General features: G+C 38.6%; 5 protein-coding genes and 1 pseudogene across 10 annotated transcripts; 2 read left to right on the top strand and 4 right to left on the bottom strand.

The window, feature by feature from the left end:
* The first annotated feature begins 234 nt into the window (after positions 1-234).
* On the top strand, positions 235-6,860 carry LOC121741899 (GBF-interacting protein 1-like). 4 transcript variants are annotated; one of them, XM_042134849.1, is made up of 12 exons: positions 237-447; positions 512-699; positions 1,581-1,624; positions 1,862-1,961; positions 2,250-2,382; positions 2,556-2,929; positions 3,047-3,208; positions 3,609-3,990; positions 4,382-4,682; positions 4,836-4,964; positions 5,448-5,945; positions 6,033-6,860. In XM_042134849.1, exons 2-12 carry the CDS (start codon positions 522-524, stop codon positions 6,330-6,332), a joined length of 2,601 nt encoding a protein of 866 aa, XP_041990783.1. In that variant the 5' UTR covers positions 237-447; positions 512-521; the 3' UTR covers positions 6,333-6,860. The 4 variants fall into 4 exon arrangements, with proteins under 4 accessions (XP_041990784.1, XP_041990783.1, XP_041990785.1 ...); XM_042134850.1 differs by having other exon boundaries at positions 235-699; positions 3,050-3,208; XM_042134851.1 differs by having other exon boundaries at positions 237-699; positions 5,454-5,945.
* Positions 6,861-8,671: 1,811 nt separating this feature from the next.
* Positions 8,672-13,393, bottom strand: LOC121742300 (rRNA (cytosine-C(5))-methyltransferase NOP2C-like). Its single transcript, XM_042135408.1, has 13 exons — positions 13,276-13,393; positions 13,047-13,165; positions 12,220-12,580; positions 11,993-12,140; positions 11,706-11,843; positions 11,544-11,606; positions 11,196-11,317; positions 10,667-10,874; positions 10,244-10,464; positions 9,937-10,037; positions 9,658-9,739; positions 9,469-9,530; positions 8,672-8,940 (listed from the first exon to the last, which is right to left on the bottom strand). Exons 2-13 carry the CDS (start codon positions 13,163-13,165, stop codon positions 8,826-8,828), a joined length of 1,740 nt encoding a protein of 579 aa, XP_041991342.1. The 5' UTR covers positions 13,276-13,393; the 3' UTR covers positions 8,672-8,825.
* A 705-nt stretch (positions 13,394-14,098) lies between these two features.
* LOC121740789 lies at positions 14,099-15,970 on the bottom strand (annotated as a pseudogene).
* Positions 15,971-23,668: 7,698 nt separating this feature from the next.
* On the bottom strand, positions 23,669-26,034 carry LOC121740892 (probable glycosyltransferase At5g03795). Its single transcript, XM_042133541.1, has 4 exons — positions 25,690-26,034; positions 25,374-25,618; positions 24,748-25,096; positions 23,669-24,449 (listed from the first exon to the last, which is right to left on the bottom strand). The coding sequence occupies exons 1-4, from the start codon at positions 25,975-25,977 to the stop codon at positions 23,781-23,783; spliced, it is 1,551 nt and encodes a 516-aa protein (XP_041989475.1). The 5' UTR covers positions 25,978-26,034; the 3' UTR covers positions 23,669-23,780.
* An 8,934-nt stretch (positions 26,035-34,968) lies between these two features.
* On the top strand, positions 34,969-38,863 carry LOC121811090 (zinc finger protein CONSTANS-LIKE 9-like). 3 transcript variants are annotated; one of them, XM_042211883.1, is made up of 5 exons: positions 34,969-35,094; positions 36,255-36,966; positions 37,295-37,507; positions 37,592-37,893; positions 38,108-38,863. In XM_042211883.1, the coding sequence occupies exons 2-5, from the start codon at positions 36,379-36,381 to the stop codon at positions 38,235-38,237; spliced, it is 1,233 nt and encodes a 410-aa protein (XP_042067817.1). In that variant the 5' UTR covers positions 34,969-35,094; positions 36,255-36,378; the 3' UTR covers positions 38,238-38,863. The 3 variants fall into 3 exon arrangements, with proteins under 3 accessions (XP_042067817.1, XP_042067819.1, XP_042067816.1); XM_042211885.1 differs by having other exon boundaries at positions 35,010-35,094; positions 36,259-36,966; XM_042211882.1 differs by lacking the exon at positions 34,969-35,094 and adding an exon at positions 35,290-35,739.
* A 616-nt stretch (positions 38,864-39,479) lies between these two features.
* Positions 39,480-48,295, bottom strand: LOC121810856 (RRP15-like protein). The gene is made up of 7 exons (XM_042211573.1): positions 47,845-48,295; positions 40,649-40,750; positions 40,465-40,546; positions 40,331-40,350; positions 40,188-40,248; positions 39,685-39,764; positions 39,480-39,572 (listed from the first exon to the last, which is right to left on the bottom strand). The coding sequence occupies exons 1-7, from the start codon at positions 48,292-48,294 to the stop codon at positions 39,480-39,482; spliced, it is 888 nt and encodes a 295-aa protein (XP_042067507.1). The 5' UTR covers position 48,295.
* Positions 48,296-50,468: the final 2,173 nt, after the last annotated feature.

The raw sequence follows: 50,468 nt of genomic DNA, 5'->3' as shown, positions 1-50,468 counted from the left end.
TGAACGTGCGTGTTCGTGTCGTGTTAATTTCTTGCGGGTCCGTGTCGTACCAAAAATAGTCAGCCCTAAATCGTAAAATTCATAATGACTCAATTATTGAGTTCAAACCACTTAATTGTAAAAGTGGAGAGACTAACTGCATCAAATATATAATTGCATTTGAAATTTATGCCTTCATAAATATTTTCACACTCACTTCACACACTAACTTTATGAAAATTACTATTAATTTCCCAATCATCACTCTACAAAAACCCTTTCCCACAAGTCTTCCCCTCTCCTTCCCTAAATTACAAAAATCATACTCGCACACTGCCCTCTCCCTCTCCCTCTCCCTCTCCCTCTCCTCTCTCTCTGTACAAGGGAAGGAGGTCTTTCGATACAGAGCTTCATTGCATTAGCAATTTATACACACTATTCTTCATCTGCGCGGAATTTCACACACAAGTAAGTGTTTTTATATACACATATATAGGTGGATATATATACATAGAGGTATTTGGGGATTCAGGAAGAAGAAGATGAGCAGTGGGGTTAAGGGAGGTGCAAGTAGGGTTTCGATTCCCAGCGGCGTTAAGAAGACGATCGATAATATAAAGGAGATTACCGGCCAGAATCACTCCGAAGATGAGATTTATGCAATGCTCAAGGAATGTTCCATGGATCCCAACGAAACTACTCAGAAGCTTCTACTTCTCGGTGAATATTCCTCTCTCTTTTTATTCTCTCTGTTTTTTTAATACATAAAACACTTTTTTTCTGAATTCTTTTCAGGTAAGCTTTTTATACCTGCTTGGTGTTTGATCTCGATTTTATTATTTTGATTTTCGGCCCCATTGGGAATGGGGGATTTGATTGTTGATCTGCTCTTTCTTTGTTTCGTACTATCAGCTATGTAATCACGCTTGTGGTGGTGTTCTCTGTTGTTTTGATTTCAAATAGTGGGAATAGGAAAACCTTCGGATTTTTGCTTCTGTGGTTGCATTTTAGTAATACCTGATTTGCCTGCGTGTTGATTTCTTCTTTTTTTTTGTACTGAGCAAGCTTGCAAGCTTTTCTGTTATGGGAAATGTGATTTTTTGTTCAGCTGCCCCCTTTTTCTTCCTTTTTCTGTTCGTATCTTTGTCTTATGTGGTAGTACGAATCTTCTTTTATATCCCATGTTTAAAATTGAAATTTCCTGCTTTAAGTATACTCTGCTAAAAATTTGGCTTTCTTGTGGTTCAATTTATTTTGGACAGAGATGGACGAAAATACTGTTTTAAGTTCATTGAAATGGAGGTATGAATCTCTTGAAATTGTCTGGCATTCGCTTCTAGTAAGATTTTGGTGGGTGGATAAAAGGCAGTCCAAGATTTAGTTATATCTGTGATTCCCAATAATTCATGGTGCATCAATTCTTGTAAACAGAATATTGGTCCAACTGCAATACCAAATTGCTAGCAATATAATTATAGGCCACTTGCTTTAAGTTTGTTTGAAGGAAGGGCTGTGTTATTTGTATGCATGTTTAATAAGGCGCACATGATTTTCAATTCTCTGAACAGCGGACTGATGTCTGTTTTTATACTCTTAAACAGATACCTTTCATGAAGTAAAAAGAAAACGTGACAGGAGAAATGAGGTACTGCTTCGTCACAGTTTAATGATTTGGTCCCCTCTTTTTGTTGTTTTGATCTGTCTTAGGATTATTTGTTTCATCCTTCTCTTACTATGTAAGATTGTTCTGATTTTTCATCATGATGGTAATTCCAAATGCCTCAACATTGTACTAACACTGTTCATCACTCCTATTTGCAATAAAAGTTAAGGTCTGATCAAGAGTATAAGATCTCACAATAGACTATTTTTACATTCCCAGAATCAAAATAAGGAGCCTGCAGAGAAGTGGAAACCTGGAACCCAGACAAGACCAAATAGAGCTGGTCGTGGGAACTATCCATTGCGATATGTATCTCATGGTGAGAAAGCCTGCATTTGATTCCCCTACCACGCTGGATCACTTTGCATGTGCCTTTAATAATTGAATTATTCATGTTCGGCTATATTCTTTTTGTAATCATAATTACGACCATGTTCCCCTCTGCTCGGGGAGTACTGTCTTTGAGCTGCTGCGATCATTGGAATATAGGATGTAGTATTGAATCCATGGTTTAAAATATATGTACTTGCATAATTGTGACATCTGCTGTGTTATCTTTTCTAAACATCTGCCCTCGCATTTCCTTGTATCTTTTCATTCATGTCAGATGCTGGTGGCGGAAGAAATTCTCCTGCTGTAAAGGGAAGTTCTGCCAGTCACTTCACTGTGAAAAGTACAAGCAAGGCTCCCATAGCTGCTCCACAAGATGCTAGAAAGAGTGACACTTCTTCTGGTACCAGGTGAATGGCTATCTATGATCTTTCAATGGGCTTACATTCTGTTGTGCTTCTCTTTTGAAGCTTAAAACTTACTTTTATGATGCCCATACTATATGTGATGCTTTGGGAGACCTACCACTCCCGCCCCCCAACTTAATGCTTTGTTGAAGCTGATCTGTTGTTTTTCTTGGCAGCCTGATTACTGGTGTGTCTAATGGTCCTTCTGGGATCACCCTCCAGAGAGCTAATCCAACAACTGCTATCCCCAATAAATCAGAGAAACCTCTGATGGTTTCGTCCTCAATTGATTCTGTGAAAAACCTCAGTACTCCTCAGGTGAAGAACATCCAGCAGCACCAGATACTGGAGTCATCTAAAAATGCTACATCTATTCCTTCAGCCTCAGGATCTTATATCTCCTCTTCAGATCCAGTGCTTTTACCCTCTCAAGATTATCCACCCCCTAGTGCAGTAGGTAGCATTCATCTTGAAGTGGGAATCCAGCAAAGCCCTAGTCAAATGGTTGATGATATACCTACTGGGAACAGATCAACTTCTCCTGAAATATGTATGCTAATTTTGTTTGTTCTTATGCATATTTACTCATTTTGGGAATTTATTAAGACAATGTTGAAGTGCTATAGGAAGTTACCGATGTAATTTCTTTTTATTTTGAGATCTGTAGTAGCTGCTTCAGAGGTTGGAACTGCCATTGAACAAAAGATGCCCAGTGATCTCAAGAGAGTTGGAAAGAGTCAAAATTCAGAGTCCGCGCAAGCTCCTTCTTCTGGTAGTAGGCCTTCATCTAATTACAACAATCAGTCTCAAGTGATTGGTTCCCAAAAGGGTATGCATCTTTATGATACAATATTAAAAGTTGGTGTGTTCTGTGATGTAGTTCAGTTTTTACTGCTTGATGGTTACCAAACTGAGTATGTAATGTAAAGAGCTATTATTCAGAACTCAAGAGTATACATATTTGCAAACTAGTAGTGATTTCATTATTTCTCTTAGTGGCTATCTTTTGGTGGTTGAGGTTGAAAGTTTCCCCTTGAGCAGATATATACATTTTTTAAGTTTTGAAACACATGATTGTGTCCTTCTCGATGAGATGATGCATTCAATCTTGTAATGTCAGCACATTAGAATTAGGTCTCATATTCAAGACCATGTATAGTATCTAGCATCTATCTTATTGAACATGGATTATGGGCAATGAACTGCTGACAGTGGTGTGTGCATCACAGTTGGTCCTGGCAAAGAGTGGAAACCAAAATCTACAAACCCCAGTGTTAGTCAAGGTGCCACTGCAGCTTCTTTATTAGATGTTTCTATAGTGTCTGTTGGAAGTCATCTGGAATCGCTGACTACTCCTGCTGCCGCCACTACAAATGAAGCAACACTGGAGCTGCAGAAGAAGTTAGAGGAGTTGCGAATTTCAGAGAGACAACATGTGATTTTGCCAAATCATTTACATGTCCCTAAAATTGAAAACCTTGGGTTTTGTTTTGGAAGTTTTGATGCTTCCTTCACTCTGGACAACCAAAATGGTCTTCCAGCTGATAAGAGTCCATCACTGTCAGAATCCTCTGAGAATATTGAGGAACCTGTGGAGGATCTGGAATTAAGGTGCCTTTATCTTTCATAATTTTGTACTTCTCTTTGTACCTCACCTGTCATTTTTGTTGTCCATGGCATGCTTTGGTGTGGCAACAATGTTTCTCCAATCTATGTATACTTCCAGTGTAGCTATCTATAATTTATTGCAAACTCACATATTCAGATTGTGGTATCCATGAACTTTCATTCATTAGTTATGCAGTTGAAGATATGTTCTTATTCTATGTTGATAAATCTCTCTAGTGATATTGACTAGCACCAGTCAGGTAGCATCTTGTTTGTTAGTTGCAGGTGTTCATCATTCCATGAATTTCCTTGTTTTCATGGTGCTAACCTGAAATATCCTGCTTGTGGCTGTGTTCAGTGTTCTGAAATATTTTATTTTCCTTCTGGTTTACAGCAATGAGGCTTCTTTGCCAGATGGGGAGGATACTGAACCAAAGTATCCCGAAGAACCCCAATCACCTTCACAAGGACCAGACAAATTTGCATCTGGTGAGGTTGAAGTCTCATCCTCTATTACAACTATTTATAATGATCCCATTATAGAGGTCGCTCCTGGAAGCCAGCCACATCCTTTGGTCCAAACTTCTTCAAACTATGGTTTTGGTTTCATGCCTCCAATATTGGGCGGCCAGCTTCCAAGTTCTGAAAATTCAGAGGCTCACGCTCGTGATCCTCCTCGACTTCCAAGCTTTGTTGTATGTTCTCATGTATCATCTGTCCGTTCATTTTCACACTGATCATTCATGCATGCAAACTGTGATATTCATCTTGTCGTTCAATGTATCTTTTTTGACGTTGGTGTGCGTCTCTACATTCTCAGCCATTAATACCAATGATATGCTGAACAGGTGCCGCAATCTTTTGACCCGACAAGCTATTATGCACAACTTGATGGCCGCATTTCCCCTTTTCACGCTGCTGGAGCTGCAAACAAGTATAATGGAAATGCTGCTCAGGCTTCTCAGAATCCTCAAGAGGTTTGGGCCCCAAATCTCTATAATTTCCTTTTTTGCTCCATATATGCTGTTTGTGAAGTTTCAACTTTGAATAAGTCAAGACCTTGATAGGTTTAATTACAAACTGGAGTGTCTTAAAGGTATATCTTTGTTGTGTTTATCTTTATCATTGCATAATATTGTGATTTTGTTAGTTAATTGTGATTTGTTCTTTTAATTATTTGTTTCACTTTGTTGCCTATGTATCTATAATTACATCGGGCAAAAGTCAAAACAATGTTTGCTCTTTTAATAAATATATTTATTTGGAAATTGTTTCTGATACACAAATATTGTTCTTAAGTCTGGTGGATGTTTTAGTTAGTATCAAAACTCACTGAAATCCTTTTATCATTTAGAAGAGTCATGCAAACAGTTCACAATTGTTAATGTCGTATGCATTTGGTTGATATCGCATAAAAATATATTTTACGCTTCTTACTCGGCCTGTCTGATGTAATCCAGTTGCAGGGCGGTGCCCCTTTGGTTCGGTCAACGGCATCTCCGCCGCCACTTGCAACTCAAGCTGCTGGGGTAATGCAGAGCTCCATACCTGCATCGCAGCAGCCACATCCTATGTTCAGGCAACCACCTGGGGTTCATCTACCCCATTATCCTCCTACCTACATTCCATATGGTCACTATTTCTCCCCATACTATGTCCAGCCACCACCTACTATTCATCAGTTCTTAAGCAACGGCGCCTTTCCTCAGCAACCCCAGCCTGGTAGTTTATATCCAACTGCACCTGGGACAGCTGCCAAATATTCAGCTTCACAGTATAAGCAAGGAGCAAATACAGGAAGCTCTGCTCCCACTGGAGTTCCTGGCAACTACGGGCAGTACGATCTTTCGCCAGCCAACTATACCTCCGGTTCTGCCCCAGCTCCTGTTACTTCAACATCAAATGAGGATATTGGTGCCCCACACATGAATAATGTCTATAGCAGTGGCCAGCAGCAGGTATTGTTTATCCCTAAATCTCTACATTACCAGACCCATGGTCATAAATTATACCTTTTGCCATTGCCATTTGTTTGCTATGTGCAGAATGAAGGTCCCAGTGTATGGTTCCCCACCCCGGGTAGGGATATTTCTACCTTGCATGCAAGTTCATTCTACAATCTTCCTCAGGGTCAGCTGGCTTTCACCCCAAATCAGACAGGCCACAGAACCTTCACTGGAATTTTCCACCCTGCTGCACAGGCAGTAGCACCGCAAAACGTTCACCCTCTTTTGCAACAATCTCAAGGCATTACAAATCCTGCAGACATGGTAGGACCGACTGGCAATGTTTACCAGCAGCAGCAGCCTCAGCATGCACAACTTAACTGGCCGAGCAACTACTAAGAGAGTAGACGATTCTCCTTGAGGAGGTTACAGCTTGAAATCTCATTCATTACTCTTCTCTCAACAGAATTTCCAACCTTGCTCTGATTGAATGGTAGATCAGAAACACAAAGAAGCCAGAAAACTGAGTGTAAATTAGTAGAAGGGTGGCCAATGAAATTGGCCATTATATTTTTGTGGTCTTCCTCATAGATGGTTTTTGACTGTAATCCTTGGGAGCCCTTCCTATAGGTTTTAGCTTCCTTGTTAGTCAAGGTTTCAATTCTTTTGATTTTTGGTTGAAAGTTAGTTATAGATGGGCTCATATGAGGTTTGTGGGTGATCGTTCTCTCCTCTTTATCGATTCGCCTTTCGTTCTTTGTCTTATCCTCTCCGTCTTTCTTGTAAAGTGATAATTTTTTTTGAGTAGCAAGGAAGATGTACTTTTTTTCCCATCTGTTGTAATTGGCCTTGTTATTTTCGTATGGGGATTTTTATGTTTCTGATAGACTAAATAATCAAGAATCCAACTTTTCTACCTTTTTTGCAGATTTTTCTTCTGCCTTGTCTATGCATTGAAATATTTTAAATACTGATTGCAATTAGATGGCCTATGCTTTTATTTTAGTCTGTCTGCAGTGGCGTATACGGCATTAATGAATGCTACGCGTAAAATATCAACGAAATTTCGGATTTATTGTTAGTGTAAGTTTGGAAACATTTTAATTATACCATTATTTTTTAATCTTTTAATAACAATACAAACTAACTACTTCCTCCTTTATCTACTACTATTAAATGTTTCATATTTTTTTATCACTGCTATTAGTATCTCATTTTTACTAGTATTTTAATAAATGGACTTTAGGATCCAATTTTCCCTAATTTTTTTTAGTACTACTTTTCTTTCGTAAGTCAAATAATTTATTAAAATTTGAATCGGTCTAATATGAGACAATTATCATCAAAGAGGTAAAAATGGCCGAAACTTACATTGCATTCTATCACAAAAACACTAACGAATATACAAAGACCACATCCAAAATTATCATTATCATAATCGAAAATCAATTATTCTATAGTCACATCCGGCTGGCTATTCAAACATATATTACAACCATAAACCATTTAATCTACAATAAATTTCTTGGACTCATCGTTATTTACTAACCGATCCCATCTTTTAAATCTCCATAATCATTCATTCCACTAATTTTAATTGTTCAAAAGAAGAAAAAATGCTTAGCAAGATCTTTGGCAACAAGAAATCTAGTGATATCCCAAAGGTGTCCACTCAAGGGAGGCATGTCACCGCCCTGGCCGGCTCGGGACAGAGGCAATCCCGGGCCTTGAAGATCGTCCATGCTGGAGGGCACGTGGAGCGCTACTACATGGCCACTCCAGCAGCCATGATCATACAAAAGAATCCCTCCTTCGTCCTAGCTCGGCCCGAAATCTTTCGGAGGCCATGGGACTCAGTCATCCGGCCCGAAGAAATCCTTGTCCCGGGCCAGAAATACTATGTTGTGCCTCGCAGGACAGTGAAGAAACTCAGGCGTCGCATCAGAAAGCCAAGCGCAATGGGCCCGGGCTTCACATCAACCGAGAATCCCTCTCAGAGCAGCCTGTCGTCCTTCAGTGGGATTCTAGTGAAGCCCGGGATAAAAACCAAGGCCCGAAACTTGCATGTTTGGTTTTCCGGCATCGAATCGAACAATAAGAAAGATTCCAGTAACACAGCTTCTAATCCCTCAGGTAATAAGAGTGAAAATAAATCTTCAAATGGTTCAAAACAGAGATATGAGAAAAAGGAGATGGCCCGAATCGAATCTGCATGGGAGCCCGGCCTTCAATCAATCACAGAATGAAGATTTTGAATTATGTTGATTAATGTTTTAATTAAAGAGTGATTTCGTCGTGTAATTTTCTTTTTTGAATGATTAGCCATTTATATTCTTGCCTTTGTTCAATCTAATTTGACATTGAAACCACATTGTTACAGTTATAGTTTTCTTTTTCAAATAATAATGTAAGTAACTCAAGTTTTTTACATAATCATTATCTCTTCACACACTTTACACCACAGCAAGAGTGATAAATCCGTTCAGAAAATCATTTATACAAACTTGAATTACTTGAAAAGGCAGCAAAATTCCCTGCTTCAAAATCATGACATGACATACATATCTAGAATTTAATTCATGGTGGATTCAACTCATGAAGAAAAAATGCTAGTGATGAAAATTTGCTCTCTGGTAACCACTGATGTAAACAAATCCATGATACAACATTGGATATTGTCATTCTTCTACACAAATCATCACCCGATTCAGTGTGAAGTACTGGGCTACAACAGGGGGGTATGAGTTCATATCATGCTTCTGAAAATTTCTCTACTATAGAAACAAAAATTTTCACCTTATCAAGCCCGCAATCGTTCAAGGACAGACACAAGGACGAAATAATGGCGAATGCTATCTTGGATTCTTGAGACATGTGAGTTTTACTTTAAAGTTAGATGTCTTTTCCACCAACGTTGAACTTGGCGATGAAGAAGCCCATAGTATCGAGTTCTGAGGAAGGATCAAATCTCTGAACAAAATCCTCTTCGCCAGGTCTCAACCATTCCCTGAAAAATCAAACATCATAATGAATTCACAAGTTTGTAACTTGAGTTTTCCAGAAATAAGGCGGGGAGATCAACATACGTCTGATTTTAAATGTACAAGAGAAACTGAAGTCTCAACATTATGGTATGCAGCATCACTTGGGGTAAAAGAAGATGGTAGAGGGTACAATTTGTGAGACAAAATGATTTACAGTTTAGAATTAGATCATTTATAACTAGATCTCGATGGTACTTAGAAAAACAAGATAAAGTGGGGATGTCTTTACAAAATTCAAACTAGCACATGTGACACTGTAGCAAGCTTAAGCTAATAGGCATGTTAGTGGTTTTATTCCAACCGATCTGCATTTTGACACCATGGCATCTAACAAATCAAAAATCATAAAAATCAACTTCCACTAGTTCGCCAACTGGTCAATGTTCTGTTCCATTGCATTGACTGTCATTTATGCATCTACTGAATACAACAGCACACGTAACTGTACTAGATTAGGAACGTAATACAAGGTGCCAGCATAAAGTACTTACTCTTGGTATCCATCTGGAAATTGACAACCCCCAACAAGGCCAGGTCCTCCTACCTTCGGATGCTGTATTGGTTCAGAAAACAGATTTCACGATCATTATTTAAAAGAATCATTTACTTCCGCGCATGCTGGCAGAAAATCAATCTTGGCAAGATATTAATGTCTAAAGGCCTCAAAGCTTCAAGCTAACCTGTGATGCCAACGAGAGGAATTTGTGTGTGTCCAATGCATATCTAACCAGTGCCTCATTCTCACCTGGATTTATTGTACACCTGCAGTTTGAAAACATGAACAAGTGATATTCTACTTTCAAAAAGATATGGTAATATACATAAGAATGCTATGCTGAAGAAAAACTGGAAAGCTCAAAAGATATTAGTAATTGAGGCAAGCACTTAGAGATAAACATACAATAACTAAAGAAGAAATCACAGTTTATCTCGTATGACCAAGTTGATAGAATGCTAACGTTGAGTACACAATGACTCCACCAGGGCGAACAAGCTGTACTGCCTGGTCAAACATCCGCCTCTGATACTTGGAATGGCTTTGTAATGACTCCATAGTATCCTGAAAGCAAAAACAGATATAAAGAACTGATTGTTGGTCAAGTAACAGATAAGACATACTACACGAGTTCCATTCCTATTTACCAGTGGCACAAATGCACAGCCAACTTATAGAAAAAGAACAATGTAAATGATGCTTCAACTTTAAGAATGCATGATGACAGAACTATCAGATCATAAGAAGACAAATTCAGAACCAGATCATACCTCTCCAGAAAACAACCGAGGTCTTAGACCAAGAGCAGAGCAAGGAGCATCAAGAAGAACCCGATCAAATGTATTGGGGAAAAATCCTTTACACTTTTCAACTCTTCCACCTAAAGTATTATTTCGCCCAGGCCCATTTCTCATTACCCGCATATTCTTTCTGTGCTCTGCATTACTGGTGTACTTTCCATTCTTTGGTTGATCAAGGGTAGCTACTTTGTCTAATAAAGATGGATGAAAAGCAATAAAATGTCAGAACTTCTGAGTATCCAAGCAACAGGACCACCAGAACATCGCACTATTAAAACGACAGAGTGTGTCCTCTCCCCCTCAACCATAAAGAGAGACATGGAGACGGAAAGAGAAAGAACAAGATTTGCACAACAATAACGAAACATCAACGGCATCGAGAAAACAGCTCACCTTGAGAAAACCCTAGAGCGGTATCTGATACTTTCTCAAGTCCAGATTTTGGTAACTCGGGGTTTTGAATGCTCCCATTCACCCCACCCTGTGTAGCATCCTGATTATCAGATTTACTTATACGCTGAACAGATTTAAGAGCATCAAGCTTATAAGTAGTTATACACTTCAATCCCAATTCAGCTGCCAATTTCTGGATCTCAAGCACCTGAAATATGACATGTATCAATAAGATGCATTCCAATAATAAGATTTACTAGGCACAGAAAAGCAAGTAAAGACAGTGATTTAAATAATTTTGAAACAGAAGACTTTAATCTATTTCTGATTCTCTGGATCACTTTTTTTTAGTCTTTTTATCTCCTGGAAGATTAAGCAAATCCAGCAACTTCTAACTTGAAACCCTAGCTGGCATCCCCGATATGCGGAAGGTGGTAGGCCATTTAGTCATTGTTTACTAAGAAGTGATGATAGAAAAAGATTTGAGAAAAAAATATTCATAATAACCTATAAAGCTCAGAAGGTGCACCTTATTGTGAGATCGATCAGCTGCAATCACCTCTCCGTTGTCCTTCATGAGGATAGCAATTGCTGTGGTCTTACCTCCAGGAGCTGCACACATGTCTAATATCTTCTCTCCCTCTTGAGGATCTAAATATTAGAATGGGGAAACATGGTGACTAATAGGCATCTAAACCAACACTATACTAATTTCACCAATCATTGTCAAGCTTTCTTTGTTCCCTTCAAGCACCAGTTTATTCTTCTAAACAGTAACATTCAGTCTAAGCTTCACCAACACACAGGAAATAAGAGAAGAAATGACAAAAATTGCTTAAGTGTGCCTACTACTAAACCATAGTCAGTAGTCACATACCTAAGGCATGAGCGGTGATGATGCTAGGGAGATTCTGAAGAAATATTTCCCCCTCGAGTAAATCTGCAATATAATACACATCATGGTCCAATTAACAATATAAACTTCTTAGTTTTTATTATATATGACAATCTATAATAAAATATCAATAGAAAACTGTACCGTTAAATGAAGGTAGGTTAAATACTCTGTTATTCAGGTCCAAAGCAACTCCTTGAGATACCCGGAACATCCCAGCTCTGGACATCATACTGATTCCTTGACCAATGTAGAGGCCATTCCGTTCAAAATAAAAAGGATCTGTAACAAATACAAATTTGTCTGTCACTATTAACTAATAAATTCAAATATATACATATCCAAACTGAAATACAAAGCCTACAAGATATGGTAGGTAGACATGATAAATGAAGCAAAATAAATGGCAAAAAGCCCAAGGGGAAGTTTGCCTGCTTGTGATCCCTGAAGTACAGTTCCACGTGTAAAACCAACTCCCCATCCGCCATCAGCACCAGGCTGCTCCAATGCAACTGAAACTGCAACTTGTTCTCCTTTCTCCACATGAGCACTACAGGCCAAAACACCGGGTACATACACCTAAACATAGTCTATCAAAAATTGGCAACAACAAGAATAGCATTCTTGTACCATGTTTGCACCTAAATTCCATACTTACATGAGCACCACGAAGAACTGCTTCTGCACATTTGCGGCTCACAATCACTTCCTTAGGAGGTTTGTCTTCCTTATACCCATAATCAATGGTATGTGGTCCAGACCCTTGGACAAAAACTACATAATCTAGGCCGGGTATCTTACACTTCGAAATGAAAGAATTTTTCAAGGCAGCGTCTGGGGAACCATCAGAAACAACTGGTTCAGTTGCAATACCATCAGAGTTATTAGCAGCATCGGTTCCTTTAGAAGGTTCGCTTAGCCACCCATTCTCCTGTAGTAGGGAACTAAGCTTCTTGATGACGGAGTCACTTGTTGACTTAAGTGTATTCACTCGTATACAAGAGTAACACGACGGCTGCCTGAAAAGTGGACATGTATCAACGATCAACTAACAAGACAATTATATAAAGAGGAAATATAATCACAATTACATTCTATATCAAACACTGGTACATACTTTGGTCATTATTACTATCAAATGCTGTACGCAATCAGAAGAGGTAGTTCATAGCTGACAGTATACGAATAAATAAAGACAACTGTAGACACCAGAATGAAATGGTAATTTCATCAAATTAGCTCCAATTCCACACATATTAATATTATCTAATCTAATAGACCAATACTTTGGAAAACTCAATACAAACTAGACAGTCATCAAACACTGCAGCATCCAGTTAAAGACATTCTATCCAGTTTTTAGACAATTAGCTCCAATTTCAGCTCACCAAATCCCCACAGGCATTAGATATACCAGGAGATGAAAATAATAATTGAAACACGATGCAACAACAAAGCACTGATACAGAGAGAGCAAAAACATACGTGAGGGCCTTGGAAATTCGAGCGAAATGGTCAGCTCCGTAAGCTTTGACGAAATACTCTTCCACTTGAGGATTCCACCGCAATGCCGGATTGTAACAATACCGTTCCGATGGACCCATCTACATTCACAAACCAATCAATCAACTCAGCAAGCACGCGCTCACAAACACTATATAAACATATTCGTACATACAAACATAGATTGATACGCATATCTAGAGAGAGATACCTTGGGAAGAGAGGGTTTATGGTGGTGGAGAGAGGAGAGGGTTCTTCTGCAGAGGGTTTTGAGAAACGCTCTCCCTCACTTCATTCAACGTTTTTTCCTCTCAATTTTTTCATTTCAGTCATTTTTTTACTATATCCAGAAAAAAAATGTTCCAGTATTTATTTATTGTATAAAATTAATTTTACAAAATTCAAGTAGAATTAAATGAACGGATATTATTTTAAAAAACAAATAAATGTGTGCTTACTTTGATTTTTTATTTTGAATAAAATCTCATTCAGTATCTTGCAATATATAAATTCGTAAATATTTCTAAATTCAAATGACAATTTAATTATACCGGAATTTGAATATACTTACTAAATAATATATTGAGACGTTGTACTTATACCAATTAATTAATTTATTCATTATTCTCGATATTATTAAGGCGCACATTTACTCTTGTTGATGATTATACATTAAAAAAAAGCAATCCTAGTAATATAGTTTTTAAATTAAGTTATGAGGAAAATTAAAAATCGTGAAAAAAACGTAAGAAAATGAGTACCACACTTGCGTAGACGTTGCATTTTTTTTCTGTATAGCAAGATCATATAATCATATTTGACCAATTCAAACTCAAGTGTATATGAATTGATAGATTATATACCAGTAAACGTTGTGTTCTTTGCTATAATTAAAGCCACAAAATTCAAGTATTTCAACTTTGCAAAGTTCAACTCCAGTAAAAGCGTTGCAAATAATTCTAATCTGTTAGTAACATAATCGATCCATCACAATATCATCAAAATCAAAGAAGACATTAATCAATATATATAAATGATCTAAAAGCCCGAAAATTCATGACAAATTCTTGCATCATGAGACCTCTAGGCATATGTATTCCCTCCAATATACATCATGTATACAATGTCCCACCAAAAATCAACCCTAAAAACTATACAAAACAGAACATTTTCCCCTACATCTCAGCACACTTAGTTGGAGCAAAACCTAGCCTAGACTTCTTAGTATCATACATGATATAGAAGTTCTGTTGTTGGTAGTTGCCAATGATAGACAAACCCGACCGCGGGGTCCCCAAGATCGCTAGGCCCACAACATCATCAGGATCGAGCCTAATGAAGTAGTTCTCAGACGGGAAGTTCAACACGGCCCCATCCTTGAATACAATCCCAAATGAGGGCAAGTAGGGTTCATCAACACCGGACACATTGTAATACGGATCAAGAATCGGGAAGTCATCCACGACCCGATACCCCTTCATCCTCTCTACAAACGCCTCTTCGATCATCTTATAGGCCGGCTCAGCAAAGTAGCTCAAGGTGGTCCCCGAGTCTATGATGGTGCCACCATTCCCCACGTCTCCTCCGGGATCCCCAACACCTCCCCTCCAACCACAATCGACCTAATTCCCACGTAGTAGAATGTGTCCACCGGATTCTCCCTCCCACTAAGCAGCGTGGTGAAGTTCAACTCTGGATGCCTAAGCTGCTTCTCATCCTCGCCAAAGACGAGCTTGCTACTAACGATCGCATTGCTATTCCTATCAACCAAACAATAGGAAAATGAGTGTCCATGCAACGACTGGAGCTGAGACGCGAACGACAAAGGCCCCCTCCCAAACCCTAGCAAGCCGGCCACGCCATGGAACAACCCCCTATTCCAATGGCCACACCCAAACATCACATTCTCCACCTTCCTAAACCCCAAACTCCCGTCAAACGACGTCATGTTCACCGTGAACGTCTCCAACGCGAAGTCCCCCGTCGTGTTGGAGCTATCGCCGTACCAATAGTAGTACTGACAGCTCTGGTTCCCACCCTGCATCCCTGAGGGGGCTCGGGGGAGGAAACTAACTGGCAAAGTGGATCATCACAGCTTATATTTCGATAGGAATTCGACTCCTTTGGATCATAAAAAGGCTCATGTTGCTCAAAACAATCATAGCAAGGAACACATTGAATCCAGTTAAGATCAGAGCCAGTGTCAAGAATCAGTGAGAAGTGTTTAGGAGGTGTACCAATAAACACATCCATAACGTACTCGCCGGAGCCGAGGCTCACCCCAGACGCCAGCGTCCCCACCATCTTCCCCCCGGAAAAAATCTCCGGCGCAGCGGCGGCTGGCGGAGGAGGCCGGCGATCGCCCTCTTTCTTCATTCTCGAAGCTGCGTTTTGGTTCTTCCGCTCGGCTATTCTCGTGTTGAACGTCTGAATTCGAGTGAAATCCTTCGCCGTCGACTCCGCGACACAGTCGGCCGGCTTAGCTCCGGCGCGGCGGTGCTTCATGTTCAGCGTCACGGTTGGTTTAGCCTTGAATTCATCGGTTTTGACGGGGTTTTCGAGCAAGATTTCGTCTGAATCAGGCTCCGGGAAGGAGCAATCGGCGGCGGCGTTTTAGGTGGGGATTTCCATAGCAGTGAAAGTGGAGGAGCTGGAATTTCCATCTTTGTCAGCTGATGAAAAGCTATGGAGGAATAAAAACAAGCATAACACAGCTTGAAAACACTTGGACACCATGAGAGAGAATGCCCACGAAAAATTGAAGGGTTAATCAAGAATCAAAAAATCGAACTTGAATCTTCAGCACAAGTTGTAAGTCAAGAGCCAAGATTGAATCTTTACTCCTTTTTCTTACTTTCCTCTTCGAGAAAAGTATGGAAGAACTTAACATGGGAGAAATGGAGAAAGTGTTAGAATGGAGATCGCATAATATCGGGAGAATATTATGTGATTGATATGAGAATATATTTTGCCTAAATTAGAGGGAGCAATTATTGTAAATCTAGGTTTACGTAGAATATCTATCATATAACTATGTAGTCTATGTAACATATTATTCATTCAATAAGAAAGAAAACTTCTCCCACCAATCCTAACGTTGCCTCAGAGCGGGAACGACCTTGGCTAAGAAAAGTTTCATCATAGCCAAAAAATTCCAAATCTCGACCCTTTGTCCATCCCAGAAATCTACACCGAAATATGTCAGATACAGAAGACAAGAAGGATAATCCGGAGCAGACCGTGAGTCTAAGAAACAGCAAAAGAGTCACAGTAGCATTCAAATTGAATGGAAGAAATTACCCCCTTTGGTCAAGGCTGATCAAAGTAAAGATAGGAGGCCGAGGAGCCTATTCGCACATCCGAAATGACCCCCCTGAACCGGGAAGTAAGGGGTTCGACGAGTGGGAGGAGAATGATCTAGTGGTGTTTTCATGGATCGTTGACAACATCGAGAACGATATCGTAGCAGATTTTGCCCATCATCTAACTGCCAAGGCGCTGTGGAACAGCCTCGCAGTGACATTCGAAAACAAGGCCGACAAGTACCTCATCTACGACCTGGAAGAGAAGGCAATAAACATCAAACATGGAAACCTCGATCTGGAGACTTATTACCGGAGGATCCATGGACTATGGATCAACATCGACAGAAGCCAGAAGCAGCCGATTAGTTGCTGTGATAAGGGAATCGATCAATTTCGAACCCATTCGAATGAGAAGCGGTTAATCAAATTTCTGACCGGGTTGAATCAGGAATACGATTCGATTCGAAGAGACATCCTGAAGGAGGAACCGACCCCATCAGTGGAGGCAGCCTACGGATGGGTGAAGACGGAGGCGGCTCGAAGTCGAATCATGCCACCGGCATCGCCGTCACCCACTGAAGAAGCCAACGGCAGCAATGCCGATTCGTCATTTGGGGGTTAAATCGGACACAGATTCGCAGCAATCGGGCAGACCTCAGTTACCCAGAACCAGCAACCACCGAACCGCGGCGCACCACCGCGCTCCTCCGCCACCAACCGATCGGGAAATCAGAGCCCCGACACCTCCAAATTGTGGTGTTCCCACTGTGGAAAATAGAAGCATACGTGGGAGACGTGCTTCAAAAGATTAGGGTATCCGGAGTGGTGGGAAGAACGACAAAAGGCGAGGGCGGCTCAGGCGAAATTAGCCGTCGGAGTAACCGGGGATGGAGCTCAGCGGCGCATTGATGCAGGAAACCAAGGGGATCCAACTGGACCAGGGGTGGGGGCGAGTCAGGAAAGCCACCCGGCTGGCGGCAACGTGAGGGGTGCCGGCAATTTCGCCGGAAGGATGAACTCGACAGAGAAGTCGACGGCATGAGGTAACGGGTTTGGCTCAAAGCCAAACCCTAATCTTATAAATTATGGTTATTATAATTTTTTACCCCACCAGAATCTGAAATTTCGAAAAAGACCCCATCTCTTTAAAATTCGACCCCCTGATTCCCATAAACTTCAAATTGGACCCCACACTATTCAGAAATCCCATACTTATCCCAATTATATGTCTGAAAATCAATTTGCACCCCTACTAGAAATTTCCGCTGCATTTCACGTACATAATATCTCTGCTGAACACTCAAAGGGCTGGATATTTGATTGTGGGGCAACTGATACCATGACCCCGGATAAGCGCGATTTTATTGATTTTGATGAGGACACGAAATCCTATATTAAAACTGCAAATGGGAAATTGATTAATGTTGAAGGATCGGGCACAATTGAAATATCTCCTACACTTCGGCTTACGAACTGTTTATATGTTCCTACTTTATCTCAGAGACTGATGTCTATTAGTCATGTGACCAAGGAATTAAATTGCATACTTCTGATGCATCCCGACTTTTGCATTTTACAGGATACTCAGACGAGGAGGATTCTTGGGCGTGGCACTGATAAACGGGGGCTCTATTATGTGGACGAGATAGCTCACCATGGCAGTGCAATGCTGGCTCACGGATCCACACAACAGGAAACTTGGCTCTGGCACCGAAGGCTAGGACACCCTTCTCCTGGTTACTTTAAATTGCTTTACCCGAACCTTTCCATTCCGTCTATTTTTTCGTGTGAAACTTGTGTTTTGGCCAAGAGCCATAGACAGTCTTTTAAACCTACACATACTCGTGTGAAATCCATGTTTTCTTTGGTACACTCTGATGTTTGGGGTCCTGCACCTACTATTGGTGGGAATGGTTTTAGATATTTTGTGATTTTTGTTGATGATTGCACTAGAATGACATGGATTTATTTTTGAAACACAAGTCTGATGTTTTTGATAGATTTGCCTCATTCTTTAAACTTGTCCAAACACAATTTCATACCACTATCCAAACCCTTAGGTCAGATAATGGGAGGGAATTTGTGAACAGTACTATGACCCAATTTTGTCAAAACAAAGGCATAATTCATCAAACCTCTTGTGCATATACACCCGAACAGAATGTGGTAGCTGAACGAAAGAATCGAACAATCCTAGAGATGACCCGAGCCATAATGATTGAATCCAAAGTCCCCATATTTTTTTGGCCAGAAGCAGTTGCTACATCTATTTACCTGATCAATCGTCTCCCAACTAAAACACTAAACATGAAAACCCCCCATGATACCCTCTCCAAACAAGCCAAGATACCTTAATACCTAAACCTCCAGCTGAGAGTCTTTGGTTGTACTGTCTATACTCATATCAGAAAATACAAACGAACCAAACTTTCACCTTGTGCAACCAAATGTGTCTTTGTGGGGTATGGGGTGAACCAAAAAGGTTACAGATGCTATGACCCTTCCACTCAAAAAATCACCACCACCATGAACTGCAATTTCCTGGAAACCGAATTTTTTTTATCATACCCACCTTAGTAGTCAGGGGGAGAGTGGTCCGAGTAATTCCGAAGACTATCTAAGTTGGGTTGTGTCATTGCCAAGCTCCTCAGGTGAGGGTTCAACAGACTCAGTGGAGGTCACTGCCGCCGAGCACGTCTCATCACAAGAACCGTCTCATCCGCCCTCAAACGATCCTCTTCCGACGATATCCGAGATAAGTCCCGACCCAAATGTTGTTGAGAATCCAGTTATTACTGACCCGGTTGATACAGAACCCCAAAGGGAGGATAACACCGTGGATGGAGACACCGGGAGATACGTGTTTCCGTTTCGAAGTACAAGAGGGATCCCGGCCAAAAGATATTCCCCTGAAAAGATATGGAAGAAAAGTCGTTATGGGGTTGCGAACTTCGTACAAGGAAATATGACTAAAATGGCTCGAGCATTTGAAGCTGCACTGTACGAAGAAGAAGAAATCCCTCAAACAGCTGAGGATGCAATGAAGCATAAGAAGTGGAGGGAAGCAATGCTTACTGAAATGAAAGCCCTGATGAAGAATAGTGCGTGGGTTAAAAGCAAGTTACTAGAAGGAGCTATAACTGTCGGGTACATATGGGTATTCACGATAAAAAGGAGACCAGATGGGACAATAGAGAGATACAAGGCACGACTTGTGGCGAAAAGATACACACAGACGTATGGTGTGGACTATGCTGAAACATTCTCCCCGGTGTCTAAGATTAATACTGTGCTGGTGTTGTTTTCGATTGCAACTAATAAGGATTGGTCGCTCCACCAGTTCGATGTGACAAATGCATTCATGCACGGAGAGTTACCTAAGCCAATGTTCATGGAACCACCACCTGGGTTCACCGAAGATTTCTCTGATGGGGAAGTGTGTCAGCTCAAGAAGACACTGTATGGATTGAAGCAATCACCGCGAGCATGGTTTGGGAGATTTACAGAAGTGATGAAGAAGTACGAGTACGAACAGAGTAATTCAGATCATACTTTGTTTATCAAGAAAAGAGAAGGGAAGATCACATGCCTGATTATATATGTTGACGACATGATCATTACTGGAAATGATGAGGAGGAGATAGCCCAACTAAGGAAAAATTTGTTCTATGAGTTTGAGATGAAGGATCTTGGTCTCCTTAAGTACTTCTTGGGGATAGAGGTGCTAAGGTCAAAGAAAGGGATCTTCATAAATCAGAGAAAGTATATACTTGACTTGTTGGCCGAGATATGAATGATTGATTGCAAACTAGCAGACACTCCTATGATACAAAATCATGGATTGCAGATAAAGGAAGGCGCGAAATTGACCGATAGGGGGAGATATCAGAGGCTAGTCGGTAAGCTCATCTACCTCTCCCAGACCCGACCAGATATTGCATATGCTGTTGGAGTAGTGAGTCAGTTTATGGACTCACCACAAGAGGAGCATTGGGAAGCTGTGTTAAGAATAGTCAAATACCTGAAAGGAACAGCCGAGCATGGACTTATGTTCGAGAAGCATGGTCACATGGAGATACACGGCTTCACTGATGCAGATTGGGCAGGGAATCCGAACGATCGAAGGTCTACCGCCGGATACTTTACCTTTGTAGGAGGTAACCTTGTGACATGGAGAAGTAAGAAGCAAAAGGTAGTAGCACTGTCTAGTGCAGAGTTTCGCGGCATCAAGAGTGGACTAACAGAGGTGCTATGGCTGCAGAGACTTATGACCGAGTTGGATCTCCGTTCCGACCTTCCTTGTAGGTTATTTTGTGACAACAAGACGGCGATCAATATCTCTGAAAACCCGGTACAACATGACAGAACAAAGCATGTGGAAGTAGATAGGCACTTCATAAAGGAGAATCTCGAAGCAAAAGTGGTGGAAATGCCATATGTCAAGTCCGAAGATCAACTGGCAGATATCTTGACAAAGACAGTAAATTCGAAGTCATTTCGAGAAGTACTTGGCAAGCTAAGTATTGGGAATCCCATCACTTAGCTTGAGGGAGAGTGTTAGAATGGAGATCGCATAATATCGGGAGAATATTATGTGATTGATATGAGAATATATTTTGCCTAAATTAGAGGGAGCAATTATTGTAAATCTAGGTTTACCATATGTGTAGAATATCTAGCCTATAACTATGTAGTCTCTGTAACATATGATTCATTCAATAAGAAAGAAAACTTCTCCCACCAATCCTAACGAATTTGAAGATGGTGAAGAAGGAATTTGAGGAGTGGATGTTTCAAAGAGGGAGACTTTGAATATTGCGACTTTTTGCAGCTGTCCAATGCCATTTCCACCTTTGACGCGGTTTCACATAAGAATGCTGTAAGAATGTTGCAATTTTTCATGTGTTTGGCAAATGAGAGTGGGGATTTTGAGAGGAATTGACTAAAATCGAGGAAAATTGGGGGGACAAAATTTCTTATTTTGGGATTACAGGGAAAAGAAACCGTTTTTTGAAGAATGGCTTTTGTTTTGTGTGATGAAAATGCAACTATGACTTTGCATCCAATTTAATTGAACAACGAGACTGTTGATTTGATTTATATGAAATCATACTCAAATACGTACTAGTTGGTTGCTTAGAAATGTATTTATAAAGATGGCATTCGGTTGCCATGACTAATATCATAAGACTATCCATATATGATTAAGTTGTGAGATTATTTTAATTGGAGGGGTAAGGATATGACTAATTATCATGAGACTATCCATCTAGGATTAAGTTGAAGGGTTCAATCTTATGAACCAAATATGATACATATTTAATCATGAGATTTAATCTTGCCAACCGAACACCCCAAAATGGATAATTTTTTTTATGTCTAATAATATTATTAAGAGTTATTTCTAAAGTGTATATTTATGCAAGAATAGAATGAGTTGTTGCAATGGAAAACTTATTACGTTATATATTGTGCACTTAGTTTAATTAATACTTATGTTTATGTACATTTGACTATATAGAGTAGCGATGGAGTATATTTAAAATTGTCTCAAATTCAAATATGAACATGGACATGGTATAGTCGACCATACTATGTGGCAGTTTAATTAAATTTAAGTAGTGAATATATTACTATAATTTTCTATGTGATGTGAACAGTGGCGGATTCAGGACCCGAAAATGGCGGGGGCGGAACTTATATTTAAATATTAAATATTTAATTTAATATTATTTTTAATAATAAAATAAATAAATATTATATTAATATTTAAGTAGCACTACTGCACTAGCTTCATTAATAAAATATAAACATGCTTCAGCTTGCAAATATGTATTATTCATTTTAAAATAAAAAATTATATAAATATAAACATGCTTTAGCTTGCAAATATGTATTATTCATTTTAAAATATAAAATTAGTGTAAATATATGTACATTTAAAATCATTGTAAATATTATATACAAAAGTGATATAAGTAGATCACTAAATATTTATATTTCAAAAATATTTAAAATGTTTATTTTGTTACATAGAGAATAATTAAGATGCATGGATTAAATTATAAGTACTTTAGGATAAAAAAGACTTTAACACAAAATTAAAAATGATTTTAACTAAAGAATAAATATAACAACATAATATATGCAACTTAGTAGTATTTAAAGGTATTATTTTTATAATAAGAAGAAATATGAATTGATAAAATGAAAAATGAAAATAAATATGTTTTTGTTGAGGATTGAACCCTAGACATCTTAGTTAAAAATCCAACAACCAAACCATTAGACTACTACATTTTATATGACATTTATTAAAAACAAAAATATTTCTACACTCTACGGAGGGGGCAGATATCCTATTTTTGGATTGATTCAATGAAAAATTTAGGCTCTCCGGAAGGTCGGGTAGGGGCGACCGCCCCCACCTGCCCCCGGATCCGCCACTGGATGTGAAAGGAGTTTTTTGGTTTTACAAAATTAAAAATTGTCTTCTTTTGACATTTTAAAGTTGATTTTTTTTAATTGTTACAAAATGTATTATTTTTGCATAGTAAATTATACAGTATTAGACTCGTGGTTTATGCGCATAGGTGAATGAGTCACCCTCCCACAGTCCCACTCATCAAACACGTACACCATACAACTCGCTCGTGCAATGTTGTTTAATCACCGAAATATACATAAAAATCAATACATAGTCTTGTTTTTAGATATTCACAAATATGGTTTTAAATGTTGATGGTTATTGACATATTCAATTTTTAATTAATACATTAATATCACAATTAAGTATACGTATAATAATCTACTCGTGTGTTGAAATTAATAAAAGCTCGATGAACTGAATTAGTAAAAAAAAATTAAAGGAGAAAACGAAAGAAAAAACACACGAGTGTTAAAGATTAATTCGAAACTCACCAACGTCTTGAAAAATCGAGTTTATCGCATTAACATCTTATCTTTTATCACAATCTACTTTGATCACATCATAACTCATTTCTTGCTAATTTTTCTTTGGTGGATCAATTGAAATTACACTGAAATAAATAAAATAAAGTAACGAGATTAGTCAGAAAACAACTTCTATCATTCTTAATACACATACACGAGCTTGACTGGTCAAATTTCTCTTTTTGTATCTCGTATTTAATTTTTAAATACCAACTACAATGTTGCAATTTATAAGTATCTCCACATCAAATTCTTTGAACGACAACATGAATATGGAGTAGTACATTTTCGGTTTAAGTATCTCCACTTCAAATTCTTTGAACTCAAACCGTATACCACAAATAATTAAAACTCAAAACGAGACTGAAGCAAACATTTGAAGCTCAATCTCCCAGCACACAAACACATACACACATTCCCCATTATTGTTGTACAACGAAAATCAAAGATGAAAACCCTAGATAGAACGACGTAGTTTCAAGTTCAATCTCCTAAGCCAAACAGAATGCAGAATCATATGAAACAAATCAAATCTCTCCGGCGTTGGATTCACCACAAAATGCCTCTGCACTTGCTTCACTCTCTGCTGCATCTTCAAATACTTAGCCTCAGAAATCCCAGACAAAATCTCCTTGATCTTACCTATATCATCCACATCAATCACAACGGCAAACTTGTTCCATTTCAGCACGTCGCTAAACGGTGGCACGTAGCTCTTCGAGATCAACACGGGCACGCACTCCGAGTAGATGGCCTCCACCACCCGCGGGCTGGCCACCTCATACCCGCTCGGGCAGAGGCAGAACTTGCTGTTCCTCAGCATTGTCTCGTAGCTGAGGTTGTCTGGGAGCTTCTGATACACTCGCACGTCCGCGTCTCTCCCCTCCCAATGCTCGAGGAGGAGCTGCCGAATGTGGCCGTGTAAGCCACCCGCGAAGAAGGCCAGGATGGGCCTCTCCTTGGCTGGCGGACCCCCAAGGAGGCCCGTCACCTCGCCCGTCTTGAGGTTGATCTCGGGCAAGGTCACGTCCTTGAGGGGATTGAACCCCTCGGACGTGTTGGCGTTGCATAAAACTCGGATCGAGTTATTGTACATGAGCGGGACGTAGGAGCTCGAGTGTGGCCCCTGTCATACCACCAAATTAATATAAGAAACATAGTCTAGAGTAAAAAAGTCAAATTTTTTGGTCCTAAACATACATATGACCATAATACGAATTTGGACTTGGTCCAAAACATTCACTTTTTTAAAAACAGGTTCATGACAAATGAAACACTTGTCAAAGTGGTCCTTTTTTGACAGACTGTTTTTCAAAAAGTGAATATTTTGGACCAAATTAATATTTTGGGTCATATGTTTATGACCAAAATTGACCAGTCCAAAATCTAATATTACAAGTGGTACTCGAGAGACATAGACGTACCCAATCATGACACGAGAGCATGAAATGATCGGCCCCAAGGCTTCGATTCCAGAAGGGATGCTTGTGGGAGATGGTTTGGACATAATCCACAAGGGTGGTGCCAATGGGAGTAATGTCAAATGACTCCGGTTCATACAGATATTGAACCATCGCAACCACACTGAAAGGCATGAAATACACATGAGCTTCTTCAGGATCCTTGGTTCGAAATCGACCCCCCTTCTCTATCTCATGAATGAACCTTCCCTCCGAGGAGTATATGCTCCGGCAAGGCCCGCCATGGAATACCGGAGCTTCCCCTTCTTCGTATACGTACACTTTGAACACATTCTCCATTTCTATGTAGCTCCTGCACCCAAACTAGGGTTGTTAGGGTTAGGGCTGGATTTCCCCTTTAGATTGCATGTTATTTATCTTTTCCTATGTTTTCATTTCTTACCTTTTTGCCTACCTTTTCAAATATAGTAGAAGTACTTAGAAAAAATAAGTGGCATTTTTAAATAACTCTATTATATAATCGTAATATACCGTTAATTTGAGCTTATAGTCTTCTTTTGTGCACATGTTTATATGAGATCGACACTTCACTAACAAGTTCGATCAAGCTCAATTCCGATTAATCATACCTATGAAGCGCGTTGGGGTTACGATAAATAGGTCCACGAGGCACATAGTAAGAGTCGTGTTCAACAATTGATGGGACTGAGCTTCTATTTTTAGCAGCCTCTCTAATTAAAAGTCGTGCTTTGGCTAAAACCGCTTCATTCTTCTCTAATCGGCTATACCGTCTATGTAGCCCACCATTCACAAATCCTCGTGTTTCCGCATTTGATAAGTCATGGTTTGGCAGCGACGTCGACTCCTCTTTTCTCTAGAAATTGAAAAATACTTAGTTTGGTACCAAAGTAATATAGATTTAATTAAAAAAAGTAGCATACTTACTAGTAGGTTAGAATGTGCTGGGCCTCTGCCTCTCAATACTATAGCATCGGAGACCTTGTTCAAGTTGCTATTCTCGTGATCTTTATGAGTATTGTAAGATGAATTGAATTCGAACGAGCTTAGAAACCCTAGCGACTTCCAAGAAAACGACGTTGCTAGCGATTTGTGAGGGCCCAAATCGAACGCAATGAAGGAAATGAGAAGCAAAGGTGTTAAAAGTATGAAAGCCAATGCAGAAGGTGAGATTGAAAAGTATGAAGACCAATGTGACTTTCTTGATGGCAACATTTAGAAAGGCAAGGTGAGAGAGAGAGAGAGAGAGTAAACCTTTTATCTTCAAGTAAACTTACAACCTACATATAATAGAAAATTTTGATTAGCAAAATTTGATTGAAGTAAGATTTGGAGTTTACTAAGTAATTTATAAATTTATTTAGTTGTGAAGTTAAAATATATTCATTACTTGACTGGCGCAGCTGCATAAAACTGATCAAAAGCTGCAATTCTTTGCTGCATCACAGTTATATTCTTTGATATATTAATTAAAAAAATATTATTGCATGGGGATTTTCAAACATGCATGAGGGTTTCTTAAAGCTCAAGTTATGCTCTTCCTTTATTATTCTCCATCATTCATGGCTCGTGATCCGATCAATACACCTTTGATTCAATTATCCGTTTCAAATATGGATTAAAAATTACCTTCGAGGTTCACAAATACTAACATTAATTAAGTCAATTTATATTTTATGCAGCCATTTTCCATTGAATTATCGAAAATAGTAGGTCATGACAATTTGGTTTGATTAGGGACAATATTTATTTTGTAAACCGAATATTTATGATAATATTCATTGAACTTTTTTTTTATTATATTCTATTCTTCAATACAACCAATTAAGCTTGCTTGTACCAATTGAAATACTGTTATTCCCAAAGCACCTTTGGTGCTTGGAGATTGGAGTTTAAATGATTCGTTAAGGCACCGATTGCTTTCATTTTGCTTATTAATTTATATTTTAAAAGTCAATATTTACCATTTAACAAAGTTTTGTTCACCAAGATACTAGTGGCTTAATTATTAATTTAATAGATATTGTTTATAGCAGTAAAACGAGAACGGTGCTTTAATTTATCACGCTACGTTGTTTAAAACACTAACGTTAAATTTTGCATAGCTGTATATAATTAAGACTGAACGATGGTTTAAGTTATATAAAATAAATTTAATTTATTAATTTAACTAATATACAGTATTAGTGACATAAAATATATTAAAATATTCATATGTGAGTTGTTTCACAAGTATCAAGCGAGTACTATGCTTTAATGAATGAGTGAGACCCTACCTAACTTTCGTAACATCTAATATGGTGTGAAGCTGACCTCGTATTTGAGGCAAATGTGTCAACGGAAGTGATGACAATATGAGTGATTTTGATTCTTGCCTAAATATTAACAAATACAAATAACTCGACATGTTGAAATATCCGCATAAAAGTTATTCAAACATATATAAGATACATTTCAATGAATGAATAAGACAAGACCCAACCCTAACTAACGTTCCAAACCGTTGGTACTGTTGGCAATTGAAACTAAAAATATAACATATAACTGTCCCACATCGGTGTCAAGAGAAAACTGAAAACTGAAACTAGTATATAAGTCTCATGGGCCCCTCCTCCTATCATCAATTGGTTTTAGGATGGAATCCATAGATTTCTATCAGGTACAAACTTAGGTGTCTATTCTGCTGTTGGATAACTACGGGCCTCAGTCTGGGCCCAGAAGCAGATGTATCTGAGTTATTGAGCTCCAGATTGCAACAGTCGCCACCGTTTTCTCATATTTTACATGAGGAGTTGGCCTTGTTGCTTCATTTGGTAAATGTCATGAAGAGTTGTGATGATTGGTGTAACAGGTCAGTGCACATCAAGTAAAAACTCTAAAGAGGATCTCGAGGTACTATGATTTTTTCCATATCTTGATGAGTTATGCAGGAGGATGTGCTCTATTCAATGCTATGGAAAACATATTTTCTAAATAGAACTAGAACGTGTTCACCATTAACCTACCTTTCTTGATCAAACCATGCCCCTTATCTTCTTTTCTCGAACTAGCTTTACTTCTTCGTAGATCGTTCTTAATTTTGATACGAAAGAGTGCTTTTGACAGGTAACATGACAGATTGGAGAGCACTTGTCCAATATTTCGTCTCTTACATTCTCCAAAGAAAAGATGCTCCAAAGTCCGACCAAGACTTCAAGGGACGGCAAAGAGGTTTGGCGTGCACTGTATGGGTGATGATCTTGTTGTTCAAGTTGTGAGAGGAGAAAACCGTGCATACAAAGCTATTTTTTGGTCGGGCTGCAGGTGGAATTGTGGCATGGAAATTTTGTTTTTTTGATTCAATCAAGTTGGAGTTAGTCGAGCCTTTTGACAACTCTGATGATTAGTGAAACGTCAAAGTGTTAAAACATAAGTACGAGATACTTCTTGATGAAATCTAATGGCATAGCAATATAGTTGCATCCAATGGCGGATCCAGGAACAAATTATCGTGGGGTCGAACAAGATAGTAAATATTTATTTAAAATAATTGTTTAAATTAATTATTTTTATAAATATATTTTTTAATATAAATAATTCATGCGAGTATCGATATTCTTAAAACAACATACTCCACTTTCTTCGTCCCGTTATAAGCGAGACTCTTCTTTTGGATACAGAATTTAAGAAAAAGACGTTTATGGAGCTAACTGAACAAATAATAAAATATGATCTTAGATAAAACAAAGATGCAAATAAATAATAAAGTAAGAGAGAACAATTATGTTATATTACGTATTTTGACAAAAAAATGACATACACATAGCATAATTTTTCTGTAACATACCAAATTTTTAAAGATTAAAAAAATTGAATATGAATAATAAGGTTGAAAATTTAAATTATAAAACTAAGAGTAGAAGAAATTAAGAAATATTTACTTTATATAAGTAGGTGGTTAATTTAGATAAATTGATTTTGATATACTGTAAAAAAAATATTACTACTACTACTATTTAACATTAATTGATAAGATGAGAAAATATTTTTAATGGACTTCTAAGAATTAATTCAAATAAAGAAAATATTTCAAAGCCCATTTTACAATTAGATAACATATTTAAGATATTTAATCTTTTAAACTTAGTTAAATTTATTGATACCGGTTTATTCTATTTCACGAGTGAATATAGGGATGAGAAAACAATAATGACATCGCCAATACCATTCCTCTTTCTCTTCGAAAACAAAAACCGCGGAAGGACTCTTCCCCTCCAACTCCTTCGTTCTCGACAACAGTCTACCCATCCGGCTGCCTCACTTCCTTCCTTTCTCTCTGATCAGTCTCCTCATCATCTCACACAGCGTGAGGACGTGAGGTGGGGGCGGAGACGTGAACGCCGTAGGGTCAGAGGCCGAAGAAAGTAACTTTTCGGTGCACTCCGTGGCAGGTGGTGGGGTCGGCCGACCCCGCCCGACCCCACCTGGATCCGCCAGTGGTTGCATCATCTTGCAAACAGAAAAATGAGTGATGTGTTTCAATTCAGACAATGTTTCCCATTGGCCATTATATGTTCTAACACTAGACTCTCCAAACATTTATTTGTATATTCCCACCCTTCGTTCACAATGGATCAGTTTCCAAATATAATTAATCACCCGCTAATTGTGTCCTTAATCTTTGTCAATTAATCAATAATCATCAACTCACCCGCCATTTTTCATGTTCTTACACCTCCAGGGGTCAAAAATGCAATTTCCAAAAGTCGATACCCCTTCATCATTCAAACATATAAAAATCCGCATCCCCTTTCCCTCCAAAACTGGAAAATGCAAAAGCCCTAGCTCCAATCGGTGGAAAACCGTAATTCAGAGGTTTTTGTCATGGATTCCAAGGAGGATCACAACGCCGACGGAGACCGCCGTCACATGGCGGCTGAGAACTCCGACACGGTGGCTCTGAACAAAAAGCGGGTTCGCAGGGTGAGCTTTGCTGAGATGACATCTGTTTACTTCTTCGACCGTGATGAGGAGTTCAACGAGACATCTCAGGTGGAGACTGCGAAAATGGCGGACGATTCGCCAGCTGGATTCAGGTTACGCGGGCTGTCGGAGCGTGGTAAGGTGTTTGGTGGCGAGGATGATGGTTGTGATAGCCTTGAGGAAGAGATAATGGAAATGCAAAGGTCGTTTTTGCAGCCGATTAGATCGCCTTCCTCAGGGGGGAGCTTGACGGGTTCTGCTTCTTCAAATGACGGCGAGTTTCATTGCCTGGCTATTTTTATGGTTGTTTTCTGTGTTCTTCTGTCGGTTTATTGTGTTCGTTGAATGGTTTCCTTAGTGATTGAATAATGGGATCTACTTTTCGATTGTTGTTTTAGTGATCAATGGTGTTTACTGTTTAAAATTTTATGGTTCATCAGCTGGCATAGTTATTGTTAGCGAGCGATCTATAATCTCCGTTCATGATTTTTAGAATCAGGTTATTGTTTCAAACAAACTTCAATTGCCACCTTTGCTGGTATATTGTTTTTTCCCTTGCCATCAAAATATTTATCTATCCATATAGAGTTTCTTCATAGAAAGACTGGATCTAAGGGTGGTGCCCCAAGTGATTACTCTACTCGTCACCACTGGAAACAAATAAGTTGCTCAAACTTGTAAACAATTACTACATCACTGACTGTTAGCAATCTAGTTGCTTCTGCGTTTGGCACTGAAATTTTCCTACACTGGAAACTTGTGATGCTGTCCTGGATTCCGTCACACTCATTGCAATTGGAAGAAAACAGATTCATTTACATTCATGATCTTCATATCCCCTGTCAGTACCACTTAATGTGTAAAGTGCCTCTTGAGCTAGAGGTGATATGCAATTGGTTCTCATATTCACACACGATTTTGAAACTGCACAGTTTCTGATGTTCAGTTTTAATAGTTTCAGCCTGAGACTTGGACAACCAAATACATTATACTGAAGTGGGAGTGAACCGTTTCACACCTGCCTATAATAGTCTATCATTAACTATGAAGGTATTGGTTAGAAAGAAGCTCATCTTAACTCAGCTTGATTTACTACATATGTCAAATCATGTTTGAAAAGTGAGATGCATTCTTTTTGCGAGGTTTGCCAATTGCCATGATTAACTAACTAAAATGAGGCTGACCTTAGAAGCTTTAGATAACCTTGACAAGAACATTTCATTCATGCTGCAAATTGAAAGCTGAACCTGGAGTTGGTGAGACAAGTACTATGGCAACAGAACAATTGGCAAAGAAGACTTCTCACAGGGTTATTCGTCTGGATACACAGGTGTTTATTCTTGCCACCTAACTTTTAAGAAACAGTAGTGGATCGAGAGTGATGTTGCTCTCTGTATATCTTTAGTTGTTACATTGCTTATCTTATTTAGCTGTCACTTAGCTTGTTCATTAAAATGGAGGTGATGGTGTGTTATGGCAGGGGAGACTGCTGTGGTAAGAGCAACCAAAAACTTGTACCAAAAGCTTTGACTGGAAAATGCACAGGGAACATTATATGATAGTAAATTTATATAAAACGAGATACAATGTTATCCTGGATCACCTTGACTTAATCATTCAGAGGTATATATTTCATATGTTGTGATAGTAGAAGTATCTTTACTGCAGCCTCTCAATGTTTCAATTTAATTTTATCAATGATGTTGCAGCATAAAATTCATCGTTGGTCCTAAATCTAGTGTCTGAAACTCATTTAAGTTGAATGAGACAAACATCACAAAGGGGATACTGCAGTGAACTTGAGATGTTTAATTTATGTGTTGTGTTGCTATCAACTCAATATCTTGCTGCCAAAACTGTTACTGCTTCACAGAATTTTCCAAATACGAATGCTTGCACAGCATTTCGGTTTGTGTTTGACGCTGAGACTGCTCACAAGTATGTGGGTACAAAAACCTTGGTACAAGAAACTCAAGTAAGTAACAGGTGCCTAATTGTATTTAAGATAATTTATAAGATAATTCTTCCTATTACTCTTTATCTTTCTTTGGTTCACAGGTAACAAGTTCACTTCTAGGTTCCTTACTTGACTTTATAGAGGAGGTACAATCAGCACGAACAGAGTTTCAAAACCTGACCATGGTCAAGCTTTTCTCCACCATCAGGTAAGTGCTTTCTGGTTAGTTGTAACGTCTTATGTAGTTCCCCTTACACCTTAATATTATGCTATTAGTTTCTCAATAGTTGTACTGTATGCACTCCAACTAAGAATTCTCTGGGGCGGTAGTTTGAAAGCTATACAAGCACCTGTAGATTGTTGCATCAAGACACTTGAATAATTAAACAAATGAGCTCTTGATGTTTGGTTTGAGAGCTTTGAGGAGTGAAGATGAAATACTATTCCCTTGGATTTGCAAAAGAAATGCACACGTCTTTTGGGATATTCTCATACACGTTAGGACATTTTTGAGAATCCCTGAACTCATTTAATTTGTCGCTTTCATTTGCAGTGGATCGTCTTGATCTGATGCTTTGTAGGCACGCAGAACTGGTTTCTGTGTGAAGCCTCATTTTTTCTCGTGCAGGAAACCTATTTTCTGCCGAAGCTGGCAAGCGAAAACCCCGAGCTTGTTCAGGATGCACCGACAAACAACGCAGCCTTTGCCTCATTGCAGGTTTTTTCTTCATTCTTTCACCTACTTTTGAGAATTGAATGCTTGTCGAATTACAATAGCAAATGTACTTCTTTGTAGGGGTGAGCAAAAAAACCGGAAACCGAATATCCGAACCGAACCAAACCGAAATTTTGAAATTCGGTTCGGTTCGGGCGAAGAAAAAAACCGAAAAACCGAAAAACCGAATTATATATATATTCTATTAATTTAATATATTATATTATATATAATATATATTCTTTTAATATATTCTACTATATAATATATATTATATAGTAATATTAATTTTATATTATATATAAATATTCTATTAGTATATATAAAATAAAATAAAATACACATATATAAATATATATTTATATTATATTTATTTTTTTCAGGTTTTTCGGTTTTTTTTCGGGTTTTTCGGTTTTTTAAGTTCGGTTTTCGGTTTTTTCGGTTTTTCGGGTTCGGTTCGGTTTGAATTTTGAACTAAATTCGGTTTTTCGGTTTTGGTTCGGTTTTTGCAAAAAACCGAACCGAAACCCGAATGCACACCCCTACTTCTTTGCTATACTCCAACTTGTTTAGCATTCTGTCTCTTACATCCACTATTAGATAGAAACTTCTTTCTATTTCTCTATCCAACTTTTTCTTTCTACTAGTACTCCCTCCGTTCCTTTTTAATAGAGACATTTCTTTTCGGCACGGAGTTTAAGAATAGTGTGTTAAATTGATGGTGAAAAAAGTAAGAGAGAATAAAGTAAGAGAGAGAAAGAGAGAATAAAGTAAAAGGGAGAATTACTTTTTGTCAAAAGTAGAAACGACTCAATTAACTTGGAACTTCCTAAAATAGAAAAATGACTCTATTAACATGGAACAGAGGGAGTACTATTTATTCAACTTCACTTAACAATATTTCAACAATTTTTTTTCAATCATATTATTTCTTTTACTTGAACAAATATTCAATAAATTCCGTGCATTTCACTACCAAGAGTCCAAGACTACTGGTAGAGAACAGATGGAGTATATATATTTATCGATAGGAAATTATTTTAGGCACATGGCCATGCCAAATATTCATGGGCCCATCTTGAACAAAGTTTGAACTGGGCCATAAAACCTTAGGCACTGGTTTTGGTCCGGCCCAATATTTTCTATGGTTACGTTTTAAGTGATTATATTCCTAAACTAATTTTATGATGGTAATGCTCATTAAAAGACAAATAAAAGCCTAAATTAAATATTACTATTTGACAACCTTTTCCCCAAAGTTTACTGACGTGTACGGTAACTCTCAAAACTTTGTTGCTTTCCTTTGCCGCCACGTGCTTATCCTCCTTTATATAAAAATATCATTTCTTTAACCTTTTCTAGTTGTTTAGTTATTGCTTTAATTACTTTATTCATACAACTTTTTCTTAATTAATCATATCTTTCATTGCATATTTCCTTAATTGCCTTATCTATTTAAATAATCACATCTTTCATAACAGTGGTGCCCTTTTAATATTTATACTCCATAATTTTTTAAATAGGTAGTTTATGGAGTAGTAATATTTATTTTTTAGTCCGTATTGCTGGCAGCTTTTAAGCTCGCCTCTTTAGTCATTACTCTATGGATACATAAAAAGAAACTATACTTATTTTGAATTTTTTTGAATTAAAACTATTGATTAAAGATATGTGTCACGTTATTAATTGTGATTCAGATGTATTTGTGTGATCGAAGATATTTGTCACGTTATTAAATAAAAAAGTACTATTTGTAAACTTAGTTACTTACCCAATGAACTAAACTGAGAGAGAGAGATAGAGAACATTGGTGAACTACTTATATTGGAACACTTTAATTTGATTTGATAAAAATATTAAATTTAGTAGGTTTCATTAATTCTCTATGTAGCTTCTAAATTCCTTTTTCTTCATCTTAATTTACAGATATACGACTTTTCTATATTCTAACACCGCCCAAACGTTAAAAATGACATTTAATTATTACTCAAAATAGTCAACATTCATACTTTTTCTGCACTTGCACATCAGTCAATATATCAACTTCCAGCTAACAGATACAATTTCATTTATGAAATTTATTTCGAATAAAATAAATAGAATGTATTACTACTTCTCTCTGTTTCTTACTAACATTTAGTTGGAAGCTACAAATTTAAAATAAGTCCAACTACTCCATAAAAATTCGTTTGAGCTTAATGAAAATTCCCAACTTTTATATAGAATTGTTTAGTTTTTTTTTGGTTTGATATAGGTGTGCCGAATTCGCGTTTGGCGGAATTTGACTAATCCTGCTCGACTAGATTTGCGATAAGGCCAAAAAATGGAGTAATAAAATATCCGATTCCCAGCTTAAAACACAAGTCATTTAATAAAAATAATACCTGCACATGCTTTGGTTGAAATAAACATGATTATCCCCACAAATTTTAAAGGACAATAAAGTAAAAAAAATATTACGTAATTATTAAAATATTATTAATAGAAAATGTAGAAATGAAAAAATGAGCATATCTTTTTCATGAAAAGGACAGGGGCCCACCTCACTACCCTTTCTTCTCTCTCTGCACTTTCTCTCTCTGCACTTTTTATCACTTTTCCCATTAATTTAATCATCCTCTCAAACAACTCAGCCCCCAAAATCGCAGTCTTGTCTGGCTCAGCTCAGAGAGAGAGAGAGCTAATCCCTTGGAGAAAGGTCAGATCTTTATCTTTTTCTGTGCTGTTTGTTAGGGTTTTAGCGAGATTCAAAGCTTGCTGAAAAAGCCTTTCTGCTTTTCTCTTGATAGAAACTGGCTGTTGGATGCCCTTTTTCTTGCTGATTAGGGGAAAGGAAGTAAGGGTTCTAGCGTATTGGGAAATGGATTTTGCTTTTTTTGGTTATGCCGGCTTCTTTTGGTTTTCTTCTTCTTTTGTTATAAACTTTGGTTGATTATTTTTTGATTAATTTGATTTTTGGGGATTTCAGCTTAAGCTTGTGTGTTTTGTTATGTGTCTTTTTTTCCTTTGAATATAGTTGTCTGAATCTAATGGAGTACTCCATTTAGCTGGGATTCAGAGATTTTAGGGATTTGGTCCTCTCTCTCTCTCTCACACACACACACACACTCTGTGTGTGTCACATATCTTTGAAAACAGGGAGCTATAATTTTGCATTTTTGTCATGATTTTTTAATATAAAATAAATACATTATTTATCCTTTTTTCCCAGTATATTCATGTCTTCCAGGAGCATTTGCAGTTAATTTGGACACTATTATATGGAGTAGTATAAATCATGAACAGATTGGTGTGTGTTTTGAAGGAACAGGAAGATGGCTGTATTTTTTGTGACAATCAATATGTATGTATTGTAGATATGTAGTAGTTCTAAAATATCTAAATTCATCATTTATTTATCTTCATAAATATTGGCTTTTTAGTTTGGATTCTGATTTATAACATGTTGGAGGTTGGAGCCATGAAGCACCTTTTTGCTCTCGTCTATATCTTTTTATAATGCGTCTGAGTGCATTTTGCTGCTATTGGTTTGGCTTCTCTTATTGTTTCTTCTTGTAATTTACTGTATTACTATGTTGATACATGTCACTAAGAACTTGTTCTTGCATTTTCCAGTTATAAAGTAAGCTGGTGTTTCCGATCTGATGGAAATTTGTCCACTCCTGTTTCCTGTATCTTAATTGATTACTTGTTGGGATTGTTTCATTTGTTGCCATCACTCATTTTTATTCCTGCTCATGTGTAAATATTCGTGAATCGTACATGTTTACCTAGCTCTTATTGAAGTTGAGTGTTGCATGAACTATTTAGTTATGGTAACTGCTACCTTCCTTGCGATAACAATGCCTTTTGCTGCAGATAGTGTTATATAACTGATCGTAAAGCATTGCCCAACTCCAACTCTCTTCGAGGAAAACTTTACTGTTCTTAGATTACCTGGTTTCTGGGCCAAAATCCAAATAAGTGGTAGACGAATTGAAACATGGGATATCTTTGTGATTTCTGTGGGGAGCAAAGATCTGTAGTATTCTGTCGGTCTGATGCAGCTAGTTTATGTTTGTCTTGTGACTGCTCTGTCCATTCTGCAAATGCCCTTTCAAGGCGTCACCCGAGGACACTTGTTTGTGAAAGATGCAATTCTCAACCAGCTTTTGTACGATGTATAGAAGAGAAGTTGTCCCTTTGTCAAAATTGTGATTGGATGGGACATGTTAATTCAAATGTAAGTCCCGTACATAAGAGACAACCTGTTAATTGTTACTCAGGGTGCCCTTTGCTTTCAGAACTTTCTGCTGTTTGGCCTTTTCTCTTGAATTCTCCTACAGTCGGAGATTCTGCATGTGAGCAGGAAATGGGTTCAATGAGTATTACTGATAACAGAACAATAGATCGCCAAGAACCCCAAGAAAAAGCTAACACACAAAATGAATCGTTACGGGGGGAAGCTAGCAGCCAGCCTAATATGGTCTTGGATAAACCAGCAGGTTGGATGGAGTCATTAAATCTTCTTGATCACAGGCTGCAGAATGTGGATCAGCTGACAGCATCTACTAGCACTTCCATGCCCAAGGTATCTACCTATGTTTACATAACCAAATTTGTCAACAGTGACAGTATTTACCTCATTTGTGTCCGTTTGCATCTATTTCTGTGCACTGATGGATGGTATTGAGGTATAGTGAGGTGTGAAGGCGGCTTCATCTATTAATGCATGCTATGATTGAATAGAATTGTGACATACAGGATTCTAACAAATGATTGGAAGATAAATCTTATGTTGGTTTTACTATGTTGGATAAATGTAAGAAAGAGTTAAAAAGGCAACTTGAGGAAGTAAAAGTGTGGTTTGGTATATCTAATATGCTGATGGTGTGTTGGGTCTTTCTCTTGCATTTCAGGTTCCCTTATTTGGAGCAAAAGGGCGTACTTTGTATGAGGATGATGGTTGCTATGATAATCTCAACATGGATGAGATTGACATGGGTTTTGAAAACTATGACGAACTTTTTGGTATGTCTCATGATAATCCAAAAAATATTTTTGGTGACGATGGGATATTTGGGATGAAAGAAATGTCCACGTCCAACTGTCAAGGTGCTTCTGCTGCTGAGGTAATTCCTGTGATGAAATTTCTGAAACATCTTATCTCATCTCGATAGGAAGGCTAAGATACTTGGTTTCTTGCTACTTCTTAGGTATCATCGACTGGAGGACTAAATCCGATGCAACCAGCTTGCAGCAATGTAGCATCTGCAGATTCAGTTATTAGCTCTAAAACTGAGCCCAACTTATGTTTCACGAAGCAGGCACACTCAGGCCTCTCATTTTCCGGCCTAACTGGGGAAACCACTGGTGGAGATTATCAAGACTGTGGAGTTTCATCATTGGCAATCTTGGGTGACCCACCATGGTACCCTCCAGGTCCTGAGAGTTCCATACCTTCTACTAGTAGGACCAATGCTGTCATGCGGTACAAAGAGAAGAAGAAATCACGGATGTAAGATTTTCGTTCAATTCATGTTACTATTACCCCTCGAGAGCTGCACAGTTTCTAAAACTCGAAGCTACATCTCTTTTATTCATAGATGCTTATCAATCTAAAAGGCTTGTTCTCATTTTTTTGAACCTCCTTAATTCCCTCTTCTTTGAGTGAAGTATTTACTATTCATTATGAGTTTCCTTCTTACATGTTAATTTCAATGACACGGCAGGTTTGAGAAGAAAGTGAGGTACGAATCTCGCAAGGCAAGAGCAGATGTACGGAGGCGTGTGAAGGGACGCTTTGTCAAGGCTGGTGAAACTTACGACTATGATCCACTGAGCCCAAGCAAGAGCTACTGAGCGGAAAATAAATCGATAGAAATACTAAACTGGAGATGCTGGACGAAACCTTCCTTGACCGTGTTATATTGTATGAACAGATAATGCTTGATGACTCATGCTGATTTCTCCATTCCCCTTGATAGCTCCACATGTATATTTGCATTGGGTGGAGACAAGGATCACCCATCTGCACCTGCACTTACCAGCTAGTTTAGATTAATTAGCATGACCTGCGACTGCGAGGAGAAGAGAAAGAGCCTCCTACCTCTTAGAGCATCACCCTCCTCTCAAGGTGCACATTTTTCATAATAATGGTGGAACAACAATTCTTCGCGGCCAGTGCATCCGGGTCTACATAGCAGAGACTCAATTTGCTCACTCGAGGAATGTGGTTGTTCGTACGCAGTCGTAGTAGTAAATACTCTTTCTGAGATCTTGGTGGACTAGAAGAAAGTTAAAACTGTGTATTTTCTCTCCTTTCCCCATGTTGGATGGCATGCAACACCTTCATTATAGCACTAGTGTTAGAACAAAGGCTGAGATTTGTTGTTTTCATAAGAGCTAGTAGTATTTGTTTATACATATGTAGACATCAGTTGGTGGATTTTGTTTGTCATTGATTGTTTGACTCTGGTGATTCGCAACTGCTTGCTACTTTGTGTTTGTGTTTCCCTTATTGTTCAAGTAGTTACAGAATGTTGGGATTTGTACTTTTCAGGAAGCATATGTTTATAATATTGAATATATTACTTAACTGCTTTTTTAGCACAAAGAAACAAGAACGCAAACAAACTACTATAACCTTTGGAAATCTCTATTATAGTATTGAAAAATAAATGTTAAATAAACCACTGTATCCTTCGTATTAATCAGGAACAGATCCCAGACTTCTTCCCCCTAAACCAGCTCGGGGTCTTAAGAGGCATTGCTGTATTTTCTTCACTGTTGAGAGTAGATCGTGTGAAAGGTCAAGACAGTGAGTACCGAGCAGCTTCATCCAACTTGCATGGTTCACCATAGACAAATAATTTATCCTTATGCATCACTCTTCGTTCCTGGTGAAAGTCGTCTGCAGCATTTGTATCCTAGAAGTACAAAGAGGGTGAGGAGAAAGCCCAAATTGCCAAAGATTTGTATCGAAGATTTGTTGAAACAACGACAGCCAGTCATCGTATCCAAATCAAATCTCATGCTAGGAATTAGAGGGTTTGTACAATAACATTACCTGCATCTTATCCCAATCTTTCAACTTGGGGTTCATCAACATGTAATTGTCATGCAGAGGGGCCCATGCAGGAGCTTCACCGCCCATGCAGGAGCTTCACCATCCACAGAGCCACTTGAGGTGCCAACCTGCAAGTTGACAAATAATAGATAAGTTTAACTGGATCAGAAGAAGTTCTACGAGTCATAGCACAAATTCATTTATCAAATGGATCTCTAGGAACGCAGAACCGGAGATGACCTTGATAACTGTCGCAGCTGATTGGGTTGATGTCCTGCCCAACTCCGAGAAGAAGGCTTCCTTCCTCCGTTGCTTTATTACTGACATTTCATAACAGTACCATATCGTAAGGAGATTGGTATTTGATAGAAAACAAATTAATAGTACTATCACGAACCCATTTAATCCCAGATAGGCTCAACCTCTCTTTCATTAATATCTCTCAAAAGAAAATTCATGAAATACCCAAAATAGGACAGTGGACCGATAGATAGGACCTCGTGCGGTAATTGGGTTTATTGCTCATAAATAAATACTATCAAGAACCACCTAAAAAGATTTAGCATCCAAAACAATGAATTTCAGTGGAGATGCAAATTACGCATATAATTCCAAATTTGGGAAGAAATACATCCACCAGGAATCCAGAAAATCTGGGACTTTTAGCAAAACCAAGAAAGGAATTATCGAAGCCAAGCATGCTGCAGACAAAAAAAAAATCAGATGCTTAGTTTTCGTCCTACCTTTCTCGTCCTTTGTTATCAAAGGATTAAAACCTTTCTGGGCATTCTGGGCCTTATTTACCTGCATAAAAAAAGTAGCTTCAGTAAACAGCACACTCATTTACAACTGAAACAGGGAAACAGAATTAACATAAAAAACATACAGCATTGAACAACTTCACCACTGAGTTTCGGGGATTACAATGGACGCGATAAGAACCAGAGTCAGAGTTCCAAAATGAGAGCAATGTATATAATACAAGAATGCTATAACAACCAACATAAAACAATATTATACCTCCTTTAGTTGCCACTCCCAACAGAAGCTTCTCATGAGCATCCAAAAATTCAGCAGGCTTCACATGCCCCTTCTCGCTTATCTTTTCATCAAAAGATATCCAAACAATCAATCAAAACACACACAATGAAAATATATAAATCAAGACGCTTCCCAAAAGCGCAAAGGTCGAAAATTTAAATACCATATGCCTCTCCTTCTTTGCTTCCCCCCTCACTTTCTTTTCCAAATCCTCTTCAGCAAGCTTCTCAGCTAACAGCTTCTTATTGGCGGATAACACAGGACCCTGCACATGATCAATGTTACATCAAACACAAATAACTAAAATTTCGGGTTTTTTCTATTTTTGTTCTAAAATAGAACTTAGATTCCTCGTTTGTTCTAGCGTTTTTTTTTTTCCGGATTTGGGAGAGACGCATGACCCTCATGCGTCTCTTTTTAATGAGACGCATGATCGTCATGCGTCTTTCATAGAGACGCATGAGGGTCATGCGTCTCTATTTTTTTTTCGTTTTTTTTAACGACGCATGAAGGTCATGCGTCTTAGGTATAGACGCATCTCTCTCATGCGTCTGTTGTTTTTAAAATATAATAGACGACGCATGAGCGTCATGCGTCTTAGGTAGAGACGCATGAGGCTCATGCGTCTCTAACTTGCTTAAATCAGTTCCCACGACAGAATAGGCAGAATACGCGAGAGAAAGAGAGGAAGACAACCCGTGCGATTTCCTTGGCGATTTCCTTGGCGATTTCTTGGCGATTCCCTTCATATTTCGGTAAGTTTCCTTCAATTTTTCAACATTGTTCTCGTATTTGTTGTTTATTTGCATATTATTAGGGTTTTGATAAATCTTTTGTATACTTACTATATTAGGGTTTAATGAAAAAAATTGTCTTTAATTGTTGTTGGTTTGTATATATATTTTTGCAGAAATCATGCAAGTATACGTGAGTTTATATTGGGGTGGTAGAATATATCAACTTCCTCAAGTGGGTATTTGTTATGATCCTCCTCGTGCGAGAGCTTCCATCGTATTGGATTCATGTGTCTCATTATCTGAATTAGTTGCAATGATATGTGTTAAGATAAGAATAGATTCAAACCAACACTTCATCGAAATATCTTGGAGGCATTGTTTCTTGGGTACCGGTACGAGTTATGTATGTACTGCGGTTGACAGTGATCAAAGTGTGTTTTATATGTTCAATGCGGCTCTAAATTCTACTCGACATATTGAATTATTTGTTGAGTATTCGTATGTTGGAAATGCCTTCATCCCACCAATTGTTGATCATGGTGTTGGATCATCTACGAGGTTTGAACCTTTGAGCATGGATTGCGGTATGAATGAGCAAACAGATGTTGCAGATGCTGCTGATGTTGGATTGAATACTCAAGAGAATGTAGAAGAGCATGATGATGTTCATGTTGTACGAAGAGACCTTGATGATCCAGAATTGTCGTCATCCTCGTCTGATGAGATTTTAAGTGATGATTCTGGTGCTGACTCTAGTGATGAGGAGGTAGTGTATAAACCCGTCGTGCAAGGTGAACAACCACTTCCAGAATACGTTCACACCGGGTTGAAATATTTTCGCAGACTGCCTAGTGGTCCTTTTGAGGTACCTGAAGTTGGTAATGAACGCAGTACCATGTACTGGGATGAAGAACACCCATATCGGATTAATGTGGGAACAAAATTTGATAGCAAACTGCATGTGAAGACTGCTATTACTATGTGGAGTTTGAGGCAACACCGGCAATTTAGGGTGGTTGAGAGCAAAGTAAGAAGGTGGCATGCCGTGTGCAAATATCCGGCAAGGAGGACAGAAGATGGGACAGCTATTATCAGCGAGACCGACGCTGATAAAGCGAATGAATGTCGGTGGAAAGTTTCTGTTACACACATGGCCCATGATGATATGTGGGAGATTAGGAAGTGGTGTGGACGACATAGTTGTGAAGGCCATCGTAATGATAGAGGACATGCTAACTTTTCATCACCAATGATTGCTTTGTGTATTCGATATCAGTTGCTTAAAAATGCCGAGTTCAGTGCCGCAGCCGTAAGAAATTTTGTTCATGACAAATTTCATGTGGTAATCAGTTATAAGAAGGCATTGTATGCACGGAGAAGGGCTTTAGAGATTGTATTTGGTGGATGGGAGGAGTCATTTAGGGATTTGCCAGGCTACATGCTTGAACTGCAGTATAGGAATCCAGGCACAATCGTTGAGTGGAGGCACAACGAGTTGTTGAGCCAGGGCCGTACTAAAGTCTTCTATTATGTGTTCTGGGCACTTGGGCCTGCTATACATGCTTTCCAGGAGTGCCAACCCGTTTTAACAATAGACGGGACTCACCTTCGAGGAAGATTTAAAGGTAAGCTTCTTGTTGCTTGTGGTGTTGATGCTAACAAGAGATGTCTGCCTGTTGCATATGCTGTTGTCGATGAAGAAACTGGCGACAGCTGGGAGTGGTTTTTGGATCATGTCAGAATCCATGTGGTGAAGTACGAAAGGGAGGTGTGCATCATTTCGGATAGGCATAAAGGAATCCTAAAGGCTATGCGTTCTGATGAATGGAAAAAGCCGCCGATATGTCACCACAAATTTTGTTTGATCCATGTGAGGAAAAATATCTTGACTAAACTTAAGGGTAAGGGAGGTAAAGCGAAAGGCATGATATGGGCATTGGGTGTCACAACTCAAGTACGCAAGTACGTGCGACGGCGACGTGCACTACGGGAGGAAAGTCTTGTTGCGATACACGAGCTCAACAAAGCCAAACAAGAGAACTGGTCTCTTTGTTACGATGATGAACTGAGATGGGGGGGTGCCCTCAACAAACATGTCAGAGAGCTACAACAACGTGTTGAGAGGTATAAGAGAGCTACCTATTAGAGCTTTGGTTGATCTGACATTTTGGAGAACAGTGGAATGGTGGGCAGAGAGAAAGATAGAAATACAACATACCGAAGGTCGGTTGACCCCGTGGGCGAGGGACAAACTTGCTGCGAATGATGCGAAGGGGCAAATGCATTACTGTTCAGTACTTGATCGAGAACTAGGCCATTACCAAGTTCGAAGTCGTCCCCGTGTTGAAAAGGGACAGGCAAAGGGCAATAACAGACAAGACGTCGAGTTTATGGATTCAAAGTGCAGTTGTGGGAAGTGGCAGATGTGGAGAGTTCCTTGTTCCCATGCGTGCACTGTTGCCAGAGATCGAGGTAACTCTATGTTTGAACTCATTGATAAACACAACCACAAAGCTACGTGGGAAGCACAGTACTATGGTGTCTCATTTCAAGCACTAAGACACGAAGACTATTGGGCAAATCCTGGATGGAAATTACGTATCACACCAGAGCAGTTGCTTCCGCGAAAGCGTGGACGAGGCAGAACAAGGAGGATTCCTAATCAAATGGATGTCCGCGAGGAAGATGAACCGAGAGCTTCCCGCAAGTGCAGGAATTGCGGTGTAGAGGGCCATGACCGTAGAAATTGCACAGTTGGTCGTGTTATGTAGGATCCTCACCGACTAAATTGTTGACATCTGCAGTGCAGGTATTTTTCCTTCTCAATTATTGATTTTATATATTTAATTTACCTTTGTATGCATGAAGTAAGAAGATAACTTTCTTTGTTTTTATTTTGTTTAGGAGCTTGAGACAAAGAGGACTTAGCAGGAGAAGAGATGTGTTATGATGAATTGTAGTTTGTTCTATATGTCACTAGCACTGTAGTTAATTTGTTTTGTGTAGTTTCTATGAAACGTTGTTTCTGTGTATCTGCCAATTAAATCTAAACTTGTCTTAGGGAGAGACGCATGAGCCTCATGCGTCTCTAACTTGCAGACTGCAGAATACAGAGAGTTCGCCCGATCGGGCGATTCTATTTTACTAATTTCGCCCGATCGGGCGTTTTCGGATTATTTTCACATTTACCTACTTTAATTATATTTATAACACATAATTAATAAACTATTTAGTTATTCATTAATAGTAATATATTAATATTCAATTAAGACTTTTCAATAGAATAGAAACATGATTAATTCATCAACATAGAAACATTAACATGAATTTGAGCACCAAACAATAACGTAGATATCCAAATATCATATCATATGCAACAATGTTGCAATCAGTTCAATCAATCCGAGCAATTCTACCATCATTCTTCATGCTACTTATACGACGACGGAGTGTACTTAGCCGGTTCAATCCCCTTGTTCTTCCTCGAAGATAGTCTCTTGTACACTTTGCTCACGAGCTTCCCAACCCCGCTGCGTGATGAACCCTCCGCAGCTGGACGAGGTTGGCCATGGATGCTATGAACAACGTCTTCTTCCTCATGTGCCTCGACAATATTGTCATCTTCTTCTTCATCATCGTCTTCTTCTTCAGCTTGTACAGGAGGCATGACCTGATAATTCTGGAAGAATGAATCGACCGACGCTCGGGCCCCACTCCATTGCGACATGTCTTGGCTTTGTGAATATGGGCGACGATTCCAATCGGGCTCAGGCTGGCTTGGAGAATGCAGTGGACGGTCCCACTGCGACTGAGACTCATGCGTCGGGTGTGAATACCACTGGGGTGGGTCATGCTCTTGATACTGCGCCTCTGGTGCTACATAATCGGGAGGCGCCTGAGACATCCTAAACTGCTTTGTGTAGCCGTGTCCCCCAGTCTGAACACCACGCGCTCCACGACGCCGTGGAACTACTTCTTCTTGGTACGGCATGACCACATCCTGATGTTGAGAAGCGGGGTACTCCATGACATCACCGTTGTTCGTATCTTCGAGGGTAGTCCTAACAATTTCTCGAATCTGGCGCACTCGGGGGTCCATTTCGTCTTCCGTAGTTAAATGGAAAACCCTCTGAAAAGCCTCAACCTAGACAAAAAATGATACCAATATCAATAAGAAACAATCTATATCACATGAAAGCATATAGTTTAATATAACAAACTTACAAATAGTCGCATCGAAGCAGCCGACTCATTCATCCCAGCAGTGGCCCGTGCCCCAGGCCGAGTCATGTACGTCACTGTAATTCTGTTATACCACGCCATATAACTCGGGCTCATGGGAATATCCAAAGACATTGGTGCGGCGTATTCGGCAGCTTGGAACCTTTCGTACCTCATGTCCCACTCCCCAATGTAGAACTGATGCGTGGTTGCCCAGTTGTTGCCCTTCTTACCACGCCGATTTTGCCTAAATGATCGGCGTTCCTTAGCATCCTGTCTACATTCTGCGGTATATCCTGGTACCGATTGAACTGTCGTCGCACTCGTCCAGGCTCATGGGCCTCGACATAGGCCCAACATACCAAGTAGGTCTCGCACAGAGAGCATCCAGTCACATCATTGCAGTAGTCAGGCAGTATGCAATGTGCGTATGGCGTCCAGATAAACTACAAAACAGCAATGCAAATGCCACTGAATAATTCCGTAATAAGTTCATAAATGAAGTCTAAACCGAAATAATACTCACCTGGCCAGGTCTAATCAGAGATATTTGGTCACGATAATGCTCAACCGAATGTCTAGGAGCATTTCCTATCTGCGTTGTTCCTTTCCACCTGTACATATATTTGATGTAAGCAAATAATCCAATATAAATTAATAAATAAATATTTAGATATATACCTGGCGCCACATGGTGTATATGGCTCGTGTACAACTGGTCCAATGAACGCAGGCCTCAATGTGGGCATTCTTTCCCACGCCCATAGCTGCAGAAGCATCATAGGCCCGCCCAACTCTTTTCTCTTATCCATGGAAGCCTCGCACAGATAATGATAAAGGTAGGCCAATGCCGCACTTCCCCAACTAATATTCTTCACCTCTTCTGGATCCCCAAGCCCATTCAACCACATAAATGGCACCTTACACCCCGTGGTGTCCGGTAGAATGAGACCTCCTAATAAAATTAGGGCATGGATACGTGCCCTTTGGATGTATACGTACATAGGTAGGTCATCACCCAGAGGCATCCTTGTCTGGTTGATCAGTGCGGTCATCAGCAAACCGCCTTGTTTTGTCTCTGTGGAAGTATCTGGTATCCATCCCAACAGATCGCGGCACTTGCTGGTCCAGTTTGAAAAGTTGTCATGATAGTCACGCCCTGTGAAAACGCGACCATCCGCCCTCAAGCCCCAAATGGCTTGTACATCTTCCAAGGTGATCGTCGCCTCACCGATCGGTAGATGGAAAGTGTGCGTCTCCGGTCTCCAACGCTCAATCAACGCCGTGATCAGCTCGTTGTCCACCTTCATGGGCTTCCCACAATCGATCACGCCTTTGAAACCAAAGACGTCAAGCCAATATCTAACATTCTCGTGAATTTCGACGTCCCAAGTCTTGCTTTCTGTCCTTCGGACTTTAAATACTTGGGTTGTGCCCTCTTTCATGAGTTTATGTGAAATGTGATGTTTCTGTAAATTTAGCAAGGACGGGTCTTCGGGTCCATATAATAATTGCTCACTAGAACTTGAAGTCTCCATCTAATCTAAGTACAAATTCACAAAACAACAATTACAAATTACAACACAAATTACATATCCATTCAAATTCATCTTCAAAATAACAACAAATCATAAATCAAATGATTGATTCACTCCAATTCAACACTATAAGGCCTAATTTACATATAGCTACTAAATTAGAAGGTTAAATTAAAATATGCAATTCAACCTATACTTTATTCTTCAATATCAACCAAAATCACAACACCAAGCATCTCTAATATATGAATAACTATACAATAGAATGAATTTAGCCACTAAAATCCATTACAATTAACTAAACACCAAAAAATCGGACAAAATTGAGCAATTTGTTATAAACCCTAATTTACAAAAATTAGGGGAAATCTAAACAAACTATGCAAATTAACAACAAATAAGGAAGGAATGTTGAAGGATTGAATGAAACTTACCGGAAAAAGAGAGGAAATTGTCGGATTCGCTAAGAAATCGCCAAGGAATCGCCGGAAGTCGCCTATCAGAATTCTCTCTCGCGTGTATTCTGCCTTCTGCCTCTCGCGGAACTGATTTAATTCGACATAGAGACGCATGAGCCTCATGCGTCTCTACCTAAGACGCATGACGCTCATGCGTCGTCTATTATATTTTAAAAAACAACAGACGCATGAGAGAGATGCGTCTATACCTAAGACGCATGACCTTCATGCGTCGTTAAAAAAAAACGAAAAAAAAATAGAGACGCATGACCCTCATGCGTCTCTCCCAAATCCGGAACAAAAAAAAAACGCTAGAACAAACGAGGAATCTAAGTTCTATTTTAGAACAAAAATAGAAAAAACCCCTAAAATTTCTTCTCAATTATTGCAGAAAAATTAGCTCACCAACACATCCTCATCGCCAGCACTCTTCTTAACAATCTTCTTAAATGCCGACTTAAAAGCCTTAATCCCCTCGGAAAACCTCACAATCCCAGGCTGAATTTTACCGCTTTCGTCTTCCGATACCTCTTCTTCCTCTCCCTCAAACCCTTCATTCTCCACACCACCATCGTCAGATAATCCACCTTCAAATCCATCACCAATATGCTTGGATTCGTCAACTGCAACTGCACTCGGAGCTTGCTGGGGATCCTCATCTTCTTCTGTCTCGTCAGAATTGTAATCCCTAGCCCTCTTCTGATACAATTTCCTCGTTTTTGGATTAATTTTAACCTTCTTTTCACCGCCTTGATGCATCATTCGCCTTTTCTTCGCATTCAACCCCTTCTTGTTCCCCGATTTCCGTTTCCTACCGACATTCTTAGCATCGACCAACTGCGTTGCTTCTGTCATCGCTTTCCCCTCTGAGATTTTCTCTCAAACTTCCCCAAAATTAAGTCAGGGCTTATGTTAGGGTTTTAGGAATTTGTGCTAAAGGCATTTTAATGGGCCTTCATTGGGTTTCTTATTGGGCCCTTAGCGGACATCAGTTGGGCCATCGAATGACATTTAGTGGGTCTTCAATGGGCCTTTAAACACTTTGTAATCCTCTTTTTATTAGGCTTTATTGCTTAGTCCAAGTTCATATATACATGCATAATAATAATAATAATAATAAATTAATGTATAACTATTAAAAAGGCGGGTTTGGTCTTAATTTGAATATTTATGAATTCTATAACTATATAAAAAGCGAGTTTTGGTCTTAATTTGAATATTTATAAATTGTAGGTATGAATTTGAATTATTGTAGATTTAGGAGTGACTATTTTTTAAAAATAAATTTTAATTAATATTTAAATAAATATTTAATGTTGTAATAACAATTTAGGGTAATTTTTAAATAAATTTGAATTAACGTTTAAGTAAATAATTAAAGGGATGGTTACAATCAAATTCCTTTAATTCAATTGACTTATATTTTAGTTTTTTAGTAGCCGTTAAATAAATTTGCATTACGTAGCCTCAACTTTTGTATATTTACATTTTTATCTCATAACCTACATGTCATCAAGAATTGTAAAGGTCACATTATTAAAAAAATTGATGGCCAAATTTTTAAAATCTGCCATTTCACTAAATAACAAGTCAAACTACAAATTAATATTTATTTCAATTGTTATTGATGAGCTAGATAAATGCATTTTTATTTGTATGGTGTATGGTGGAATTTGGAAGGTTTTTAATAATACTGGTGATCTTTAATGTTTGTCAATAGATACGTATTGTTTCATAGTGGAATTATCTTTTCGGTGTAAATATTAGATAAATTTCATTATTGTTTCCTTAAATGATTCAACTCCAGTTGTCGATGAAGAAAGTTCTCCTGCAACGGTCAATGGAGACAGATGCGGTAGAGATATACTCCATCCGTCCCGACTAAGATGACACATTTCTTAGCCGGCACATGATTTATGAGTTATTGGTTAAAGTGTTTAATTGGAGAGAGAAAAGATGAGTGTAAGTATTAAAGTCAAGAGATAAAGAAAGATGAATATTTTAATACGAGTGAGAAAAAGTGGTTGAGTGTATTAATTGGAGAGAGAAAGTTGCCAAAAAAGAAAATGTGTTGTCTTAGTTGAGACAAACTAAAAAGGAAAACGTGTTATCTTAAGCAGGACGGAGGGAGTAGTTAATTTTTGTTGATAAAATACGTATTCTTTCATTGTGAAATTATCTTTTCAGTGCAAATATTAGATAAATTTCATTACTGCTTCCTCAGATGATTCAACTCCAGTTGTCGATGAAGAGAGTTCTCCTGGAACGGTTAATAGAGACAGATGCGGTAGAGATATAATCATGTGAGAGAGAGTGAAAGGCGAAGAGCTGAAGACGCGAGTTGAAGGTTGGTTGTGTAGAGAGAGTCGTGTGAGAGAAGGTGAAATGGAAAATAGCATTTTTAAATCATATTTTGATCATTTTGTGTTTGAATGATGTTATATCATATTTACGTTTTTTCTTAATGTTAGTTTATTTTATTTTTTGTTAGGTTTGTTTTAATTTTTTCTGTCTTAGCCATAATAGATCTTTTTAATATTTGTACAAATAAAGAATTCACATATGCTGATTGTTTACAATATTTTGAAGTTAATGCTTTGCACATTCGTCGTCAACTTCGTCACTTCCATAGTTTTCATGCAAAGAATACACCAAAAGTCAACGAAATGGCGAAAGGAAGCAAAGAACACGAAGAACATAAAATATCACATTATTTTCGCACACATGCGTAAATCATCAAGTTGGAGATCAAGGAGGAAAATAAAGCTAAGGTAGACTCAACGGTAAATTGTGGGAGAAATAAGTAGGGGAGAGAAGTTGTGGTGCTTTGATAGTGTGTGTTTGGTTGGGTTTGTGTTTTACTATTTCTTTTTCTTTATTTGGTTACTCTTATTATTGTATTGTTAATATTGTTTACAAATAAGTTTTTTTATAGCGTACCAACTATTCTATTATTGTTTTAATGTTAAGTTCATCATTTAATTTATCTTTTAATAGGGATATCATTGTCCTCCTATTATTTTTTAGTT

This window comes from Salvia splendens, chromosome 7 (genome assembly GCF_004379255.2).
Source record: "Salvia splendens isolate huo1 chromosome 7, SspV2, whole genome shotgun sequence".
NCBI classification, from domain to species: domain Eukaryota; kingdom Viridiplantae; phylum Streptophyta; class Magnoliopsida; order Lamiales; family Lamiaceae; genus Salvia; species Salvia splendens.
The sequence above is the reverse complement of the archived record's forward strand: the minus strand, read 5'-3'. Positions and strand labels throughout refer to the sequence as shown.

Coding starts and splice junctions, on each gene's coding strand:
- LOC121741899 (XM_042134849.1), top strand. CDS start 522: ATGAGCAGTGGGGTTAAGGGAGGTGCAAGTAGGGTTTCGATTCCCAGC. Junction 1,625..1,861: donor AACGTGACAGGAGAAATGAG/GTACTGCTTCGT, acceptor TTACATTCCCAG/AATCAAAATAAGGAGCCTGC. Junction 3,991..4,381: donor GTGGAGGATCTGGAATTAAG/GTGCCTTTATCT, acceptor TCTGGTTTACAG/CAATGAGGCTTCTTTGCCAG.
- LOC121742300 (XM_042135408.1), bottom strand. CDS start 13,165: ATGGGTCCATCGGAACGGTATTGTTACAATCCGGCATTGCGGTGGAAT. Junction 12,141..12,219: donor CAGTTCTTCGTGGTGCTCAT/GTAAGTATGGAA, acceptor GACTATGTTTAG/GTGTATGTACCCGGTGTTTT. Junction 10,465..10,666: donor CGCTCTAGGGTTTTCTCAAG/GTGAGCTGTTTT, acceptor CATCTTTATTAG/ACAAAGTAGCTACCCTTGAT.
- LOC121740892 (XM_042133541.1), bottom strand. CDS start 25,977: ATGTTGCCATCAAGAAAGTCACATTGGTCTTCATACTTTTCAATCTCA. Junction 25,619..25,689: donor CAGCACATTCTAACCTACTA/GTAAGTATGCTA, acceptor TTCAATTTCTAG/AGAAAAGAGGAGTCGACGTC. Junction 25,097..25,373: donor AACCCCAACGCGCTTCATAG/GTATGATTAATC, acceptor GTTTGGGTGCAG/GAGCTACATAGAAATGGAGA.
- LOC121811090 (XM_042211883.1), top strand. CDS start 36,379: ATGGGATATCTTTGTGATTTCTGTGGGGAGCAAAGATCTGTAGTATTC. Junction 37,508..37,591: donor AAGGTGCTTCTGCTGCTGAG/GTAATTCCTGTG, acceptor GCTACTTCTTAG/GTATCATCGACTGGAGGACT. Junction 37,894..38,107: donor GAGAAGAAGAAATCACGGAT/GTAAGATTTTCG, acceptor ATGACACGGCAG/GTTTGAGAAGAAAGTGAGGT.
- LOC121810856 (XM_042211573.1), bottom strand. CDS start 48,294: ATGACAGAAGCAACGCAGTTGGTCGATGCTAAGAATGTCGGTAGGAAA. Junction 39,765..40,187: donor GATAACAAAGGACGAGAAAG/GTAGGACGAAAA, acceptor ATGAAATGTCAG/TAATAAAGCAACGGAGGAAG. Junction 39,573..39,684: donor CAGCTGCGACAGTTATCAAG/GTCATCTCCGGT, acceptor GTCAACTTGCAG/GTTGGCACCTCAAGTGGCTC.